Source organism: Elgaria multicarinata, chromosome 1 (assembly GCF_023053635.1).
Source record: "Elgaria multicarinata webbii isolate HBS135686 ecotype San Diego chromosome 1, rElgMul1.1.pri, whole genome shotgun sequence".
Taxonomy (NCBI): domain Eukaryota; kingdom Metazoa; phylum Chordata; class Lepidosauria; order Squamata; family Anguidae; genus Elgaria; species Elgaria multicarinata.
Window position 1 is genome coordinate 209,388,658 of NC_086171.1, and position 63,811 is coordinate 209,452,468.

Below are 63,811 nucleotides of genomic sequence, written 5' to 3' on the forward strand. Positions count from 1 at the left end.
GTTTTTGCCGGCAATTTGTAAATCATGACTCCTATGGAAAACGCTTGCCAATTGACTGAGGGCAATTTCGATCACGTCCACTGATTTAGTTGTCCAGGCTGTGCATGAATATTCTTGGCTGGTAAATTAACCAAGGCAGAGCGAGGCAGAAACGGAGAGAGAAAATTGATGCTGTTTTTGGAGGTAGGAGGTGAGAACAGCTATCCAACAGTGCTCTCTGGAGGCTGTGTGCATGAAGTGTTCAATCTGAGAGATAGCCTTGACCACTGAATCGGCATTGCTGAATTGAACTAATGCCAATCACAGAGAGACATGGGGTCAAACTACTAACGCTGAAGGGACATCTGGTTATTATTATTATTATTATTAATAATAATAATAATATATTTTATTTGTATCCCTCCTTTTGCCCAATGCTGGGCCTCTAGGTGACTTTACAAAATTAAAACATATACATCTGGTTCACACATGCATTTAAAAATGTTTCCATACTACTTTTGTAATAAAAATAGGAATACAAATGTCAAGAGTGGTTACTATTCACTCGAAAATAACAGTAAGAACCCAATCAAACAATTCTTTTTAAATAAAACAACCCCCCCCATGCACACAGCAGGAAAAACAGTTTAAAATTAACTGTAACCAGAGAAAGTAAAGTAATAAAAAGAGCAGTCACCCAACGGCCATTAAAGAAGCCTTGAAGGATAAAACGGTCTTGACTTCTTGCCTAAATAAGAACATTATTGGTGCTGGCCTAACCAGTCTAGGATGGACATTCCATAGCTGGGACCTCTCCAAAGTTGCAACCGGTTTAACCTATGTTTCTGTGTGTCTGTCTTTATATTCAAAGGCATTAGGAGTGTGCAGAGTGGTTCTTCTCTGCCCCAAAATTTGTGGTGGAGCTCCACTGAATGGGTTCTCTGCTCTGATTTCCAGAGGGGGGGGGGCATCTCTCCGCACCGCCGGATTGCTCGTCGGAAAACCGCTCTATTTTCGGAGAGCTGTGCTATTATTGGCAAAGGGAATTAGCAAAAATGCACATATCTCCCTTATTTTTAAAGATAAAGAGATGAAACTTGGCACCCTGGTAGCTCTTAAGTAGGGCTTTAGCTATGCCAAGTTTAAAGCAGATCCCTTCATCTCTTGATTTTTAGGATTTTTAAATTCCCCTCAAACCATTCAGGAGGGACCTCCGCTGCCCCATGCACCCCGTACCCCTGTTTCCCCCCTCCTTCTGCTCCCCAAGTCACAGAGAGAGGAGACAGCAGTCGCGGGGAGGGAAGTTGTCTCCTCACTCTAATTGTTGTTTTTATCGCGGAAGAGCAAACAAGTGAAAAGAGAGTTTGGTGATACAGTGATGATACAAGGACCGCACATAAAAGGGACACGCTAATGATGCAGGGCTGGAAACCGCAGATCGTGCCTGGAAAAAAAAGGAGGTGTGATGGACCCCTGGATATGAAGTCTATAGCTCCAAAGATTGTCTTTAAATATTCTGATTTGTTGGTTTTTCTGAAATTCAAAGAGAAACCAAGCGAGTGTTTAAGTCAGAGAGGTTGTGACTATCAGAATTATGATTACGTCTCATTTTTAAAGCACCTAAAATTACTAGACATATTAAATACACACACAAGGCAGTCCTTGCCTGCAGGTTTACAATCAGAAAGACAAGGTGCGAAAAGAAAAAGAGAAGGTGAGGGATGAGGAAAACAAGCAAACTTGAACAATTAGCTGGAACATCCTGTTTCAAAACATTTCAATTCTTTGCATCCATGCACACACCTGACTTTTGTTATGATCTCCGGTCACCACAACAAATACTCTCTCTATTTCATTGTTTATTACAATAACCACCTCTCCCTTATGTAGAACCAAGCAATTGGACAGGAACACCACGAGCGGCTCTTGGGGAATCATCAAATGCGCCCAGAAACGCCTTAAATTAAATGCACGTGTGAAACTGCCTTCTGCGTTTAAATTATTCACGTGTATCCATGGTGCGCGTGTCCGCCAATGAGCGCGTTCCTCCAGCCTCGCGCGGCGCAACCAATCAGCGCCTCCGTCTGCCCGTCCAACGTTCTTTTCTTTCGTAACTACCATCCGCCTTCTCCCCCCGCCCCCCTTTGCTCCCCTCGGGGCTGCCTGTCAATCACGCAGCCCCGCCTGGCTCTCCGTATCGCAGGTGGAGACGCGTCAAGACGCTCGCCACGAGATCGAGCCGGGAAATAGTAGTAGTAGTGGTGGTGGTGGTGGTGGGATTTGCGCAGGCGCACGCCACTGCTCGCCTCCGCCTCGCGGGCCAGACCTAGCGCTCTGCGCTCCCTCCCTCTCGGTCTACCCAGAATGCTTTGCAAAGTGGCAACGTAGCCGGCTGTGGCGGAGGCGGCGCCTGCGCTGTGAGGGGGGAAAAAACGGGGAAAGAAAGAAGCCGGCTGAGAGACGGACGGACGGACTGACAGCCGCTTTGCTGCGCCCGCCGGTTCTGGAACCGCAGCCGCTGCGCCCCCTCATCTTGTCGGGTACGTACCCCGAGGTGGCATGGACTGAGGGAGCGGTTTGGTGTGTTTTTTCAAAGGGAGGGGGCTGGAGCCCGTGCGCCCCTCCCCCCCGCCGGTGCCTCAGGCCACATCATCACCCCTCCCCCATTTCTACGTTTCGGGGATGGTGGTGCTGAGTTCGAATCCTGGCGCCGCTCAAAGTTGGCAGGGGGATTCTACAAGGGATTGTTTCCTCCACCCCCCCCCCCGGTACTGTATATCATCATCATCATCATTTAGACCAGGCTTGTCCTCCAGATGTGTTGGATTACAACTCCCAGTATCCCCCAGCCCTCAGTGAGGCTTAGTTACTCCCAATCAGATGTAATTAATAAAATGACATCTCTAGTTCTCTCTCATTCCTCCCCCTCCCCCCCCACTATAAAGTCAGTCATCCTTCAGATTGGGGAAGGGTTGGTGGGGGATGCTGGGAATTGTAGTACAAGCACATTTAGAAGGGTTGAGAAAGGGCTGGTTTAGGGCGCAGTCCAGTGTGATGTAAGGGTTAGAGTGTTGGACTGCGAGTCGGGAGATCTGGGTTCTAGTCCCCACTTGGCTGTGGGAGCTCAGTGGGTGGCTTTGGGAAAGTCACAGGCTCTTAGCCCAACCTACCCCGCAGGGTTGTTGTTGTGAGAATAATATGGAGAGGAAGAGTACACCACCCTGGGTTTCTTGGAGGAAAAAAGGCAGGATGTAACTGCAAAATAATAATAATAATCCTATGCATATTTAGATAGAAAAAAGTCCTACAATTCCCATGCTGTAGCTGGGGAGTGCTGGGAATTGTGCTGGAAATTTTCTGTTTAAACATGCATAGGATTGCACCCTTAGGCAGTTTGCTGCCAAGGACATGAGGATGGCTGTAGCATCTGTGCTGGCTGCTTGTGTGTAAGCTGCACTCAATCAGAAGCCTATAAAGGTTCTCATTTATGTATCATTTCATTTTTATCTCACCTTTCCTCTAAGGAGTTTAGGGCAATGAACATGTCTCTCCCACATTTATCCCTTATGTGCACAACAGCCCTGTGAGGTTGGTTGGACTGAGGGATGGCGAGTGTTTTAAAGCTAGCCAGTAATCTTCACGTCTGAGTGGAAATGCTATGCCACAGTTTATACAGTGAAGTACTTTTATTTTTCTTGATCCTCTTCCCCATTTTGTAATTTGAAGTATGACTGATTTTTTTTAGGGTGGGCATGGGAGGAAGAAGTAGAGATGCCATTTTATTCACTTCTAATTGGGAATAAGACCCATTTAGCTTAGTGGGATGTCTGAGTAAACATGCATGGGATTGGGCTTCAATGTATGTATGCATTAAATATTGTTTCCTTCCTAGCTCATATTTCTATTCATTGTATTTATATTCCTTTTCTGCCTGGTGTGTGTGTGTTTTGACAGCTCAGAATGGTTTATATTAGGGAGGCCCTTTTTCAGGCATTTTTTGTCAGTTCTGCACTTCTAGTTAAATCCACTCATGTGTTTTGGTGCTTGCAGACTCTTCAATAGATTCTACACCCCTGTCCAGGTGTAGGCCTTTCCAATAAAAAGAGAAAGATGTGAGCGGTAGGGAAATATTATCTTCCTTTCTGTATTTGAATTGATAAGATAATTGATAAACACAAGGGGTGCTTCACAAACTTTGACTCAGGGCTGACTTCTCAAATCCTCATGAATGCATATATGGCTAGAAATTATATTCCAAACACTTGCATCAAGCTTGTAGAAACAAATGACTAGAAGCATCAGGGATTCTTTGAGTTCTGCCTTCATTTCTTGAAATATCTTCCCCAGAGTATAGGTTACTTTTTAGAAATGCACAATGTGTTGATCTTGCAAAAAAGATCAACATAAACTCAGCTGTCCACACATTCTTTCGTTAGACCTTTGTGGCATAAAGAAAGGGGGTAAACAGTACTTAAAATTTCAAAATCCTCTTTGTCTCATTACTTGGAGGTGCATCCATGTATTTTGTCTTGTAAACAGTGGAGAAATCAGTGGACATTCTCAAGGTTCCATTTATTGCTATATGCTAGGATGTGTTATTGCTTAGCGATTCCTGCTCCATAATACTTTTAATATATATCTACACTCTCCTTTCTGAATGAGAGCTTGATGCTTAGGAAGAGAAAGTTTTAATTAATTGTACCTCCTCTTGCCACACCTTTGGAACATCTGAAGTGACCCAAGTAGGCAAACCTCAAAAGTGATGCTTTACATATAATGGAATTGTGTTAAGTCAGTTAGCTACCCAACCATGGATGGTTCTTTTCATCTAGCAACCATTGCTGTTTGTAAAATGTGCTGTTTGGAAAGGTGGATAAAATAATAGGCCCTTTAGTAATGTCTATATGCCAGCGGAGTTGCTGTATAAAGTGTGCTTGTGACTAGTCATTGGCTTAACTTTTCAAAAGCAATTGAGGCTTTGAAGCTCTAGTGGCTTAAAATTAAGAGTTGACCATTAGCAGCCTACAAACAGTCACCGTTCACCTGAGCCCCAAGGTAAGATGTTTAACCTTGGTAACAAACCACATCCTCATAGTTGGTACAGAAAGGAAGGAATAGTGCCAGGAACATGTGGGCTAGTCCAGGCACTTATTTCCAGGCATTTTTCTCCTTGGCAGACAGTGGGCCCATTCAGAAGACACGTTAAACCATGGCTTTAACCAAGGTGGTTAAGCCAGAAACCCAGGCCATGTTCAGAAGACACCTTAAACCATGGCTTTAACCACAGTGAATAAGGCTTTTTGCTTTATTCACTGTGGTTAAAGCCATGGTTTAAGGTGTCTTCTGAATACAGCCTGGCTTTCTGGCTTAACCACTGTGGTTAAAGCCATGGTTTAACGTGTCTTCTGAACAGGGACAGCAAGTTGATTTGGAGCTTTCAGTTACTACCAATTATGGTATGGGCAAAGTGTAAGGGTTAGGTTAGAAAGAGACTTAGCCTCAGATTGGTATATAGTCATCCTAGTTGCTCTTTGAAAAGAGGATGCCTATGCTAGCAAACCTTAACTGTATATATAACCTTAACTTTTCACTACCTTAATTTTACACTATAAAGACCGTACATGAGGATTTCAAAATATCTTCCTATATTTTCATTATTATTATTTTTGGTTTATATTTGACCCTCTGTTTGTATTCTTATGTATGTTGTCTTGGGCTTCTGTTGCCTTGATGCCTCATTTTCATATCCTTTTCTGTGGCTTAAACTGATTTAAGAAGACTAAGTCTACTCTATGACCTGATTTGCATGTCACATTAACCCACATTTTTAAAAAAAAAAAATTCAGGGTTTTTATGAATGCACAGTGCCTGATTGACCCCATTTAAAGGAGAAGCAGTTAAACAACTCTGGCTTGTCCGGAAGAGACAAGTCAGAGTTCCTAGTTTACACTTTAGCCACTCCTACTTAGAGCAGGTGATTAGGCACTATGTACAAATGTGCACAAGCATGCAGCTGTGTTCAAAATAACCAAGTTTTGTGTTTGTTTGGTTTTTAAAAAAGTCTGGGTTATTGTGATGTATGAACTGGCTGTAAGAATAAGAGCTTTAAAAAAGTGTCACAGTCCCTCTGTAGGTGTTGTGCCATGCTGCATTTGATTAATGGGAGTATTTATTACATTTCTACATTACCCAATAGCCGAAGTTCTCCGGGTGGTTCACAACAATTAAACCACAAAATACAGCATTAAATACAACAAAAAATGTAAAAGCTTAAAACTAATGTATAAAAGTAAAACCAGAATAAAACCTAGCAGCAATGCAGAGATTTAAAATAGAACAACCGATTTGAAACCACAGAAGTAAAAGACTTAAAATGACTGGGGAAATAAGAGGGTCTTCACCTGGTACTGAAAAGAATACAATGTAGGCACCGGGTGAGCTTCTCTGGGAAGCCCATTCAATAACTGGCAGAAAAGATCCTCTTCTTGGTAGCCGCTTGGCTCACTTGCTTTGACAGAGCCTCCCAGAAAAGTACAACAAGAAGTAACATTTTGACCAAGCATTGTCAATGTTGCAGACCATACAACTTTGGCAGGCTACACAGTCTAAATTTTGTGTACTGCCTTTTTCACATTCTAACCATGCAGTTGTTGTTTTTAAAATACTTTTATTTATTTTTTTACACAATAATAACAATACATCAATTAAAAGAAAAAAACAACTACATAATAAAGGATAATAATAATGACAAAAACTAATAACATAACTAGTGATAGCAAAACTAATAAGTACCCTCCACCCCCAGGACCATCATTCTCCTTTCCAAAATTGTGATATTTCTTGTGAAGGTTTACTCCCTTTCCCCTTTCCTAGCACAAACTCCACAAACGGTTTCCATACCTCTTCAAATTCATTTCGCTTCAATACTCCTTTCCTGACTTTAATATTACATGTGAGCCTATCATTAATAGCAATATCCCAAACTTCTTTGTACCATTCTTCTATTTGGTAATCCCCCTTGTTCCTTCCATTTCCTGGCAATCATCAGTCTAGCTGCTGTCAATAAATTAGTTGTTAATTCTTTACTAGTTTGTGTACAATTAACTTTCTCACACATTGACAATATTTATTTATTTATTACATTTTTATACCGCCCAATAGCCAAAACTCTCTGGGCGGTTCACAAAAATTAAAACCATAATAAAACAACCAGCAGGTTAAAAGCACAAATACAAAATACAGTATAAAAAGCACAACCAGGATAAAACCACGCAGCACAATTGATATAAGATTAAAATACAGAGTTAAAACAGTAAAATTTAAATTTAAGTTAAAATTAAATGTTAAAATACTGAGAGAATAAAAAGGTCTTCAGCTGGCGACGAAAGGAGTACAGTGTAGGCACCAGGCAGACCTCTCTGGGGAGCTCATTCCACAACCGGGGTGCCACAGCGGAGAAAGTCCTCCTTCTAGTAGCCACCTGCCTCACTTCCTTTGGCAGGGGCTCACGGAGAAGGGCCCCTGTAGATGATCTTAAGGTCCGGGCAGGTACATATGGGAGGAGGCGTTCCTTCAAATAACCTGGCCCCAAACCGTTTATTTATTTATTTATTTATTTTTATTACATTTATATACCGCCCCCAGCCGAAGCTCTCTGGGCGGTTTACAACAATTAAAAATAGTAAACATTAAAGTTTAGGGCTTTAAATGTCAATACCAGCACTTTGAATCAGGCCCAGACCTGGACTGGCAGCCAATGAAGTTGTAAAAGGACTGGCGTAATGTGATCTCGCCGGCCAGTCCCTGTTAGTAAACGGGCTGCTCTGTTTTGTACCAGCTGAAGCTTCCGGACCATTTTCAAAGGCAGTCCCACGTATAACACATTGCAGTAATCCAAATGAGAGGTTATCAGAGCATGGACAGGGCAAACATCACCTCGCCAGACAGATGAACCACCCGCTAACAGTTCCTCCGTCTTGTCTGGATTGAGTCTCAGTTTGTTAGCCCTCATAATGCTATACTCATAATGCTTTTGTGAACCGCCCAGAGAGCTTCGGCTATTGGGCGGTATAAAAATGTAATAAATAAATAAATAAATAAAATATACCTGGACATAGTTCCATCCCATTATTTCCTCTATCTCCTTGAACACCATTTGCCAGAACTTCTGTATGTGTCCACATTTCCACCACATATGAAAATAAGTACCAGTCTCCTGGCATCCCCTCCAGCATAACGCCGAGTATTTCTTATCGATCTGGTTTAACCTTACTGGTGTTAAGTACCACCTCCAAATCAATTTATAATAATTTTCTTTTATTCTTACCGACATAGTCTTTAAAATACGTTGATTCCATATCTTCTCCCAATTAACCATGCAGTTGTAAGATGTCACTTATTTCCTGTTTCTGCCTAATCTTCTCCTGTAGAAGGAAGTATAAAATTGAAAGTATATCCTGTGATTTCGATACTTGCCAAGGCCTGGTTTGGAAACCAGCTCAGATTATGAGAATGGACTGAGCAATGTGGAGCACGGTGCCTAATTTAGTATACATAACAGTGTTCACCACATGGTGTACCAGAGCGCATGCGTGTGCAGTGAGAGGGGCTGGCGTGTGCCTTGAAAAGTCAAACCATCTCCACTTTATGGCTTTTGGAATGGGAAGACCATGTGTAGCATGACCGTGGCAAATGATGGGGTGGTGGTGGAGAGAGCGAGCAAGGATTTGCTGAGATTTGAAAGGAATGGGGGAAGAATTGTACGTCAGTGACAGAGGACATGCTTTTCATGCTAAAGGTCCCAGGTTCAATTCCAGGGCTGGAAAAGACTCCTATCTGAAACTCTAGAAATGGCTGCCAATCAGTGTAGTCATTACTGAGCTGGATGGATCAGTGGTTTTATTTGGTATAAGGCAGCCTCATAGGGTGCTTCCAATTGATGCTTTTATGGTGCCATCACCCCACTCCTCATTCATGGAATTTTACCCAGAAAGCACAGTCACTGAGCTCTGACTGGGGAAAAGGGGACAGCAGGAGGTAAATACTGTATTAAGTATCCCGATGCTGCCCATTATTCTGGAAGCTGGTACATTTAACATATATTCTGTCTTTTTTTCCCCCTTATTCTTTTTTTAGTACAAGAGTGGTGTACTTGCAGTTTTAATCTAAGAGTTCTGCCCTGGTATCAAAAGTTTGGGAAGAAAATTGTTCATAGGAATAGTTTCAAAGCTATGCGTTTCCTGGCTGGCTGACAGAGCCATTTTACCTGAAATGGTTTATTTATTTATTTATAGGGGAAAAAGCATTGTTTGTATTATAACAAGGTTAGTTCTCCAACATCTTTACTCCTTGTAGAACTCTCCCCTCCCATACACACGCACACACACACACAGAGGTGCAAGCGCACATGCGCACACACTACCTTCAAAGAAAGATTTTTGTCTTTGTTTAGGACTCTCCTTTTAACCCCTTTACCAGATTCAGGCATTCTTTTCCTCTTTATCTTTTTGTGTTTCACTGTCCTTCACACCCACTGATAGCATCCTAGCAACCCACCCACGAAGTTCCCTCAGACTACCATTTGGAAATCACCATTCTAACAAGTAGTAAGTTTAGATATCTAGAATCGAACTGGAACCTACTACATGAAGATATTTTTAACTATATATTATTAACATCCTTAATGCAGACATACTTTAATTTTTGTTCTATAAGATGTTACAGAATTTTGGTTTAATCTGAATTACACCTAATCTTTTTTCATCGGTGCATCTTTTCTTGAAACCTGCTTTGCTGCACTTCATTATTTGTTGCATCCATAGAATATTGGAGCTGTAAAAAAAGAAGAAAAGTAATAAATCCAGCAAATAGGTATTTCTTAAAACAGCATTTCTGCTAATATCCAGAGTGTTCAAGAAGATGCATAGAAATATTAGCTAAAGAGTTAATAGGACCAGTCAGCAGGAAAAGAAACAAATATTCCATTATAATTAAAATTAGATCCAAAGAAAACTTGCTTAATGAATGGATGGGATTGTCCAGCTACATCTCTTCATAGGGTAGCAGACATTTTGAGAGGAATGCTGTTGTCTGTAAGGTATTAACCAGTCCAGATCTAACTTTAGCAATGTCTCTCTTTGTTTTTACATCAGTGTCCCTAGAACAGAAGGAAGGACCATAACTTCATAGTCAAGAGCATGTTTTAAATCTCAGGTTCAATTCCCAAGCCCTTCTGTTAAAAGAACGTCAGGTAACAGGTACTGGGAAGGACATCTGAAGCCCTTGGGAGACTCTGCCATTCAGAATAGACAGTGCTGTGCTTGATGGACCTGATGGTCTGATTCAGTATATGACAGTTTCATATATATTAGGGTGACCATATGAAAAGGAGGACAGGACTCCTGTATCTTTAACAGTTGTATTGAAAAGGAAATTTCAGCAGGTGTCATTTGTATATATGGGGAACCTGGTGAAATTTCCTCTTCATCATAACAGTAAAAGCTGCAGGTGCCCTGCCCTCTGTTAAATCTGGTCACTCTAGTATAGCTCCTGCACCTTTAACTATTGTGATTAAGAGGTGATTTCACCAGGTTCTCCATATATACAAATGACACCTGCTGAAATTCCCTTTTCTATGCAACTGTTAAAGACACAGGAGCCCTGTCCTCCTTTTCATATGGTCACCCTAATATATATATTAACATGAATATGCTTTCATGTTTCTTTCTAAATACTGAGCACATTTTTTTCAATATTTGTTGCTGTGCATTTAGTAGTATCAAGGTGTTACCTGAGTCCTCTGACAGTGCCTTTTGACTTCATTCTCCAATGCCATTTCTTCCTTGTTCCTTTGAAATCCTTGGGTTCAAAGTTGTGGCTGCTAGTCTGCCTATCCTCCAATTCTATTCCCCTAAACAATTACTTCTTTTCCTCTACAAGAGGACATGTTCTTTGTCTGTTGATTTCAAGGCTCACTGTTCAAGAAAGTAGCAGGGATCAGAGTTCCTACCACCTAACTTCTGCTGGCAGAAGATTTCACATATGCACTGCCCTCATGCTCTCTGAATTAGCAGAGAACAGCTTGCAGGAAGAAGCCCATAGCAGGTTGGGACTGGAGGTTTGGCTAAATGGAAATAAATGGTAGGGTGCATAGTTCTCCTGTCCAGTACATGTCCCCATAATGGGTTCAGGATCAGCCTTCTTTTGACTAGAGACTATGACAGAGGTTTGATTGATTGGGGCTTAGTCAAGTCTTTGCTTGACTCCATTTCACGCCCTCTCCCACAAGTGAGAACCAGCAAGAAATAGCAGGGAGATTTTATTTATTTTAAATTCTTTTCGGCCACCTGTTAGGGAAAAGAAGCAGGAGATGGAAGACAAACAAAATAAGATATCCTTTTCTTTTGGTGCTTCTAGACAGAGGGCTTCTGGCGCTAGCAGTTAGAAGTCGTTGATCTGGTTCACATGTCACAGCAGCAAATTGTGGGTTGTTTAACCCATGATTTGTGGGGATGCATGCTGCATGCAAGCTGCTTCTGCTTACTGTAAAAAACCTCTGATTTACGTGATTGGAAGTTATCAGCATGACATGAGAACTTGGACCACTGTGTTGTTCAGGAGCTAAAGCAACCCAGTGGTTAACCAAAAATAAACCCTTGGTTAGCTGCTGGGCTGTTTAACCCCTAAACAACCTAGTGGTGCAGGTTCGCACATCATGCCGGCAACCTCCAATCTTGCCAGTTAGAGTTCTTTACAGTAAATGGCATGGTATTTTTTTCTAGGGATGTGCTCCGCTTCTAATTGGACCGGCGAATTAGAAGCGGAGTGGGGTGCTTCGCCTCCCCTTAAGGCGGAGGCGAAGAGGATTGGGGGGCCGGCGGAGCGTGGCCAAGAGGATCGAGGTGAAGGCGGATCCTTCACCTCGATCCGGAGCTCCGCCGGAAAGGTAAGTGTGGTTTACCGGGCCCTGCCGCTGTCATTGTCGCCCATGCAGTGACAGCGGCAGGGCCTGGTAAACACCCCCTCCTTCTTCAATTGAGCCCGCGGTTCAACCAGGAAGTCCCAGACTTCCTGGTTGAACCGCGGGCTCAATTGAAGAAGCCGACAGACCGCGGACGGAGGCAGGTAAGGCCCCCCTCCCCCTTGGTCCCTTACCGGGCTCTGCCGCCGTCGCCGCATGGGCGGCGACGGCAGCAGGGCCCGGTAACCCCCCCGCCCTCCTCTCCCAGCCTTACCTGGCGCCACTCCCCTCCACTGCGGAGCTCCGATTCGGAGCCAGAGCTCCGCGGCGAAGAGGAGCGGAGTATGGGCGGAGCGGCGCGGAGCGGGCCGATCTGAAAATTTCGGATTGGCCCGCGGGGCGGAGCGGGGGGTCCGTGCACACCCCTATTTTTTTCTATAGCAGTCATTTGAAGTGTATACTTCAAATCTTCAATGAAAGGCAAGGAAGTCTGCAAAGGATCAACCTTTCCTTAGTTGGTAATAATGTTCCTTTTTCAATTTATACAGCTTTCCTCATGAACTACACTGGCCTACCAGGATATTAATTTCTGGCCTTGCCTAGTAGTTTTGCTGCAAAACAGTATGTCACTGCCTTTATTTTAAACAAAAAGTGAAAGAAGTTTGAGCAGCACATAAAACTTGACAGTAGAAGTAATGTGAAAAAGTGTTTTATTATGAAAAGGTTTTAGCTAAAGCTTTTTTTTTCTTCCAGCTGAGAATGGTGTTTGTTAAGTAAAAGTTTTGTTGTTTTGAAAATATGAATTCAAGTTAAAAGAATGGTGCATTCTGCCAATAACCATGATGGCTTTGAAACATTTAACTAAAACTGTTTTCTTGAATTGATTATGTTCTCAGTTCTATAACATTTTTGATGAAGAGACAGTACTTAGTAGGTGCAAAACGCTGGTTCTGTTAACACTAGAGATGTGAAGGCCCAAAAATATAACCCAGAATTTTTTTGAAAAAGACTTTATTTTGGAGGAATGTTTTTGTTTTTTTCTGGAAAAAAATTGAACAGCTTTGAACTCATTTTTTTTTTTTTTTTAGAATTTAAGACAAAGTATTTATATATTGTTACCTAGCTTTTACTGGCCCCGAAATGATTTCTAAAAACTATGTAATAAGAACACTTTTATAGAAAGACTAGAGATGTAAAATATCTGGAAAAAATGAAACCATGGGGGAAATGTTTTTTTTTTAATCCTCTCTGTAAGATTCACAGCATAGTTATTTCTTTCATTCCTTATTAAAATTATTGATCTGTGGTATAGTTTCCTGATAGACATTTATGCTCAATTTCCCAACATGAGAGTAGAGTCACCATTGTGCATTCCTGTCAATAAATGTACATTCTTGACACTTTGGGTTTTGTTCTCTAGAGTCCTGTGTTTCAGATGCTCTAGCAGTCATTTAATGCTGTAGCAGTCAACCTATTCAGACAATAATTACAAATTCACGAAGTGAGTTTACTTTTTAAAAGTGTTAAAATGTAATGATAATTTTATGAACATAAGATAACTTTAGGAGCAGAAAGGCTGCTTTATGTTCCTTAAGCAGCCCTCCCCAACCTGGTGTCCTCTGGGTGTTTTAGACTACAGTGCCCAGTATTCCTGACCATTAGCTATGCTGCCTGAGGCTGATGGAGCTGAAATCCAAAACAGCTGAATAGCACCAAGTAGGGGGTGGCTATTTTAAAGCAATAAAGTGACTTTAGATCTCTAAAGAGCACTAAAAAAATGATTGCTTATTTTTTTCAATTTCCCCCCAAATTTCCCTTTTCTTTTCCTGGGGGGAAAAATCATATTTTTCTCATGGCATCAAAATTTCCCAACATTTTACAGCTCTAGCTAACATCGTAGAGGCCCAGTGCAGCTATAATACTAGCTGTATTTTAAACCATAGCTTGCAAATTGCAATCCAGCGTTGGGAACCTGTGCGCTTTCTCTTTCCCTACTTGGCATTAACCATGGTTTTAGAAGGTAATGTTTACTATGGTCCCGTTCAGAAGACACGTTAAACCATGGCTTTAACCAGACTGGTTAAGCCAGAAAGCCAGGCTGTGTTCAGAAGACACCTTAAACCATGGCTTTAACCTCAGTGAATAAAGCAAAAAGGCTTATTCACTTTGGTTAAAGCCATGGTTTAACGTGTCTTCTGAACGTGGCCTGGCTTTCTGGCTTAACCACCATGGTTAAAGACATGGTTTAAGGTGTCTTCTGAACGGGCCCTATGATCCCCTCAAAATGGCTTTTTATGAACCTGTTTCAAAATGGACCTGTTCAGTGGACACATTAAGCCATGGTTAGGCCACTAACCCTTTTGCAGCAAATGGTTAGTGAGCATGTTTAAACCATGGTTATGTAGCCGCCGTAGTTAGGAATGATTCCCACGACATGCTAAGCCATAATGTTTAGCTCAAAATGCTTAACCACTAGCTTAGCGTCATCTGAACTGGGTCAATATGGTTTTGAGAGTACCTGATTAATATTAATCTTAGTTTAAATGCAACATCTAACAGTGGCTAATGCCAAGGCGTGAGCTGGAAGGAGCACATGTTTGCTCTCCAGCCTCCTCCTGGTTGATAAACCATGGTTTGCAGTGACCCACTGTAACATCTCTACTGGACTGCAACATTGTCTCTTCATTTGTTTCCCTCTCTGTTGCAGGACCATGGCAAGCCCAAGAACAAGGAAGGTCCTTAAAGAAGTCAGGGTGCAAGATGAGAACAACGTAAGCAGTTCGGTGTATCCTTTTAGTAGCCTATGATTAAGTAGCCTTGAGTCATCTTCATCTCACATAGACAATTGCCTTTGTATGCTTTTATTAGCATACAGATTTGTCATGTAAACTTTTTTCCTGGACCATTTGCAACAAAATACATCGTCACTGTGACCAAACCATATGACTTTTGTATGCCCAAAATGCAGATCACAGGGATTCCCACCTGTATATATCACATTTTGGATAACTTGGGCAGATTACCCCAACACTTCAAACTCACCTAGTCACCTCTAGAAAAGGATATTTGAAGATGATCTCAACGCTCAGGTAGATTTGTCTGGAATTAGGCACTTCTGTCCATGCTCTCACATGACTTCTCCTCACATCAGTGTGTGGATCCAAGTTCTTCTGTCTGAATTGATGGGAGTTCTACTGATCTTCCATTTTTAATCTGAATCATTTGATTCAGTATATTGCCTGCCACTGCTCCTTCAAATAAGGTCATCAGTTAAGAGAGAGACCAGCTTTGATTAGTGAGCATGCCTACATTTCCTGTTGTAGTCAGGCTGAAGAATTAAAAAACTTCTGCTATCTTACTGGAATGGGTGTATGGGATGGAATTAAAGCTCCGTTCATGTTAGCAAGGAACAAAAACAAGCTAGTAAAACAGAACGTAGATGTATATATTCATTGTTCCAGATGTCTAATCAAATGGCTCTTCACCCTGTATTAGTATACAATCCTAAGCTTACATTCCACAAACTAACATTTTGATATCTTTTATTTATTTATTTATTACACTTATATAGCCAGGGCTCTCTGGGCGGTTTACAGAAATTCTAAAATTGAGGTAAAAACAAGTATACAAAATTTAAAACTCTAAAACACAGAACATACACACATAAAGCATTAAAAGCCAATTAAAATCTTTTCTGAACTGCGTCTGGTCTGTCTCATCTGAAGTAACTGAAAGGTTTTTTTACCCCTTCTCACTGCAGGTCTGTTTTGAATGTGGTGCATTTAACCCCCAGTGGGTGAGCGTGACCTATGGAATTTGGATCTGTCTGGAATGCTCAGGAAAACATAGAGGCTTGGGTGTTCATCTCAGGTTAGTCATTGATAAATTCATTTTCACTGATAAGAATAGTAGGAAATGCAAAAAATCATTTACTAAGACACAGAATCATAGACATATATTTTTTTAAAAATGAAAAAAATAACCTTCCCATTTAGTTAAGATTGAGAAGTCGGCTGATAAGCCAGCTGCACCCCTTCTTAGAGTCAGAAGACCTAAAGACAGTAGTGCACGCACTGGTAACCTCAAGGCTTGACTTCTGCAATGCGCTCTACATAGGGCTACCATTAATAAATAAATAAATAAATACCATTGTACCTAGTTTGGAAACTTCAACTAGTTCAAAATATGGCAGCCAGGTTGGTCATCGGTACATCTAGGGGTGAGCATATTACCCCAACATTAAAATCACTCCACTGGCTGCCAGTTAGTTTCCGGGCAAAGTACAAAGTGTTGGTCATTACCTTTAAAGCCCTAAATGGTTTGGGTCCAGGTTACCTGCGGGATCGCCTTCTCCCATACAGTCCGCCCCGCACACTCAGGTCCTCTGGGGTGAACTTCCTTCAGTCATCTAAAACTAGGCTGACATCAGTTTCCCAGAGGACCTTTTCTTCTGTTGCCCCCAGATTGTGGAATGGCCTGCTGGAGGAGATTCGTAAAATTAACTCTCTGTGTGATTTTAAGGCAGCTTTAAAGACTAGCCATTTCCGGCAGGCCTATCCAGATCAATGTAAAATCAAGATTTTTTAAGATATATTGATTCATGTTCTAATGTTGTTCCCCGTCTCGATACAAAGGGAGAGGTGGGTAAGAAATAAATATATTATTATTATTATTATTATTATTATTGTTGTTGTTGTTGTTATTATTATTATTTTCATCTCAAGAGTGAATTAATGGCAGTATCTAATGAGGAGAAGCCATAGCTCAGTGATAAAACACCTGTTTTGCAAGCAGAAGATCCCAGGTTCAGTCTCTGGCACCTCCAGCTAAGACTGGAAATATTCCTGTCCGAAACGCTTGTAGGAGGAATTTTCTGCTGGTCTTTTTAAGAGGTACTGAACATAGGCGCAGGTTCCTGCAATACCTTGCAACAGTACTTTTTAAATTCCCCACTAGAGTAGGTGTAAAGAAGATCCGGAGAAAGACATCCAGAATGATTGGCTTCACTCAGACCCACAAGGACAATGAAACTGTTAGAACTTTGCAACATTTATTTAAACAATTTAAGAACGTTAAGGTCAAGCAGACACACAAACCTCCATTCAGCAAAGCACATTAAAAGTCTGGCAGATTTGGAGAGCAAGACAAACATAGACAAACACATACAATCAAACCACCCCCAATGACAACATGACAATACCACTCGTACTGACTCTGTGAAGGAGCCCCTTTTCACAGAGGCACTCCCATCTCTCCCAAGCAAGACCAAACCTTGCCTGAGGGAAAGTGAGGACATCTTTGTCTTGTGTATATCCAAACTTAAATATTCTTTTCAAAGACAAAGACCTCCCTCCTAATACATATTAATTTATTCTGAAATGGTTAAATCTATTGGTCCACATCATTAATTGAGACCGTCCTCTCCTGGAAACCTCCTCCCCTTTCTAACGTATTTGTTTATGACAACGAAAGGTCAAGTTCCCTGTTCTTGCAGTTGTCTGGCTCTTATTTTTCCAGCCGCATCTCACCTGTCCTTCACCCTGGACCCTTCCCCTAGTTACAGTTAGTACATATCACAAGTTCGTATGAATAATGTCTTTTGAGCAATACCAAGTTGCGAGCCCCATGAGTAATATGTTTGAACAATATCAAATCCTATTTCCAAATCATTTTCTCATCAGGCCTTATCCAAACTGTGTATGCCTGGAAAAGGAAAGGAACCTCTCGTGCAAAGCACTTGAGTCATTACTGACTCCTAGAGGGACGCCTGCTTTCGCTGACGTTTCCTTGGCAGACTTTGTAGCGGGGTAGTTTGCCATTGCCTTCCCCAGTCGCAGTTACCTTTCCCCCAGCCAGCTGGGTACTCATTTTACCGACCTCGGAAGGATGGAAGGCTGAGTCGACCTGAGCCGGCTGCCTGAGAACCAGCTTCCGCTGGGATCGAACTCAGGCCGTGGGGAGCGTTTCAGCTGCAGTAACTGCCGCTCACCACTCTGCGCCACACGAGGCCTACTTGCCTCTTTATCCATATGTGTGTATGCCTTCTTGCCTCTTTAACACTAAAGCATTACCCTGTCACTTGTACACCCATTCAAATGCATTCTATGCCCACAAAAGCTTCTTTCTCTATGCTATGCCAACAAACTTTTATAACCCCAATCTTACACATATCTAGTAAAATTTCAAATGAAGAAATAATCTTACACTCTGGAGAGCCATTGCTGTCAGTCAGTATTGACAGTACTGGGCTAGATAAACAAATGGTCCGACTAAGTATAAGGCAGCTTCCAGTCTAGTATTAGACATCTAAGGAAGATTTAGATGTGAACCACCCAGAGAGCTTGAGCTCTTGGGTGGTATAGAAATGCAGTAAATAATAAATAAATAAATGATTTTAAAAGTGTAAAACTGTGGAAAGTTCTGGAAAGCATCTGAATTTCTTTTATATTTAAGAGTAACATCAATTTATTTAGAATTTGTTTGTTTTTTTAAATCAGTTTTAGCTTTGGAGGAGGTGTCTCTAAGTGAGAGGTGGGCAACTTGTAGCCCTCCAAATGTTTTGGCTTACATAATGTTTGGAGGACCACATATTGCTCAAGCCTGCTCTAAGTGGAGTCATAAACCATAGGATATTGTAGACCTTCTTCTCTGTGGGTGGTGAGGGAGGTTTACGGGCAAAGGAGGAGGTCTAACCCAGAGGCATCCTCGTTGCAGCCGCAGATATCTCCACCAACATCACTTCTCCATCACTCATACTCCAAAGGCAGTGGGAGAAGGGTGTGCCAGGGCCAGATCAAGGGATGCCTTGAATCTTGCACACCTCCCACTTCCCCACCCCACCCCCAACAAGGGAGGACAACTACATCTGCTCTGGAGTTGGTGTAGTTATTTCCTTCCCTTTGGTAGAATGGGGGTTGAGGCTGGGAAGAAAAACACTTGAGAAAATCCGCCTCTGCCGCTTTCTGCCCTGTCTGGTGTGTGACCAGAAAGTCAGCTCTGGCGAGGATTCTCCCCCATCCAGCTCCATGAGATTGTTTTGCCCAGAGCAGAATTATTTCTCCCCCTACCATATAAGAGGTGTTTGGGAAATCTTTTGTGTGGTGCATCTGTCAAACGGCTTAATTACAATTGGACTGCATTTTCGGTTCTTAGTTTTGTGCGCTCTGTCACAATGGACAAATGGAAGGACATTGAATTGGAGAAAATGAAGGCTGGTGGTAATCTTAAATTTCGTGAGTTTCTAGAGTCGCAAGAAGATTATGATCCTTGTTGGTCACTGCAAGAGAAGTATAACAGCAAAGCTGCAGCACTCTTCAGAGATAAGGTAAATTTAATTAAATAATAGCTTCAACATCCTTGGAACCTGTTCATTTCAACACCTAAGTGGTTTAGAGACATGGATTCTACTTGCGTATCTGTAAATATTAACCTGTGCGGAAGATCTTGGAATACAACTTAAAATTTCTGACTGCAATTTGTGACCTCTAAGAAATGAGAGAGATTGATTTTAGAATAGGGAAATTATTGATATGAAACTGTCTAGTTCTTTTTATTATGAAGGTTATTTTTAAGGGAGGTAGGAGAATGAAAGTGGTTGTGTTTTGTGTTGTTTCATTTTTATTGTCATGTAAATCCTCATTGCTTGCCCAGATAAAATTGTATACCTTTTGCCACATCTTAGAAGCAAATTATGTGTTCCAAGTCTGTGGGGCAGGGAAAAGCAGATAAGCATTTTTGGGTGGCTAATTGCCACATTTATCCTCTCCTCAAAATTCATCTAAGCCTCGGCATCTTCTATAACATATATTGCTTTTTAGGTGGCTTCACTGGCTGAAGGTAAAGAATGGTCAGTTGAAACTTCTTCTGCCAGAAACTGGACTCCACCTCAACCCAAAATTGCTCTGCCCTCAGCTCACCGGTAGGAACGCCTTAGTCTTGTACAGCCTGCTATTTTAGGCACCAGAAGGTGGTTATTCTAAGGATGGAGCTAGACGTTGGGGAGCCCAGGAACACACATAGCTATTACTACAACCTGCAGCCACACATCTCCTCCTGCTCTGTTCTCTACTGGTTGTGTTTAGTAATACAAAATATGTTGTGACTCATTGCACTTGGTTTTTCTATAGCTACACGCGGCAATCAATGAACTAGACGTGTGGCAGGGGAACCTGGGCAGCTGTGATGTACTATAACAAAAATGTGATATGTTGTTGTGGGAAGAGCAGATGTGGGGCTGTGGCTTCTGGCAGCAGCCACATATTGGCAAGAATTTCTAGCTGTAGTGTAAGGCAATAGAACGTAACTATCATTCTCAGACTAAAAACTGCCATCAAGTGTAATTTCCATGGTTTCCCACTTGGCTTTTGGTTTGTTAACTTTTGTGATTTGTTTTTTCTTAGTCCATCGGAATCTGACCAAGGGTCTGCGTTTTATTTTTAAAAGTTCACAGTGGCTCAGTTCACGCAACACTTTTCTCTACGCAGTGTGAAAACTCCACTCAGCGGTGGAGCTTTTAGGAGCTACTCACCACACAACATGTTCCAACTCCACTGTTTTGTGAATGTGGGCTCCCTTGGAGTAGAGTAAAACGCAACATGGCGTTTGACAGTTCCTCCACCATCTTGTGTTGTCTGGAGGGAAAAGTCCACCTCATGGTGGAGTTTTTTTTTTAAAAAAACCCACTCCATCCTGAATATCCACGCTATACAGAGAAGAGTTCCTGCACATCCATTGCTTTCTGTGTTACCCAGAGGGCTCCGTGGAGTTCCTTGCCGCATTGAGTGGAGTTTCCCCACTGGCTACAGAGTTCCCTGGCTAGAGCAGCCAAAGAAGGAAGTGCTGCTCTAGGAGAGCTGCCGGGATTGTTTTTTCACAGCAATGGCTGATGGGATGCAGTAATCTTATGTTTGTAGAAGTGCACATATTAACACGTTGCAATATGGGATCAGAGATCCCGGACTCATACGTAATATTTTGTCTTTTGTATAGTTTACTTTTTCATTCTTCTCTACAGCAGCTCCACTGGACAACCACAAAATGCTGGTGCCACTTCTGAGAAAGCCTTTGAAGACTGGTTAAATGATGATGTTGGCTCCTATCAAGGGTAGAAATCACCTCTCTCTTGCTCTCTCTGATACAGATTTATTTATTTATTCATTTATTTATTACATTTCTATACTGCGCAATAGCTGAAGCTTTCCACTCATGGTGATCACCTTTACCATGGCTGCCTTACCTGCACAAATATCCCCTCGACTGAATTCTCCACTCATTTCAAAGATGAGAGGACTTTTGCAGAAACAGCATATGTCAGTCCTACTGCATCTAAGTTTCTGCAGAGCTTCATACAAAGTAAGAGACGGTTCTTGCTTGTGCCTGAAGACTTGGGAGGGTAGAATTTGGTGGAGATGGCGAATAAGGGCTGGCTATTAAGCCAACCCAGAATTTGTGATCTTCTGGTCAGAAAATTCTGAACTGGCTAGTATGAGCACTGCAGTGTATTAACGTCCTGTACTCTGCACTTTATTCCTTGGCATTATTTTGAGGTATTTCTTAAGCTGTCTCTATATACAGTTAGATTGTTTCTGTGATACTGAAAGCATACCAGGATTCAGATCTATACCCAGAGCTCATCCACGCTTTACGTGGCAGTTATGTTTGCTGTCGTGTGCGCACTCAAAGTGTTGGAGGAGATCAGCATCTCCAAGCACTCAGGGGACATGCGATGACAAATGTCTCGGGCTGTGGCCATTACATGTCTACAGACAAGCATTTTCACACTTCATGAGAGTTTCCAACGAAGGCCAGTGTCCATGTGGCAAACAGTATCCTAACGTAAAGTGTGATCCAATTCTAATCTATTAACACTTTGAGTGTTTATTAGACAAGTAATATTTGGTGGGCTGGGTTCAAACAGCAGCTTTCCTCCTCCCTGTTCTTCCAATCTTCAAGGATGCTTTTCAGTGGTTGCTGGGAAAGTCTGGGGAAAGAACCACAGGGCTGCGTATAATGTGTACTTTGCCCCCATGAATCACTCTGAACTCTACACTCTGATGCTGTAGACTTGAAAATTAATGTAAGTGCTCAGTATCAACATGGCTTATCAGTTAGAAAGAGCTGTAAAATGAATCTGAAGAATGCAGGTTGATTTGTACTTGTTGGCCACATAGATTATGGAAGCTGCATACTCTTGGATAACTACTACCCCCATGCTCATTTCTATTGGGGTGGGGGAGCAATCTTAAAGAAGCACTTAGGTGCTGCGGACCATTGTAAACACTTCAGATCCAGTAATTGTGATAGGAATAACGTACCCTGCTTATAGCCACTTGAAAGTTGCTTGCGTTGCTTCTTTACAGTAGTTCCATGAGAATACTAGATTTGCGCTTAAGCAAATGAATTCAAAATGTAACCTGCTAGTTACATCATCATCATCATCATTATTATTTTTCTATACTTCTCCATAGCCAAAGCTCTCTGGGTGGTTTACAAAAGTTTAATTTGGCTTATAGTTGGTGTGTGTTATTATTATTATTATTTATTTATATAGCACCATCAATGTACATGGTGCTGTACAGAGTAAAACAGTAAATAGCAAGACTCTGCCGCATAGGCTTACAATCTAATAAAATCATAGTAAAACAATAAGGAGGGGAAGAGAATGCCAACAGGTACAGGGAAGGGTAAGCAGGCACAGGGTAGGGAAAAACTAACAGTAGAAAGTAACAGTAGAAGTCTGCACAACATCAAGTTTTAAAAGCTTTAGGAAAAAGAAAAGTTTTTAGTTGAGCTTTAAAAGCTGTGGTTGAACTTGTAGTTCTCAAATGTTCAGGAAGAGCGTTCCAGGCGTAAGGGGCAGCAGACGAAAATGGACGAAGCCGAGCAAGGGAAGTAGAGGCCCTTGGGCAGGCGAGAAACATGGCATCAGAGGAGCGAAGAGCACGAGCGGGGCAATAGTGTGAGATGAGAGAGGAGAGATAGGAAGGAGCTAGACCGTGAAAAGCTTTGAAGGTTAACAGGAGAAGTTTATAATGGATTCTGAAGTGAATTGGAAGCCAATGAAGAGATTTCAGAAGCGGAGTAACATGGTCAGAGCGGCGTGCTAAGAAGATGATCTTTGCGGCAGAGTGGTGAACAGAAACCAACGGGCTGATGTGAGAAGAAGGAAGGCCAGAGAGAAGAAGGTTGCAGTAGTCCAACCGTGAAATAACCAGTGCATGAACAAGTGTCTTGGCAGAAGAGACAGACAAAAATGATCGAATCCTGGCAATATTATACAGGAAAAATCGACAAGATTTAGCTACTGCCTCAATATGAGGAATAAAGGAGAGCGAGGAGTCGAAGATAAAGCCAAGGCTACGAGCTTCCTTGACCGGAGTAAGCGTAACATCATTGACAGTAAGAGAGAATGAGAGATGAGGAGAAGGTTTAGGAGGAAAAACAAGCAATTCAGTCTTTGCCATGTTAAGCTTCAAGCGACGATGAAGCAACCAAGCTGAGATATCTGAAAGACATGCCGAGATACGATCGTGAACATCAGGAGAAAGTTCCGGAGATGACAGATATAGTTGTGTATCATCGGCGTACAGATGATATTGGAGACCATGAGATTGAATAAGCTTGCCCAAGGGCAACATGTATAAGGAAAACAACAACGGGCCAAGCACCGAGCCTTGCGGAACCCCTACTGAAAGGGGAAAGGAGGAAGACGAGCTGCCATTAGTCAACACGCTGAAAGAGCGACCCGCTAGATAGGAGGCAAACCAGTTATAGACAGAGCCACAAAATCCAAGGTCATGAAGGGAATCTAAGAGAAGATCATGATCAACCGTGTCAAAGGCTGCAGTTAGATCAAGGAGAATAAGAACGGAATAATGGCCTTTAGACTTGGCAGTAAGGAGATCATTGGTGATCTTAGTAAGGGCTGTTTCGGTGGAATGCAGAGGACGGAATCCAGATTGAAATGGATCCAAAGCAGAGTTACTAGAAAGAAAGTCAAGACAGCGAGAGTAGACCGCACGCTCCAGGATCTTTGAAACAAACGGCAACAAAGAGACAGGTCGGTAGTTAGACAGAGATAGCCTATCAAGAGTAGGTTTCTTGAGAATGGGAGAGACTGTAGCATGTTTAAAAGCAGAAGGAAATGAACCAGAGGACAGGGAAAGATTAATAATATGTAGCAAGGAAGGGAGGATAGCAGGAATAAGATTAATAAAGACGCGAGAAGGAATCGGATCACGAGAACAAGTGGAAGGCTTCGAAGAGCGCAGTATTGTAGACAGTTCATCCGCAGAGACCGAAGGAAACGCAGAGAAATTTGCAGGAGGAGCTGACAATAAATGTGTCCACATTTATTTATTTATTTATTCCATTTATTTATTCCATTTTTATACCGCCCAATAGCCGAAGCTCTCTGGGCGGTTCACAAAAATTAAAACCATAATAAAACAACCAACAGGTTAAAAACACAAATACAAAATACAATATAAAAAGCACAACCAGGATTAAACCACGCAGCAAAAATTGATATAAGATTAAAATACAGAAATAGAACAGTAAAATTTAAATTTAAGTTAAAATTAAGTGTTAAAATACTGAGAGAATAAAAAGGAATGTGTTTTGATTATAAACACTATTTGCTCATTTTCACATGTACATTTATTCAGTGGTCAAGAGAATCGCTATGTGGGATTTGGGAATACAGTTACTCCTCCAAAAAAGGAAGATGACTTCCTCAATAATGCTATGTCCTCTCTGTATTCGGTAAGTCAATTTTTCTATAAGCTTATTAATATAAGATGCAGTCTTCTTCTTCTCTTACCGCTAACATATTTCTGTTAACATGAAAATATTTTTTTAAGATAATGAAGCCAAGAATCCTTGTGTGAAGTAGTTGAAATACAAGAGTCGTTTGAGTGCAATTTAGACAGATTGCCTCAAGCTTACAAGTGTAATGTTGGAAAATTAAGAACAGGGCAATGTACAACTTAACAGTGGGGACCTTTTAAGTACCTTCAATGATGCACTTGATCGTTGGTCAGAAAGGTAAAAAGAAAAAAGAAAAAAAGTTCTTCTTAGCGTCCCAAACTAAAATTCTCCTGCTTTGCTTTCTTGCCAGCACAATCCTTTGTAACCCTGTTTGTGCTGATTCAGGTAATGCTTACCTGTGCTCCCGTGTTGGTATTTCTAAAAATACCCACGCAGTTTTTTAAAAGTAAGTAATATAGATTATTCTCATCCATTCTTTCTCTTGACCCCACCACCCAAATTTCTAGAAATACCGGCCTATAGTAACAAGGAATTCACTCAGTCTTCCTCTTCACATATCATTTGTAATGGAAGTCCGAGTTAATCAGTCCTTCCTCAGGGTCTCTTCCCCGCTTGCTTGCACCCAAAGAACCAGTACTCCCTTGGAATAAAACACACCAACACCCGAAGTAGCCAAAATAAAAGGTTTATTTTTAAAAAGACAGCTATTAGATAGGCACTAGGTCAGTAACAGATATAAACAAGTACATAGAACAGAACATAAGAGGGAATGGGGGTAGGGAATGGATAAAACAAATACAAGTCAGGCAAAACCACCCATAAATCCATTCATACAAGAACCGACAGTCAGTCCACTAAATTTCCCCTTCCCTGGTCAAACCGACCAACTTGCCTTTAGAAAAAACCAGCTCACAGCCAAAGTACGGCTTCCTAACGCTCTCCCAGTCCCCTAACCGGGCAACCGTAGACATCCATAGCCTCAGGGCTAAAGACCAACCCCCAGCTTAATCCCATTAGCTTTTATCTGTTTGTCTCCTAATGAGGGAGTCGGTCCTTTCTTCCCACACAAAGCCCAATTAGCCTAGGCAGGAGATAGCCTCCAGGTGTGAAGCCTCAGCCTAACCTCAGTAAATTTAACTCCCACTTTCCCAATCCTTCACACGCCCTCCTTTGAAAGATGAGACTTGAGGGTTAATCCCTCAAGATCTCTATCTCAAAAAAAAAAAAGATTCACTTAACCAGTCTCTCCCTCCTCAACCCCATAAGCTCGGGACAATCCATCAGCTAGAATATTATCTCGACCTCGAATGTGGGACACTTCAAAATCATAATCTTGCAAAGCAAGACTCCATCGCAACAACTTCCCATTCGTCCCCTTCATTCGAGCCAGCCAGCAAAGAGGGGAGTGATCGGTCTGGAGCTTAAAAGGTCGACCCCACACATAAGCTCGTAGCTTTCCCAAAGCCCAGACAATGGCCAAACACTCCTTCTCAATTGTAGACAACCCCCTTTCCCTAGATAACAGTTTCTTACTCAAATACACCACAGGGTGCAGCTGCTGATCCGACCCCTCCTGCAGCAGCACGGCTCCAATCCCAGTATCTGAGGCATCAGTCTGTACCACAAACGCCTTATGAAAATCAGGGGCCAATAAGATAGGCGCAGACATCAACTTCTCTTTTAACAGATCAAAAGCCTGCTGACAGGCAGAAGTCCACTGTACCTGCACTGGTCTTCGTTTCTGACACAAATCGGTAAGAGGGGTAGCTACGGCACTAAAATGGGGCACAAACCTACGGTAATACCCCGCAAGCCCCAAGAAGGACTGAACCTGTTTTTTAGTCCGGGGAATAGGCCAGTCCCGAATCGATTGAATCTTGGCCTCTAAGGGTTTGATGTTTCCTCCCCCCACTTGGTGCCCCAAGTACACTACCTCCCCTAAACCAAACTGGCACTTTGACGCTTTTATGGTCAAATTAGCCTGCTGAATCCTCTGTAAGACTTGCCGGATATGGTACAGATGATCCTCCCACGTCTGGGAGTAGATAGCCAAATCATCTAAATAGGCACAGGCAAAATTCCCCAATCCATCCAACAATCCATCCATTAATCTCATAAACGTGGCCGGTCCATTCTTTACCCCAAAAGGTAAGACTGTAAATTCAAATAGCCCCTTATGAGTCACAAAGGCCGATTTTTCCGCCGCCCCTTCGTCCAAAGGGACCTGCCAATATCCTTTGGTAAGGTCAAGAGTAGTAATAAACTTTGCCCCCCCCAGCTGCTCGATTAACGTATCCGTTCGGGGCATAGGATAGGGATCCAACTGGGTCAACTGATTGATCCTTCTGTAATCTATGCAGAAACGAACTCCCTGTCCTTGTGGTTTAGCCACCAGAACAACTGGGGAGGACCATGAACTTTGGGAGGGCCGAATCACCCCCAACTCCAACATCTCCTGTAGTTCTCTTTCAATATCGAGAGCATGCTGTCCTACCGCCCGATAGGGCAAGGACCGGATGGGGGGATGGTTCCCCGTGTAGATCGAATGCTTAGCCAAAGAAGTCCGCCCTGGGCGGTTTGAAAACAAAACCTGAAATTCCCCCAACACTTGCCTCAGCTCCATTTGCTGTGCGGCTGAAAGGGAGGGGGATAAGACCACACATTCCACCCCTTCAGGCCTCTGACATTCTTCCAACAAATCCACAGGTCCCTCCACCTCCCCCTTTAAACCAAATACAAAATCATGTCGATCAACATACAGCTTTAGCATATTTACATGAAACACCTTAGGCTGTCGAGTTGTTCCCGGATAAGTCAACAAATAATTCACATCCCCCAACCGCTGTTTGACCACTAGAGGGCCTTCCCACTTCACCGACAGTTTGTCCGGTTTCACGGGCTTAAGAACCAACACCTGGTCGCCGGGCTGGAAGGTACGGGTTCGGGCAGCCCGATCATACCACACCTTCTGGTTCCGTTGGGCACCTTCCAAGTTCTTCTGCGCCACCCCCCGAATAGTTCGTAGTAGGCTCTGAAGTCGTTGCATAAAGCCCACCACCGACTGAGGGCTGCCTTCCACCTTCCCCTCCCATTCCTCCCGTAGGAGGGTAAGGGGGCTCCGTACCCGCCTCCCGAACATTAACTCATTCGGGGCAAACCCGACACTCTCCTGAATCGCATCGTTATAAGCAAAAATTAGCATGGGGAGTCCTTGATCCCAATCCGTAGGATGTTTTACAGCAAACGCCCTCACCATCTTTCCCAAAGTCTGATTGAACCTCTCAACCAACCCATTAGTTTGGTGATGGTAAGGGACAGAAAAAACATGCTCCACACCGCCCAGGTCCCACATCTTCTGCAGCAGCTGGGAAACAAACCCGGGGCCCCGATCCGAAAGGACAGCCCGCGGCATTCCTAGACGGGAACAGACAGACAGCAGGGTTTTAGCCAAAGCATCAGCAGTAATAGATCTTAAAGCAATTGCCTCCGCATATCGCGTTGAGAAATCGATAATAGTCAGAATGAATCTCTTCCCGGTTCGGGTAGGAGGGGAGAATGGCCCCATCACATCCAATCCAATCCGCTCGAAAGGGGTCTCTACAGTCGGCAAAGGGTGCAGGGGCGCCTTCGGGTGATCTCGATTAAACCCCACCCGCTGGCAGGTATCACAGGAACGGCAGAAATCTTTAACAGCTTGAGCAATAGTAGGCCAGTAGAAGTCCCTGGAAACCCGATCCCGGGTCTTTTTCACGCCCAGATGTCCCCCCCACGCCGTGGCATGGGCCAACTGCAGCACTGTCTGCCGAACCCCCTGAGGGACGACCAACTGGCGCTGCAGGGTCCATCGCTGTCCAACCCCTTTTGGGGCAAATTCACGATACAAAACTCCCTTCTGCCAGTAAAACCGCGTGGCATGTTGAGGTGTAACAGCAGCAATGCCCCGTTCCGCCTCCTCCCGACACCCAGCCAGGGACGGATCACTCCTTTGGGCATCACGGATAGCTTCTTCGGAGCCCCACTCCCCCTGCCCGAAGGTATCTTCGCCTGGCGCTAACGTAGGCGATGGAGGGGGTTCCAATGATTCAGGGAAAAGTTGATCCAGATCTTGATCCCCTATACTGGGTGCTCCAGCATCTTCTTTCTCTCCACGCCCAGGGACTTTCTGTGTTCCCTGCTCCACCGGCCGTTGGTGCGTTTGACTTCGAGTAACAACCCCCACCTTGGCAGCCAAGTAGGCCAAATCATTCCCTAACAGAACGGGCCACAAGGAGTTCCGATGTACCAAAAAAGTCATTTGCCCTTTCCACCCTTCATACTCCACAGGAATCCTGGCCAGTGGTAAGGAAACTGGGGGAGAACTATAAGGGGTAACTGTATACTTCTGCCCCGGGAGCATCTGATCCGGCCGAACCAATTTCTGATCAATAGCAGAAAGGGAAGCGCCAGTATCACGCCACCCCCACCGCACAGTCCCATTGATCTTGATAGACTTACAAAAATGTAGCTGACTCCACTCCACCTGCCCCGGCTGGATCAGCCCCATTGTCGCCTCCTCAGAGCCAGATGGTCTCTCTCTCGGGGAAGGAGCGTGGACTCTGCCCACCTTAGGGGCGGCAAGGTTCTCCCCCAGTCTCCGGGCTGTCAACTTGGGACAATCCCTCTTCAGATGGCCTTCTTCTTTACAATAGAAGCAACCGGAGATCACAAGCGTAGATGTTGCTCTTGGGGGGTCCTCTTTCCCTCGCCGCTCACCCCGAGGCGGCCAACCTGGGCCAGCAGCCCCATTCTTCCCTCCACTCGCCGGTGACGCCATTGGCACGGCTCCACTTCCTCCTCGCTTGGGCAGGCTGGCTCGTCCCGCCTCCTTCCGCCGGTACACCCCCATCTGATCTGCTAGCAGGGCAGCATCCCGCAAAGTAGTGGGGCGATGGTCACTCACCAACGCAGCCAAATCCTCTGGGAGGGCGGCATAAAATTGTTCCATGTTCAGTACCTCCGCCATAGGAGCAAGAGGGACAAACTTCGCAGCCGCCGCCCATTGTTCCATCGCTCTTGTAATCCGATCCGCCAGCGACACACAAGTCTCTTTCGGCTCCAATCTAATAGCTCGATATTTCTGACGGCAGCTCTCTGCCGAGAGGGCGAAGCGTTGGCGGACAGTTTCCTTAAATTTCTCATAGTCCTGAGCATCCTGCTTCGGGATAGTGCCCAACACATCCGCCAGTTCCCCACTTACTTGGGCCCGCAGCACCGCCATCCGCTGCGTCAGCGGCACCCTCTGATCATCACACGCCGTCTCAAACAGGGAAAAGAAAGAGAACATATCTTGTCCTGACCGGAAAGTGGGGAACAGCTTTTGATTAACCGACACAGCCCCCCGGCTCCTCTCACTTTCCTCCAACTGGAGCTGCAATGCCCTCATTTGCAACTGCATAGCCACCATTTGTTGGTGCTGGAACTCCTCCTGCCGTCGTTGCCTCCGCCGTTCCCGGCGGCGATATTCCGCGGCCCTCCACGACTCCTCCAGGTCGCTTCCGCTATCCGTATCCAAGAGGCTCTGCTCCACATTCGGGTCGGCATCCTCCACTCGCCTCAACCCTTGCCCCACCACACCAGCCTCGGACGGCGGCACCGACGACAACGGGCTCCCTGCCGTCTCCGCCAACGTTATCAGCAAACCTTCTGGTGCGCTTAAACTCGCAGCCGGAACAGGCCTCCCTATATTCCCAGGCTCACTCATGGCAGCCTGCTTTTTAGCCAACTTTAACTGCGTCTGGTTTTCCAAAATTTCCTATTCCCCCACACACACACCACTTTTATTCCAAAAAATACTGGCTCTTTTATCCCACAGCTTGCCACCATGTAATGGAAGTCCGAGTTAATCAGTCCTTCCTCAGGGTCTCTTCCCCGCTTGCTTGCACCCAAAGAACCAGTACTCCCTTGGAATAAAACACACCAACACCCGAAGTAGCCAAAATAAAAGGTTTATTTTTAAAAAGACAGCTATTAGATAGGCACTAGGTCAGTAACAGATATAAACAAGTACATAGAACAGAACATAAGAGGGAATGGGGGTAGGGAATGGATAAAACAAATACAAGTCAGGCAAAACCACCCATAAATCCATTCATACAAGAACCGACAGTCAGTCCACTAAATTTCCCCTTCCCTGGTCAAACCGACCAACTTGCCTTTAGAAAAAACCAGCTCACAGCCAAAGTACGGCTTCCTAACGCTCTCCCAGTCCCCTAACCGGGCAACCGTAGACATCCATAGCCTCAGGGCTAAAGACCAACCCCCAGCTTAATCCCATTAGCTTTTATCTGTTTGTCTCCTAATGAGGGAGTCGGTCCTTTCTTCCCACACAAAGCCCAATTAGCCTAGGCAGGAGATAGCCTCCAGGTGTGAAGCCTCAGCCTAACCTCAGTAAATTTAACTCCCACTTTCCCAATCCTTCACATCATTTTTTTAAAATTAGGTTGGAAATAAAAGGGGTCTCTGACTAGACGTATATATTTCTTAGAAAGGGATCTGAGGAGACTCAGTAGTTAAAGTAGCTGCTTCCTTTGACTTCATTTTACATAAGCAATAATGCCATATTGGGCATAACAACCAGTTAAAAAAATGGGTGTTGTGAGGCAGGGCAGGAAGTGGAAAAGTGCAGAAAAGAGAAATTCAGTGATCAGGGGGCTGGAGCATCTCCCCTATGAGGGAAGGATACAGCAGTTGGGATTCTTCAGCTTTGAAAAAAGGAGGCTGAGGGGAGACTTGATAGAAGTGTACAAAATCATGCCCGGTGTGGATAGGGAGAAATTTTTCTCCCTCTCCCATAATACTAGGACACAGGGTCATCTCATGAAGCTGATTGATGGGAAATTCAGGACAGATAAAAGGAAGGGCTTCTCCACACAGCGCATAGTTAAATTATGGAATCCACTACCACAAGATGTAGTGATGGCCACCAATTTGGATGGCTTTAAAAGGGGGTTGGATAAATTCCTGGAGGAGGAGGATATTGATGGCTACTAGTTCTGATGGCTAAGTGCAGTAAGTTTCCAGTATGTTGGGAACATGGTTGGGATGGTGCTGTTGCACCCGTGCCCTGCTTGTGGGACCCTGGTCGACAGCTGATTTACCACTATGTGAACAGAGTGCTGGACTAGATGGACCCTCGGTCTGATCCATCATGGCTCTCCTTATGTTGTTATGTTCTTATGAGGTGTTGTAGAGAGGTAGTTGCTTAAACTTGAATCAACAGTGGGAGAAGAACTGGGGACTTGGAAATAGCAGCTGAGATCTGGAAAATAGAGCATCCAAGGAATTTCCCCCCTTTTTCTCCCCCACCATCCTATCATCATGGATAAGCCCATGGATCTCATGCTACAGGGCAGTAAAGGTTGATATTTTGGGGCACAAATTTTGGCCCTTGTGTAAATTTATGAACAAACGAACTGAATATATTGTGCATTAATCTGGTGTCTACACGGAGCAGGCATACTTAGTATCTGTCTCTCCTTGCAGGGATGGAGCAGTTTTACAACTGGAGCAAGCAAGTTTGCTTCCGCAGCTAAAGAGGGTGTAAGTAATTCAGCAAATGAAGCCATTCCACTTAAACTCTGTTTTTGTTTGTTCGTTGTTTCCAGGCAGAAACCTCGGCCACGTGCACACACACACACACACACACACACACACACACACACGCACGCATATAAAGTGATGGGTATTGGGTGGTTTCTTCATTTGATTTGATTTAACCAAGAATGAATTTAGATTATTTATTAACCACTTATTCACATGACGATAATTTTATCACCTAACAGCATTTGGTTGATCTATGCCACATACAAGATTTATAGCAGTAGCACTTAAAATGTTAAATTACGAACTAGCAGTGCAATATCTTCTAAATATGCTGTTGCTCTCCAATCGGTACTGTTTAATAATAATGATGATGATGTAATAGTAATTGCATGGCTATTAGCTTAGCTTGTGTTGCTTCAGTTTTGCATGTTTGGGTTCTCAAATAAAAATAAAATAAAATTCTTACAGCTGTTTCTTTAAAATTCTATCATGCTTCAGGGAACATCTTGTTTAAGCAGGGGGTTGGACTCGATGGCCTTGTAGCCCCATTCCATAGAAATACTGTTCTATGATCCTGATCAAATACATAAAATTAATTAAAAGAGCATTTAAAACCAATACAAAATAACAATCAACACATCTTTAAAAATTCTTAGGTTTCAAATTCATCTGGGTAGGCCTGCCGGAAAAGGCTAATCTTTAAAGCAGTCTTAAATTCAAAGAGACAGTTATGTTGACGAATCTCCTCCGGCAGGCCATTGCACAGTCTGGGGGCAACAGAACAAAAGCTCCTCTGAGTAACAGCCTAGTTTTGGCTGACTGAAGTAAGTTCTCCCCAGAGGACCTGAGTGTGCAGGGAAGATTGTATGGGAGAAGGTGATCCCGCAGGTAACCTGGACCCAAACCATGAAGGGCTTTAAAGGTAATGACCAACACTTTGTACTTCGCCCGGAAATAAAATATGGCAGCCAGTGGAGTGATTTTAATGTTGGTGTAATATGGTCACCCCTACATGTACCAGTGACCAACCTGGCTGCCATATTTTGAACTAATTGAAGTTTCCGGACTAGGCGCAAAGGTAGTCCTATGTACAGTGCATTGCAGAAGTGGAGCCTTGAGGTTACCAGCCTGTGCACAACCGTCTTTAGGTTTTCTGACTCTAGAAAGGGGTGCAGCTGGCGTATCAGCCGAAGCTGATAGTAGGCACTCCTGGCTGTCGCATCTATCTGGGCTGTCTTTTGGAGCGACGGATCCGGGAGCACCCCCAAGCTGCGAACGCAGCCTTTCAGGGGGAGTGTAGCCCCATCCAGAACTGGTTGACACACCTCCAAACCCAGATTGCTTACAGCAGCAAAGAATGATTGGATGGATAGACTTAGGAGCCGCCAATCTGTGTGCATAGTGTTTAGTGTGCCTTACAGTTGTTGAAATTTCCTTTGGACGGCAGGAGTTATGAACAATTTTGAGAAGCGTGAGGGGGGAATAAGAGATCGAAACTCAACCATTTGTGCTTCTGTCAACAGGCTACCAAATTTGGATCTCAAGCAACTCAAAAGGTGATTATCTCAAGTTGTTCTGTTCTGTGGCTAACCCAACACTAAAAATCTTCACTGGCTCTCTTTTCCTCAGCAGTTTGAATTCTCTTGGAATATTTGCAATCTCCTGGACCTTCTCGGAGAAACTGCATATTAGGTTCCCGTTTCAGAGGTATTGTGACCAAACCATCATGTACTCACTTTAGTTAGGAAGGAGATGATAGATGTTTTGAAGCATACTTGAGAACAAAGGATTAATCGATTGGCTCTTCAGGTGTTTAGTTAGCGGTTTGCTGCCATGTTGTAGAATATCTGCAACTTGATAGTGGGAATCCACTCTGCAAATCCGTAAAACTCATCATTTGTGCATTTAGCCCCGGCATGCTGTTGGAGCATATTAAGAAATAGCAGTAGACCTGTGCAGTCAAGTGTGTGTCTTTCCAGACCACTGCCTTCCTTTATTTTAATGGAGGATGTTGTGTCAAAGAATTAAATTGAATTAGTTCTGTGTTCTCTTTTGTACCAAATGATTTGTGCACATTTTGCATTTTACCCCATGACTGCTGAATTTACTTCTGAGCCATATCTAGCCTTTCTCCTAAGGGAGGGGTGCAAAGTAATTGATGAGAGGTAAATAAATCTACAGGGGAGAAGTCTTATCGAGGGCAACGTAATAATGGATAGCAGCTTTTCCAGGTAAAGTAATGTACCCTGTAGTTATCGTTGCAGAAAAGTCAAGTCCATACAAACCCAAAATATTGCTTCTTCTTGCTATCATTACACAATAGTCCGTGAGCCTGAACTGCTTCCTGATCTGTGCACTATTTGCATAGATCATTACTTGGTGCTAGTTAATACTATACCAGAGTCCCTGTGGGCATGTGTGACTGCCATAGAGTCACAGCTCCGAGGTGCTCAGATGATGGTGCCGTTTATTTATATTTATTTATTTGATTTGTACCCCACTTTCCTACCAAGAAAAATGGCACTCAAGGTAGCTTACAATCATAAAAAAAAACCTTGATTAAAACAATAATAAAATGCATTAAAACACAATTAGAAACACAACATTTGCAGTACCTGACTTGTCCACATGTGGGTAGTACCTATGGATGCCTCATGATTGTCTGTTTGTGGAGGCCTTTCTTCAAGCCATCATAGTTGTGGGGGATTCTTGCATAATTCCCATCTAGAGCAGCTGGTTCATACAGGTAACATCTGTGTTAAGAGTACCTCCTAAACAAAGTTTTGGGGTTCTTTGCGGTCTGTATCTAGTATTAGGTGCCTGCCGGTGTCCAGTGAGAATAATTCATGTTTAATTGTAGCCATCTTCCAGGCTAAAATTTTGTGTGTCTTCAAAGAAAAATGCAGTAAATATTCCTTGGCAGGTCTTAAGCCTCTGTCTGACTATTAAGCTTGCAGATATTTACCCCTTAGGTAGAATAGGGCAACTTTGATTTCACCTTGATTTTCCTTTGCTGCCTCCACACAGAAGTCACAGTTACTTACTTGAAACCTTGTTGAATGTCATATTAGTATCAAGATGCATATTTATTCAGAGCACTACACATAAATGAACTAATCAGCTCTACTGACAAGCCACTTCAGCACCATTGCTTTTCATATATGACAGCAAATTCCCCCAATTAGTAATGGAGTTGTTGCTGCCTTGTTTGTGCTTACAGTCTGGCTTAACTCTCAGCCTTGACTCACATATTTAATTTGGCAATTCAGTTTGGCATGTTCAACAACAAACTCAGCATTTCTCTTGTCAGTAAGGCACTGGTGTAGGAATAAATATGATTTCTTGCCTAGAAAGAAAAAAAAAAGAGTGCTTTAGATCTTTTGCTAAACGCTGCTTCTTCTACCTCCTTTGCTCTCTTCTCTTGTGCTGCCTGGGTGTAAAGTTTTGGGGCCACAAACAGCAGGCAGAGCCGGTAAAGCCCTCTATTCTCATGCATGGGCGCTTTGTTACTGTGCTGAATTCGTACATTTTGCTGCTAGCTGTCTTTTCCTTTCACTTCTTTTCCCCCCCACACACTTTGAAATCAAGTCATTTTTGTTGAACGGTGTTGTCTACATTTTTCTGTAATGTCTCCTTCAGCTTGTTTAAAATAGGCTGCATCAAGCAAAAAAATCCCTAGGTCTATATTCCAATCCATCCTATTCTGTAAATGTTTATGTCAAGGATTCATTTGCTGTGTGTATGGCGGGCTTATGGGGGAGGTTGGGGATTCGCTCGGGAATAAGGTATGGTTAGAAATACTTTTGCATTAGGGAAACATTTGGAATTGGAGTCAGTAATAAACGGTCCACAGAAGGTTTCGTTAATGGGAGAAAAGGGTTTGCAACATTCAGTCACAGGTCTGTCAAATATCAGTGCTCTCCCTCTTTCACAGGGGTCAGTATCCATGAGAAATTTTAAAAATCCATAGGCCAAGGATTTGCCAGTTTCACCTAAAGCAGAATAAATTGCACATATTCTATAAATTATGCAGATTTTTGAGCGAATAAGACAAGGTCATTGATGAGATGGACTTGTTTAGATTCTGAATGTTCGCAGTATCCCATGGCAACAGTTAACGGATGCCAGCCATGGTAGTCCAATACCAGCTGCAAAATGCTGCAGTGTTAGAACACATGAGGTTCTGGGATATTAGGCGACAACTAATGCTGTGAGGACAGAGAAATGCGATGCTGGATCAGACCAAGGTCTTTCTACTCCAGCATTCCATTCACACACTGGCCGACCAGTTGCCTGTGGGAAAGTAGGACGTGAGTAAAATAGCACCTTCTATATACTGCCTCTGATACTGAAGGTATATAGCCATCAGAACTAGTAGCCGTTGATGCCTTACCCTGCTTGGAAGTTCTTTCAACTTTGCCTCTCTTAGGAGTCTTGAGTAGCTACTTCCTTATCATTCTCCCCCCTAAGGAGCAGAAATGTGCATCTTAATATGTTTTTCAGCATACAACTCACCACCGTAAAAATAAAAAGGAATATACAGTGCAACGCTTCCTCCCCAAACCACTTCATAAGAGAGAGCATGTAACTCTTTGGAATAAGAAAGAATAGAAAGGAGAAATTAATGGTGTCCTCCCTAAATACTCAATATCTACTAAGGAATGTTAACAAGAATATATGTTGTTTTTGGAAACAAATGAAAAGTGAGAGGGCAAAGATTTCTTCTTGGTCTTTGTGTAGTAGCTGAAGGGACCATAGGTCATCTGCTCTAGACCCTATCCTCAAGCTGGCCAATCTAGATCTGTGAAGCAGAAGGGAGTTCCACATGGGCCTTATTAAGAGAATGAAGCCAAAAGTGTATTTTCTCTCTCTCTCTTCATTTCTAGCCAATAATTCCTCCCCCCTTAAAAACTGCTCGGCACAACTTCATGCCACTAACACACTCTTTCTAGTTGTATTAGTTCCTATAGCTCTAGAAAAGGGGAGAGGAAACGTACGCTCCAGACAAATGGACCACATCTGAGATCTTAGAATACAGAATTGCAAGAGGGTTTATAGTTGTTCATTTATTTGGTCAAAAACATTGTGTGGCACTTCGTTACTGGGACATGGCAGGCCTTCTCCGTCTCTTCTAAGATAGTAGTTCCATCGTTTCTTGAGATGGCTTGTGCAACTCAGCAAAGAGCATGATTCTTAAGTCGTGGAATAGTTTTTCGATGCAAGAGTAAATCTGCTGCATTTACTAGAAACAGGAATTCTTCTCAAACGGGGATTGCATTACTAGCTGTGCTTATTCTTTTGAAAAGATCACATTTGGGGACATGGTACTTCAGTGTAGTTGCCATCACCCATGGCTTCCCATGCTATTGCAGCAGTATAAGCTTCAACCCACATGATCTGAGCTATATTGTGTGCCTACATCTGAGTAATCACAGAGTATGAGCAAACCATTTGTGTGGAATTTCCTTACATATTACTGAAATAGTACGGGAACGAACCTATGCAGTGGCGGCAACTGTGCCCCTAATGTAACCTGTGATTTAGCAAGGATCCTTTCTTCTAGTCCAGCCTTCCTCAACCTGGGGCGCTCCAGATGTGTTGGACTGCATCTCCCAGAATGCCCCAGCCAGCTGGCTGGGGCATTCTGGGAGTTGTAGTCCAACACATCTGGAGCGCCCCAGGTTGAGGAAGGCTGTTCTACTCTGTCGCTAGCTGCAGGGGCTTGCTGAAAGAACCGGTTCAAGATACTGAACATTCCTGTTGTCTTGTATAATTCGGTGTATTTTTCTTTTCTTTTCTTTGTGACCTTGCATCTTGTGTGCTTTAAGCTCACTCTGTCGCTCATACCAGGCAAAGCTTAGAGCTCTTCTGTCCTACTTTGTGGGTTTTTTTTCCCTTTGAAAGCCTTCTGACTAATTTTGGTGGCATTACATGTTAGTTGTGTCCTATGAAGAAAAGTGTAACTGACTTTTTATTTTGCTTTTAATTAGGCTTCAGAGTTAGGTCAGACTTTAAATGAAAATGTTCTCAAACCTGCACAGGAAAAGGTAACTTTGGAAATGAATACACGACTTAACGGATTTTGAATGCGTTATCCTACTTACCCACATGAGCTTCTCCAGTGTGAATTGTATGGCTCCATAGTGTCAGTATAATTCCTCCCTGATACAATTGAAAAAGCCATCCCAGTTGGTGTTGTCAATGCCATATTCTGGTATTCACCCTTCAAGATACCTGCAGCCTGACTGGCTGATTCAAATCAGCGTAAAACTGATCTCCTTCCTAACTTCTTTCTCTGCTATACAGTCTAAGTGTCTCAAGCTATTTATTCACTACACATATATCCTGCTTTTCCTCCAAGGAACTCAGGGCGTCACACATGATTCCCTTCTCTCTTCCCCTCCCTCAGCCCAATTTTAATGCAACAACCTGAGAGGTAGATTAGGCTGTGAGATCATGACTGGCCCAAGGTCACCCAGTGAGCTTCATGTAGCAATCAGAATTTGAACCCGGGTCTCGCTGGTGCTAGTCTGACACTCTAATCGCTATACTGGCCACATTTTTGCTCACAAAGTCTCACATTTGTGACACTTTGCAAGAGTATAAGAAATCTACCCTTCTTTATAGTAAAACCATGATGTATACAAAAGGTTAATGTGATTAAGGTCATAGAATAGTAGAGTTGGAAGGGGCCTATAAGGCCATCGAGTCCAACCCCCTGATCAAATTAAAATGTGCTGTTGGTCACATAGTAAAGCCCTATGGCATGAGTTCACCATCTCAAAAGGGACATTGGAAAGTTCTTGTTTGAAAACATCCTTGTGTTGACATCTCCCTCTATGTGGAAAGCTTCCGCATCTCAGAGAAGGCTGGTATGAGCTTTTCACATAGAGGGGTGTTTGGACTCAGAGCATTCTTCAAACATGTGGTCCACCTTCTGCATTCCCACAAGTCACAAGGGGTGTTTTCAATCCATGGGCAAATGCCCTCTGGAGACACCCACCGTCTTGCTAAATTAGATGTAGAATAAATTATACTATTTTGGGTGTTCAAGGATTCAGGTCTGTACTGTGTGATAAGTCGCTTAACTTCTGAACTAAGGTAGATAAAGCCTTTTAGATGTTCTCAAACTTCTTTGAAAAGGCTATGAATGCTACGTAACATTCTATACAGAGTTGCACTTATGGTAAACCAAACCCTAGTTTATGCTACTAAGAATTGCCTCATTCATTTAATAAGCACACTTTATATGGAGTGCCTTGTGTTATTTGTTTCATGGGTGGTTAGTATGTTGGATCCAAAACCCTTTGCATCCCCCAAATTTCAGCAGTTTGTGGAGGCAGGTAACCTTTTAACTAGCGTTTTACTCTCCCTAACTCCATTGTCTTTGAAATGAAAGATTTGGTTTTGCTTGTAGTGTAACTAGCTTTTCTCACAGGCTGTCTTGTTCTATGCCTAACTGTGGACATCTTGATTTATGTAGGTGAAAGATGGAAAAATTTTGGATGACGTTTCCCAGGGAGTCTCACATTTGGCTTCCAAGGTATGAAGTGGCCTGCCTAGCAGCTAGGAGGCCATGAATTAAGCCAGTCTCCATATTCCTTTTGTTCATGGAAATCCGGCACAAGAGGCTACTTCAATAGAATAGTAGATTTGGAAGGAGCCTATCTGGCCATCGAGTCCAAACCCCTGCTCAATGCTGGAATCTACCTTAAAGCATCCCTGACAGATGGCTGTCCAGCTGCCTCTTGAAGGCCTCCAGTGTGGGAGAGCCCACTTCTCTTGCTTAAACACAACCTTAGCAAGCAGCTCTCTTCTCTTCTCCCCCACTCCCCCTTTCAGACCAAATTCACATGTTACTTTTAACATCCAAGTCACTGTGAAGTGATTTGATTGCATTGCAAATAGGTTTGAATATGACCTCATAGGGCATTCATTACTAGCCTAATGTGTGAATTGGACATTTTTTGGGGGGAACTTGTGTTCATCAATATCTAATAAAGGAGTATTTCAAAATAGTAAATGTGCCATTAATGTGACAATAATAATAACAACAACTCCTGTGTGATGCCAAAATGTGTTTGTGTCAAACAGGAGAGGAATGGAAATTTTAAGTGGGCCTTAACAAAGGCAGCACAGAAGCGTTATCGAACATAGCAATTAGTGATCCAGTTATTGGCCATAAAGCTTGAAAAGGAATATGGAAACAGCTTAAGTTGAATACAGATACTTCTAAACTTTGCTAATATATATGCCTTCCCCTCTTCTTCTGTTCTTGCTGCCATTGCTCAATAAAACCGGTAAGTGCTAATGCCTTCTCTTAGTTTTTTTGGTATTTTTCTGTTGAATGCTTTTATTTTTAAGTAGGTCTGATGTAACGTTGTCAGAAAAGAGGTAGAGGTATTTTTATAACGTTTTTTGGAGAATTTTTGTAGTATTAATGCTTCAATAGTTTTATTGTTTTTGAACTCAGTTCTCAAGAACACGTTGCATTCATCTGTTGCATTTTGTAGCGGTTGCCATCTTCATTTTTAATTTCCATCCTTGTGATGGCATGCAGCCTGAGTCTTTCAGCATAAGTGTTTTCAGGTTTTCCCTGCTTTGCTCAGGCTCTGGCAACTTTGCCTCAACAGCTCCTAGCTGAGTGTTGCCTAATTTGAAGAATTATGCTTTTGATGACTTTCCACCGTACTTTCCGTGATATGAACCTACAAAGGACAGCGTAGAGAGAAAATTTTACTCGCTGCCTTAACACACTAACCGAAGAATGCTGTTTCCTGTCAGATTCTCAGAAATATTAATACGTCTAGGAAAACTATTTCTCGTAAGGTCCCGCTGGGTTAAATTGGCTGATAATGAGCCATCTCTCTATATATGGAGGTCTGCTATTCTTCCTCCAGGCCTTAAGGGTCTTTAGTCATAGTGTATACACTAGACCTTTGTACTCTTCATTCTCTTTCTCTCACAGGTCCAGGGAGCGAGTAGCAAGGGATGGCGAGATGTCACTACTTTTTTTTCTGGAAAATCGGATGAGTCTTCTGAAAGGTATCCTGTCTGTCTGTTTGTACTAGCTGTGTATGCTCCTAAAGTCCCGTGTCTTGCATATCCTTTGTGCTGGCTGCTGTTGTGGCCAAAGGGCATTGGCATCCTTATCTTTCTTTTTAAACTGATCATACTGCAATTCAATGGGAGCAAGCACCTTTTCTCAAAAAATACCCTTTATTAGGGTTTTTTTCCTTTTTAATTCTGCCCCTTTGCAACCATTCGGAAGCAAATTGTGGCATTTTAAAGCCAACCATGAGTAGAACTTTGGAATAAGTAAACCGTGGACCCAGACCTAGTCAGAGTGGACATGGGGTCTTAGTCACATTAACTAAAATTCCATCAATTTTAGTGGATTTAAGTTTGGAGCGAATCCCATAAATGTAAACTAGCACCTCTACTCTTCAAAATCACACTTTCAAATCCCACCATCTTCAGCTTCATGCCATCATAGCCCCAGTCAATAAAATTCAAGAGAAACCCCAGATGAGGTCTTCCATGCCAAATCACCCTCCTCAAAGTTTCCCATTTATTATGCCAGAAGGATTTGCCTTATCACCTAAATAAACTACTCCCCTCCCCCACATAGACATACATCCCTCACTGTGGCTCTTATGTTTTCCATTAACCAATATTTATTTACTGTTTAAAAGATTATGTCCCATCTTTCCATTAGGCATCCCAGAATGTTTATTTCAAGCTCTATCTCCATTCCTACAGTAAAAGAGAAGAAATTTATTTTTTAAAGTATTTCCACTGTCACCTCATAATGGCTCTTGTGCAACAAATTGCTTCCTGTTGCATGGTGAAGCTTGTCTCGTATAACTCCCCCCGCTCTCTTGCATTTCTAAGCAGTCATTTCAATTTATATTTCCAGATTTGGCTCCAGTTGGAGCCTTGACTGGGTACAGTAAAGCAGGGGTCCCCAACCCCCGGTCCACGGACCGGTCCCGGTCCATGGCCTGTCAGGAACCGGGCTGCGCAGGTGAGCTGCTTTCACCCCCCCAACCCAGCGTACCTGGACGCGGGGCGCCATCTTGCCTGCCCAGCCGAAGCAAAGCCAGGAAGCTGGGGTGGGGTGGGGCGGCTTCGGAACGGGGTGCCCAGCCGGAAGCTGCTCTGGGAGAGCGACTTCCAGGCGCACCGTTCCGAAGCTGCCCACCAAAGCATACTGGCTTCGCTTTGACTGGGTGCCCACCCAGCCGAAACGAAGCCAGACACTGGAGTGGGGGGGAGGGCTTCCCAAAACCATCCCCTCAACCCCCCTCCCCCGGTCCGTGGAAAAATTGTCTTCCATGAAACCGGTCCCTGGTGCCAAAAAGGTTGGGGACCGCTGCAGTAAAGCCTTCTCCTGCCCCCCAACTTCCACATCTAAAGTGGAGATTAAATAGTATAGTAGAATAGAAAAGCCATGCTGGGATGAGACCGGAGATCCATCTGGTCCAGCATTCTGTTTTCACAGTGGCCAACCAGATGCCTATGGGAAGCCCACAAGCTGGACACGAGTGCAATAGTACCCTATATGCGTTCTCCAGCAACTGGTATTGAGAGAGATTCTGCCTCTTATATACCATCAGCCATGTCATCCTTCTGGGCTGGCTGACTGAGCTGGGTGTGGGCAGCAGTGTGCACATCATCACAGTGATCTCGCTCCTAATTGGATGGCCAGCTCCAGAAGGTGGTGCCTGAGGGATATTGTTCAGTCTCCTTGATTCTGCAATACAGGGTTCCATAAGGATCGGTTTTATCCCCATGATTTTCAACATCTACATGGGGTCATCTGGAGTTTTTGGAGTGCATTGACGTCAGTATGCTGATGACACACAGCTCTATTTCTCATCATCATTGTCATCCTCCGATGAGGCTATGGATATGCTAGATTGGTGCTTGGATGCAACAATAGACTAATTTTATTTATTTATTATTACAGTAGGGTGATTCTTCTGACCAAATAGGGGTGTTCAACCTGTTCTAAATGGGGTTGAATTTGCTCCTGAAGGAGCAGATTTGTAGCAGTCATCACTGTCACTTGAGGCTCACCTGGCTTCACTAGTCTGTGCTCTGGTAACCTAAGGGAAAGGAAAGGAAAGGAAAGGAAAGGAACCTCTCATGCAAGCACTGAGTCATTACTGACTCTTGGAGGGACGCCAGCTTTCGCTGACGTTTTCTTGGCAGGCCTTATAGCGGGGTGGTTTGCCGTTGCCTTCCCCAGCCGTTATTACTTTCCCCCCAGGTAACTGGGTACTCATTTTACCGACCTTGGGGGGATAGAAGGCTGAGTCGACCCGAGCCGGCTGCCTGAAACCAGCTTCCACTGGGATCAAACTCAGGCCGTGGGGAGAGTTTCAGCTGCAGAAACTGCTGTTTTACCGCTCTGCGCCACACGAGGCTCTCTCTGGTAACCTAACCTTACTGCAATGCACCCTTAAGTGGGACTGCACTTGAAGATGTTTCGGAAAGCTGCTGCTTGTGCTACACGTGGCAGCCAGATGATAGCAGGGACCATAATGTCTGAACGTATATAAGTGAAATAAACAAACAAACAAACAAACGTATAACACCAATTCTAGCCTAATTGCCTAGCTGCCTGTGTGTTTCTGAGCCCAAATCAGGGTGCTGGTTTTGACCTATAAAAACTGACATGGCTCAGGAGTGCAATATCTGATGAGGTGCCTCTCCTACTGTGAACCTACCCCTACGCTACGGCCCTCCTCAGAATGCCTCCTCCAAGGGAAGTTCAGACAGAGGATGGCAACAAGGGGGAGCAACTTTTCGGTGATGGCCGTGAGCTCCATCTGGCGCCAGCATTAGCGTCTTTTTTGGCTCCAGTTTAAGACTCTCCTCTACTGCCAGGTATTTGACAGCCTATGCTGGCCTGTTTTGGTTTTTTTATCAGGTCCTGGTGGTTTCCTTGTCAATTGTTTTTAACTTGCTTTTCAACTGTTTTAAATGTTTAAAGGTTTTATATTATTTATTTATTTATTTATTTATTTATTTATTACATTTTTATACCGCCCAATAGCCGAAGCTCTCTGGGCGGTTCACAAAAATTAAAACCACAGTAAAACACCCAACAGGTTAAAACACAATTACGAAATACAATATAAAAAGCGCAACCAGGATAAAACCATATTATATGTTATCATGCTGTGAACTGCCCAATCCCCCTTCAGAGCCGTCCAAAATCAAGACGGGAGGCTGGTGACAGCTGTTCTGTTTCAGTCTGAACTGAACTAAACTGGCCCCTTGTTCTTCTCTATTTTCCTCCTTGAAAGGCCACCTGATGGGGAGAGCTACCAGAACAGCGGAGGTGAAGGCTACCAGAACAACGCAGTGGATCAAAGCTTTTGGGAGACCTTTGGCAACTCGGACCTGCCAAAGACCCACAAGTCCCCCAGCAGTGATAGTTGGACATACGTGGACAATTCTGCTGAGAAGAGGAGCTCTGATAGTTGGGATGTCTGGGGGTCAGGTACCGCCTCCAATAACAAGAACAGTAACAGTGACAGCTGGGAAAACTGGGAGACCAACTGGGAGAACGCGGCAGGGGAGGGCAAAGCCAAAAAGACCCCCAAGAAGACAACAAAGGAATCTTCTTCAGCGGCCGAAGAAGGGTGGGATAACCAGAACTGGTAGGACTCCTGTCTCTGTCCAGCATGGCAGAGGGAAAAGTCATACCTCTGATGGAAAGGGTGTCCCACATCACTGGATTAACGTCCTTGTCATTTTTGGGCCTGTTTAAACCTCATGCTTACTGTTCCATTCTCTTTCCACTCCTGTTTACAACTACAGCAACAACAAAACGTGGGTCGGTTTGCAAATATTCCTGTAATTTCCATATGAAGACACATCTCTCCCATGGAAATGGCCTTGTGCATCATATATATTCTCACCATGCTGCTGTCCTATGCGGAGCATGCCACAACTTCCTTAAAGTGAAAGGTTGGAGGAAGCAAGTCCATGCAACCATATTTTTCATAGCACAATACTGCATGTGTAGTCTTACAAGATCGCCCAGCTTCTCTTTGGAACTTCAGTTGGAGTTCTGGAGGACTTCTGGATAGGATGATATGGGAGTATCTTCAACTGTGACTGAAGCTGGAATTAAGCCGCAATGGTAATTAAGGCACCGTTGAAGCAGTTCTTAGATTGATCAAGGTTTGATTTTTATTTTTTAAAAAACCTCACCTTATTAATTTTAATTCTCTGACTTAGAAGAAACCAAGTTGAGCTTCTTCTGCAAAATACTTGGAGAGACAGGAACAAGACACTTCACATTCCTGCCCTTGGCAGTTTTCAGCAGCTGTGTAACAGAGTTTCCACCCCTTTCTTTTTAAAATTGAAGGACATATTTCATCTTGTTTTCTTCCGCCTAAAAGTTCCATATGCTCCTTGGGTTTTTAGCACAACTTTCTGATATCAGAAAATATGCATTTGGAAGGATTAGACAGGATAAGCAGACAGTGACAAAGCAGAACATATGGATGACAAAAGCAAAATTGTTGAGGAACGTAATTCCAATCAAACAAGCAGGACATTAATTTGGTACTTTGAATGCACATCAATAAAATCAGTTTGCAAGATTCTGTAATAGCTTTCCCACTTCCTCTGCCCTTTCCTCCTCCCCGCAGCAGAAGGAAGTCAATCAAGAGTGGCTCAGATTGCAACTTAATCATGTTGAGCTGCTTTGCATGACATTTGAGAAGAATTCAGGTATTTCATTTTTCTGCAAGGCCTTGTGTAAAGTACGTCCCTGATGCCTGTGGCCAGTACATCTTATTTTGTCACCTGTATATGTTAAAAGTATTCCAGCACAGTGTGACTGCTAAGATGTGAGAACCTGCTGGAAAACTTTGAATCATGGTGTAAATGCCTGAAGTCCGGTGTGGATGCCAGTATGAGATTTTTCCGATACCAGTGTGGGAATTTTGCTTGCAAATCTACATTTTAGCTGTTTGAAACCCTGCCCAAGAAAATCTTTGCATAGGCAGGTAGACTGTGTGACTACTGACTTTGCTCTTCTGGTTAGCTTTGAATACAGACTTAACTTCCAGTTGATTAGAATTTAGCTAAAGATAGCTGCTGTATATAACACACCCACACTCTGTGAACTACCCACTAAGTATTAACAGTTTCCTAGGATTTTTGTGTATTGTTCAATATGTCAATATCTACCTTGTAAAGAAATATGATCTTGTTGGTTTGTTCTGCTGTACTTAATCACTAGTCTTTCAAACTGCCAACTGAAATTTTCCTCTTCTCTTTCCTGCTGTTTTTTCTGCTCCACCATCCTCTGTTCTCAGTCCGTGGTGGCAGTGCTGAAATGGTCCATGCCTGTTCTTCAAGAGCACTTAAAGGTGCTTTCCTTGTGCCAGACAGACTCTTGTGTCTTACTATGAGATCTCTGACTTCGCACGACTGGTCCTTTAAAAAAAAACGTGGGCGCAACAAGAATTATTGCTTTCCCTAGTGTTAGGGCTTCCCTTTTTGCTAACATTGTAACTCTGTGAATTTTTGTTTTTCTACTGTTTTCCCTTTCTATTCCACAGATAATATCATGCAAGTTTAATAGTATGTTCAACATGTAGTGGCTAGTCAACTTATACCAAACTTATTTTATCTGCTCTCTTTAATACATGTTTACTGTCCAAGTCTTGAAACCAATGCATGTGCTCTGCAGATCTTCTGTGTACTTGGGTGTGAAGTGCTGTCACCAGCCCATGACTTGGCAGTAAACCTTTGATAAAGCCTTGCGGTAAAAAAGTCAGGAAAACATACTTGACCTGGCTGCTGAAGTGGTCTGTCTGAATTAACATGAACTCCTCTGCATTATCTCGGGATGCTTTGTTACTCTTATTTTCTGTCACCCCTATTCGCACAGACCCAGTCTATATGAAGAAAATAACTTGGCATTTGTGTAAAAAAACCGCCTTTCCCCTTCTCAATTCCTGTTCTCACAATTCATCCAAGCCTCGCCTGGCCATTTCTTTTCCTCAAGTCATGTAATACTCTTCCATTTCAGACTACCCTTTGAGATCACACCTTCATCTTTCAAATTCTTCAGTGGGGTTGTGGTGATGGTGTGCCACTTATCGAAACTGTGCACAGCAAAAACTAGGCAGCAGGGCTAAAGCGGCCCTATTTACTTCCTTGAAATCACAGTCAAAGCTTGGGTTGAGGAGGGTAGCATACAGCTTTTGGGAAAGTGTTGTTGTAGCTGCCTTTGATTCATTCTTAGTCACAATTGCAGCTGGGCCTGGCTTCGGCCTCAGCTGTTACGTTACTGCCCTCAACCTAAGAGGACAAATTTCTCCTGAGCGCACAGGCGATTGAAGTCCAGCTTGTAAGTAGCCACTTTTATGATTGTCTGTAGCAGAAAAGCTTTTGTAAATGGAAAGGTGTATTTTAAAATGCCGTAAATGGCTAACAGGCAGGCATAAGCCAGTGGGCTAGTGATATTTGAGCTAATTTTTTTTTGGCTTAATGACTTTTGACTTCCCTTCTAGGCTAAGGAATCATACGAGTTAATGAAAGGGAATGGTATTCCCCGTCGGCAAAGTTGAATTGGCAGAGAGGCTGAAGAATTAAAAGTAGGCATTTTCACCAGCTGTATCACTTTCCTTTTGGGGGAAGCCAGGGCTCCCCCCCCCATTCTCCCCCCCACCCCATGTCTAAACAGACGAGCAAACCTCTTTACACTTCAAGGTAAAGCCTTTGCTTATTTTAAAAAGCTTATTGTATTTTAAGAAATCACCTTTTAAAGGCCGCTCATTGACCATATATGAAATAAGCCAGGAATGTGAGATACATTTTAATGCTATGATTCCTTTCAGCAAGTTACTTAGCTTTTGGGGAAGTTCATTGTTCAATGGCTATTCCCCCCCCCCCTCCCCTGGATGTGGCTATTTTGTTAACTTGCTAGTAAGAAAGGTGTATTTAAAATCATTTCAGACTCCCAAAGCTGTTGGGAGACTTTGACGAGGGACATTTGTGGCAAGGGAGGGGGGGGGGATGGGATGGGATGGGATACCTGTGAGACCTGCATCTATCTGCAGACATTCATATTCACAGTAAATTTGGGAACACTAGGATTAACACCAGCTTTATAACTTTGATGTAATACAACGCTTGGCAGTAGGAAAGAAATCTATGCTAATATGTCAATTAATTCTCAATGTGGGATGAGTGCAATAGTGGAACTAGGTCTGTAACCTACCCTCCAGTCCCAAATTCCACACCATCATACCACCACAACCTAGTCTCTCCCCTTCATCCAGGCAGTCCTGACCTCATTATCCCCTACTGTTTTCTCATGAGTTGATGTCCAACTACCACTACCTCTGCTTCTCTCAGTGCCAATTGAGATACTGTGTTCTTCGCACTGTTGAAGTGCTTTGGAAAATGTGGTTCAGAATGGAAACACACACACACATACACATGTATTTTGCTGGAAATCTCCGTGAACATGGCTACTAGATTCCAACTTCTGGCTATAGAGATCCACATAATGAGTGTGGATTTTGCACTCTGATAGAACTCTTTCCCTGTGGTTCCCACGGGAAGGGAGAACAAAAAACTTAAGTGGAATCGATTGTCCGTGAGATGGAAAGAGCAAGTGAAAGCCTTTCTGTATGCCAGCTAAGTTATAACCCTCAGCATCGTAGCTGAAACCCTAGAAGCCTACAGAAACCAGGGTCATCTTTAGAATGTTCGCAAGCTATTCATAAAATTGGACATTTCTAAGAATTCAGCCATGTGTGTAGCTCTAGGGTTCATGACTTAAGACCACTTGCTGTACAGTCTTGCTGGGATCTTCATTTGGTTCCCCAAGAATCCAGCACCCCCCATCCTGCTCTGACATTCCATGGGTAGAATTTTTTATGTATTGGTGTAGTAATTTGTGCAATAACTTAAACTGTCATGTGAACCTCTTCTTAACTTAATCCAGAAAGCAAGATTTAGAGGTGCAAACTCCCTATACTAAGACTTAACTTTAACAGAACTGGTAAGTCAGTAGCAGTGGAGAACCCTGCCCAAAGACTTGAGTACTAAATGATGGCTTGAAGACACTTTAACTGGATTCTTAATCCTCCTCCTCCTCCTCTGCATTCTAGGTTGGAATAGCCGGTCTTTGGACTTCTTTCTAAGAGGGAGGGGGGATTTATGGGACATGTTATCCTTTCAATTTTCCTACTGTGTGTTTGTGAAGTTCACAGGAGCTGTGAGCAATATTCCTTGTTCTGTAAAGTGGTACTGGACTTGAACCTACAGTGTCATCTTAAAAACAAAATAAAACAATAAAAGCAAGAGAAATGGAACAAATCAACTCAAATTGCTTAAAGACTGGTTTCACTTTGTTTTAGAAACAAACAAAAAATAACAGATATGGATAGAAATATCTGGTCTATGTTCCCTTGCCATTGCGTGTTGGTGTTTTCAAATGTAATGGTGCATTCAGCTTTCCACCGTACTACTAGGACTTGAGTGTAATTTCTATGTTCGTTAATGCAGAAGACCTGGGTAAGGCCCAGGGTGTCACTTGGGGTGGGGGAGTTCAGCATTAAACTACTGTCCTGGACACAAACTCTGTAAACTCAAGTGTGCTTTACAAAATGTGGCATCCTCCACACGCTAGTAGGGCAGAGGAGAGCAATGTTAGGTGATGAGACATTGGAAGGTTTCAGAGGAGAAGGCACACATGGAAAGATGGTGGAAGGAATCATTGTTCATACTGCTGTGTAAGGGTGGACCAAGAGGCAATGGCTTTAGCTGAGGAAGTGACATTTGGATTGAATCACTGGAAGAAACAAAAGACTTGTCAATGGAAGGAACTTTGTAGGAAGCTTTATGGAAACTGGAGATTTTCAAGTAGATGTTGAACAAGCAGCTGTTGGACTGCTAAGCAATATGTTGGAGAGATCTCACTTTTTTAGTTTTATAAGCTGTGAAATTCTAATGCAAGTATTGAGTAACTAAACAGGCTGTAATCTGAACATGCTTAAAATGAATCATCAGGGTTGTAGAATCAAATGCAATTTACACAGGCAGGGGCTAAGAGATAAATCTGAACGCATCCTCAAAAACCATTCTAAGATTTAACCTTAGTGGCCTAATCTGTACCAAGCAGTGGTATGAAAGCAGTATATAAAAGGCAGGAGCCACACTACTGTTTTATAGCGGTATTGAAGTACACTAACAACTGTTAACTGTTGCTAACAAGTAGCAACGGTAAGAACAGACCACGGAACAACGGACTGGTTTAAGATTGGGAAAGGAGTACGGCAGGGTTGTATACTCTCACCTTACCTATTCAACTTGTATGCAGAACACCTCATGCGATGTGCTGGGCTTGACGAATCCAAGGCTGGAGTTAAAATCGCAGGAAGAAACATTAACAATCTCAGATATGCAGATGACACCACATTGATGGCTGAAAGCGAGGAGGAGCTGATGAGCCTTATGACGAAGGTGAAAGAAGAAAGTGCAAAAGCTGGGTTGCAGTTAAACCTCAAAAAAACCAAGATTATGGCAACCAGCTTGATTGATAACTGGCAAATAGAGGGAGAAAACGTGGCGGCAGTGACAGACTTTGTATTTCTGGGCGCAAAGATTACTGCAGACGCTGACGGCAGCCAGGAAATCAGAAGACGTTTACTTCTTGGGAGGAGAGCAATGACAAATCTCAATAAAATAGTCAAGAGCAGAGACACCACACTGACAACAAAGGTCCGCATAGTTAAAGCAATGGTATTCCCCGTAGTAACCTATGGCTGCGAGAGCTGGACCATAAGGAAGGCTGAGCGAAGGAAGATAGATGCTTTTGAACTGTGGTGTTGGAGGAAAATTCTGAGAGTGCCTTGGACTGCAAGAAGATCAAACCAGTCCATACTCCAGGAAATAAAGCCAGACTGCTCACTTGAGGGAATGATATTAAAGGCAAAACTGAAGGACTTTGGCCACGTAATGAGAAGACAGGACACCCTGGAGAAGAGGCTGATGCTAGGGAAAGTGGAAGGCAAAAGGAAGAGGGGCCGACCAAGAGCAAGATGGATGGATGATATTCTGGAGGTGACGGACTTGACCTTGGGGGAGCTGGGGGTGGCGACGGCCGACAGAAAGCTCTGGCGTGGGCTGGTCCATGAAGTCACGAAGAAGCGACTGAACGAATAAACAACAAAAGAACTGTTGGGGCCCATTGACACATACCATACGCAGCTTTCATACCACTATATCCTGCTTGGTGTGGCTCCTGCCTTTTACAAACAGCTTTCATGGTGCAATATCCTGCTTGGTGTAGATGAGGCCAAAGTCTGAATCCAACCCCCAAACCCATATTCCCCCAGGGACTTCCTCAGTTTGGTGCATTTCTCATTCAGCATCACCTGTCTAAATACTAGACCACTTAGTAACTGGGAATCAGAAGCAGGATTATCCAGTAGGAGCAGGGTTGGCTAATCCTGTGCTGCAGACAGCATGCTCAGTGGCGTGCCATTCGGAGCCATGTTTTGAGAGTGGCTGTTGTTGGGATGGTACGGCTTCCCACAGTCTGCGTTGCTGGATTACTGCGATCACATGACAGAAAGCCCCTCCTGCACTCTTTATAAATAGATCCTGGGCCTACCAGCTGGACTTGGTGCTTTTATTACCCATCAATATTGGAGTTCAAACAATGTAACAAACAAAGGTGTGTGCTCTTTTCTCCCTAAGAACCTGTTGGGGGAATAATAGAATCTGCAGCATAAGGTTTCCTGTGAACATATGCTGGGTGTTGAATGCGCGTTCAGTGGTTACAGGGAATGAGGGACGCAAGAATTGTAAGGAATTTCATTTTGCATTGTGGGTTTTATGATTTTAAACATGCAAAAGTAGTTTGCCATTCCAATGCATATGCATGTTTTACTTACGGAACTAAAGATAGCTTGGTGGCTGTCTCCCCAGGAATGCATTGTGCCATCCATAATAGCCACTCCTTTTGTGTGAGAACTGGGCAGGACTCCGCATACAGCTTGGCTTGCTTGCCTGAGTCACCTGGGACTCTTCACCTGTTTCCTCTGTGAGTGGTCTATATCAGGGTGGGCAGGCCTCAGGCTTGTGCTCTTTTTAAATAGATCCTGGGTCTACCAACCGGCACCAGTCACAAAATAGAAGCTTCGGCAGTTTTGAAAGAAGCCTTATTGGCATCAGTGGGCTTTGATTATACAGGCTTGCAGCAAGCAAATGTTTTGAGAATGGCAAACTTTGGACCTCTGCTTGGAAGTAGGACCCCCGAGGCTGCAGGGCGTTGTCTCAGTGAGCGCACCAGTTTCGAGAATGGTGCAGTGGGAATATGCACTGCTAAAATCAGGCAACATCCTTGTATCAAGGACAACTTGCATTAGAATAATTTTATTTTATATGCTGGAAATTTGAGAGATGACCCAAACAAACAAACACTAGCTCTCCTTCCTTTGCAGTCCCTCCTTTTAACAATCTATTTTAATGTGTTTTTATTTATTTATTTAAGCATTTTTATCCCGCTATTCAGCCAAAAAAGGCTCTCACAGCAGCTTACAAAAATGTTTCTTGACAGTCCCTGCCCACAGGCTTACAATCTTTTATGCTGTTTTATCTTGTACACCACTTCGAAATTTTGAATGGGGAGCAGCATATAAATATTGTAAATAAATAAATAACAAATATCCCACACCATTCTGAAGAAGCAGATTTTAAGAACATAAGAAGAGCCCTGCTGGATCAGACCGAGGGTCCATCTAGTCCAGCACTCTGTTCACACAGTGGCCAACCAGCCATCGGCAAGGCAGGACATGGTGCAACAGCACCCTCCCACCCATGTTCCCCAGCAACTGGTGCATGCAGGCTTACTGGGCTAGTAGCCATTGATAGCCTTTGCCTCCAGGAATGTATCCAACCCCCTTTTAAAGCCATCCCAATTGGTGACCATCACTACATCTTATTTATTTATTTATTTAAGCATTTTTATGCCTCCATTCAGCCAAAAAAGGCTCTCATGGCGGCTTACAAAAGTATTCCTTGACATACTTGTCTAGTGAATCCCATAGTTTAACTATGCGTTGGTGAAGAAGTCCTTCCTTTTATTTGTCCTGGATCTCCCACCAATCAGTTTCATGGGATGACCCCCAGGTTCTTGTATTTTGAGAGAGGGGGAAAAATGTCTCCCTATCCACATTCTCCACACCAGGCATAATTTTGTACACTATCATGTCTCCCCTTAGCCTCCTTTTTTCCAAGCTAAACAATCCCAGCTAATGTAACCTTCCTTCATAGCGGAGATGCTCCAGCCCCTTAATCATTGTAGTTGCTTTTTTCTGCACTTTTTCCAGCTCTATAACATCCCTTTTAGGTGTGGTGGCCGTACACAGTATTCTAAGTGTGGTCACACCATAGATTTATATAAGGGCAGAATGATACTGGCCGTTCTAAATACCTTTTCTTATAATGCCTAACATGAAGTATGACTTCTTTACAGCGGCCACACACTGGGTGGACGTTTCCATCGAGCTGTCCACCACAATCCCAAGATCTCTTTCTTGTTCGGTCACTGCCAGCTCAGATCCCATTAGGTTTTCAGGGAGCTGCAGATGGAAGGAGCGGGTAGTAATATTCTGTGAAAACAATATGAAGTTCACATTCATGGAAGGGCAGTTAGGATCCACTCTACTGTGAGACCTCATTGGAACCTGGGCATCGAGCAATACTTTCAATTTTCATTGTGGAAATAACCATGGAAATGCTTAAGAGATGGGAGTGGGCGGAACTGGAATGGAATTCTTGAGAACAAGAAACGAGCATAAGGGCCTAGCAGAGAGCCCAGGCCAGGTATGAGTTCCGCTTGTTTATTTCTGTTGACCCCTTTGTGGGTTGGGAACACGGAGGCTGAGACATTTTGTCTCTTATGCATGGAAACACAGGCTGTCTTCATAGGTATAATTTACTCAAAATATGATCATTTCGCTTTTCTACTACAATAACCCTCGAGGTCGTAAAGGACTCCGGAAATGAAGCTGTGCAGATGGAACTGTTACTACCAGTTCATAGCAATTGCTTTTTAAACCTTGGGCAAACAAGACTCGAGTCGGCTTGGTATCTAAAAGGTAAGAATGATGACGTTGAGCACGTTTCTGGGGGGAGGGGGCCCCATCAGCCCCAAGAAACCTTGCACAGTTTCAAGAGGCATCCCGGCTTTTCTGGAATGGCTTTTGATTTCGCCGACACGGTTTCTGTGTTTGTTTCAGCTCTGTTTTGGGCAGGTCTTTGGATTTTTAGTTGCTGTTTGCTAATTCCTACTAGTCATAGTAATTTATTATGATGATGTATTTGGTGATGGGCTTACTCTCTCGTACTTCATTTTGGTTGATTTTTGGTTGATTTATTGACTGTATTTATATAAAAGACTTTCTCAAAAGTGCCAAAATGTATTGAAGCTCTGCACCAAGGATATAGAACCTTTGGCCCAGGGGGCAAATCTGTTCCTCTGGGATTCTCCATATAGCCCTTCCCCTGGCCCCACCCCTTCTGCTAGCCCCACCTCTTTCCCTTGACAATCAATGATTTGATAGTTTCTCAGGTTTTGTACACACACACCCATTCTATAAAAGTGAAATGCCTCTTCTAGTGGCAGTAAGAGGTTTCAGCTTAAATATGCGGTTGTTTTTAACATTTCCCCCCTACACCCCTTTTCCTTTGTCTCTGCCCATCACAAGAATGCAGCACAGAGAGCTTCTCCAAAACTGAATTTGTCCCTTCAACTAAGGGCGTTGCTAGACCTACCGGGTGTTCCGTCGTTGAGGAGCGGTGAAAGCGGATTTTCCCGTTCAGCCATGACGCCTCATGATCCACACCTGCCTTCGATTTGTGGTGGACGTTTGCGCCGGTTGTGCTGCTGCCGCCGCGAGCACGGTTGCGCAGCCACACCGGCCTGATTGCCGCGGCTTTTTTTTCCGCTCGCTGCACGGTTTGCGCACGTCCGAAAGACCGCAAACTTGCGCAGCCGTCAGCGATGCCGCTGCCGGCCCTGGCGGCGGCAGCGGCAGCAGTGCCAGCTGAAGTGCTGCTGGTGCTGTTGAGGGTCAACATTGATGCGCTCACTTCCTGATGGGGGTTGTGGCGGGTGTCATATGACCCGAGGTCAATCGTCTGCATGGCCACTCTGTGCCTACATCTCCCATCATGCCTCTGAGGTGTCGGCGGCGATGACCGCCTCTGTGCCCTGTGCCCCATCCCAAGGAGCCAACCCACATCTGGCCGTAGCCATGGCAGCAGCCCACAAACAGCTCTGCCCTCTGCCAGCCTGGTACCCACACTAACAGGCAGCGTACAGCACCGCCATTATGCGGCCACGGTAGCTGCCCACCGTAAGGAGTCACCAGCCACTTTTCCGGTCCTCCGGTCCTGCGCAAACTGTCACTGGGGAAATAAAAAAAAAACCACTAGAACAGGCGCACATCCCCCACACACCCCAGCAGCACACTAGCCACTTTTCCGTTCCTCCGTTCCTGCGCAAACTCACTGGGGGAGTAAAAAAAAAAAGCCGCTCCGCCGCGCTGCCCCAGCTGGCGGACTGCGCGCAAATGGCGGAGGCGGCTTGACCGAAGCCGCTGACCACTCCCCCTTAGCACGCCTTTTCCTGCCCAGTGCGGACCGCAGTGACCTCACATCCTCCCACACGTACTCCGAATTACCGCAGGACGGCAGGAAAAGGCGCCCTAAAACTCACTTTTTTAAAGTCGGGAGAAAGAGGCTTCACTGCAGGATAACAGCGGATCCTCGTGAACGTCATCTGGAAGCCTCGACGTGACTGTGGAAGGTAACGTGCGCTAGAGCCTCGTCTAGTAACGCCCTAAAAGTGGTTTTGCACTTTTGCTCTCCTTGTTTCAGAAATACATTTTCCTCCTTCAGGGGCAATTTGAGGATGTCTTCTTCATTTCTTTATTGTTTGTAGCCAATGGCCATCACAACATCATAAAACATTAAGACATTAATCTGATTAAAACTGTTGAAACAGTAAAACAAGTTAACACATTAAGCAAAATAGAACAGCAATAAAACACGTTAACTTGAGGATGTATACTTGAGTTATAGAACCATTGCCTTATTCGTGTTTGACAAGGTAAGGCAGGATAAATTCTGCATGCACACACACACTTTATTTTATATCAGGAACATAATGAATAAACAAGCAATCATAACATGGGTCCTTTTCAATCATTGGATTGTCTCTTACAATTACACTGTTTAATTGTTGCAAAATGCAAATCGTGGAGAAGAGTTAGGTCATGGAAATGGAGGAAAAATAGAGAAGGGAAGAGGCAACAGGTGGGCAGAGCAATTGGCAAAGCTTTATTGCTTATGCTAGTAGGATACACACACACACACACACAAACACACACAGAGTAGTGGCCAAAATTGTGGACACTTCTTGAAATTTTCATGTTTTGCAACTTCGCATGCGTATAGAAAATGTTCTGTTTCACAAAATTCAAATGTTTATATATCAATTGAAATAGAATCTAATGCTGAGTTCAATACAAAAAACAGAATGCAAATATCTGCAGTCCAAAAAAAGTTATGCTTACTTTAGCCTAAAAACAAACAGGTGTGATTGAGTGAAACTGCAGATTGGAATTGCAAACCCTACTGGCCAATCACAGTCCTTGTTCCGGGGACCAATCCCATGGCAGTAGCTGCGATACATCCTGTTTCAAGTCGGGGAAAGTCAGTTTTGCTGTTTGTTCTGTAACTGGAGCGCAATTGGAGATCGTGTGAATATTTGAAGTATTTCTCAAAAGTGTACGTACGCACATCATCAACAGAGCAATGGCCCCAAAGAAAAGAGTTGATTGGGACACCCAGGAAAAGAAGCAGGATTGTTACATTACGTGAATCAGGTCTTTCAATTGATATATAAACATTTGAATTTTGTGAAACAGAACGTTTTCTATGAGCATGCAAAGTTGCAAAACGTCAAATTTTCAAAAAGTGTCCACAATTTTGGCCACCACTGTATATAGATATGCAAGGCGGTGCCAGCTCCTTGGGAAGACACCCTCTCCCACACTAGAGGCCTTCAAGAGGCAGCTGGACAAGCATCTATCGGGGATGCTTTAGGGTGGATTCCTGCATTGAGCAGGGGGTTGGACTCGATGGCCTTGTAGGCCCCTTCCAACTCTGCTATTCTATGATTCTATGAATAGGCCCCTCCCTCATTTGAGTCTACCTTCTCATCAGCTTTGTCATCAGCTGGTCTTGCTCCTCCTCTTTCTCACCACTATTCCCACTTGCTTGCTTGATAGGCAGAAGGCCATGGTGTCTCCTGTTCCTCCTCACCATCAACCCCATTGGCCAGAGAGAAAGGCAGGTGAACAACCAGGTTGCCATGGTGAAGAGGAGGAGCAAGCCCCGCAGGTCCTTCTCAGTGGGCTCCTGCTGGAACGTGGGCCATCAGCAGGTGCCCAACCGTGCCGACCTTGATGGGTTTCTGCCATGAGCTCCACTCATCCATCCTGCCTCCACACGGTCCATGCCACTTGGAAGATTAAGTGGATTCATAATTTTCAACCCCTACAGGCGGAGAGCCAATGAGCAAGGAGGCAGTGGCATCTAATGCTCCTTTTCTCCAGCTCCATTTGTTGCCTGCGCCAGAGTGAGAGGTAGTTGAACAAACAGGTTGCAGTGGGGAAGCGGAGGAGCAAGCGCAGCGGTCCCCTGCCCAATCGTACCTACCCTTGTGGCCAGCATCACACCAGAAAGACTCAAAAGCAGTAGCCACCTACCTAGGATCTGAAGACAGGGCATTCTGACAAGTGCGGAGATCTTAATTAATGGGCAGCTTTATGTTGGACAGATATATAGGATTCTTCTAACACAGCCTTCCGCAACCTGGGGCGCTCCAGATGTGTTGGACTGCATCTCCCAGAATGCCCCAGCAGAGCTGGCTGGGGCATTCTGGGAGTTGTAGTCCAACACATCTGGAGCACCCCAAGTTGAGGAAGGCTGTTCTAACATTTAGGACTTTATACTAGGGGTGTGCACGGACCCCCCGCTCCGCTTCACTTGCAGATCCGCCATTTTCCGGATCGGGCTGCTCCGCCCCGCCCCCGCTCCGCCCACTTCCGCTCCGCTCCGCTCGGAGCTCCGGATCCGGATCCGGAGCTCCGTTTCCCCCCCCCCATAGGCTTGCATTGAAAGCTAAAAAATTATACAACTTTTTTTCTGTTCAAGTTAGAAACCTCATGTTTGGCACCATGACACCTCATGGGGATATACACACGCACGCCAAGTTTCAAAGCAATCCCATCATCCCCTGATTTTTGGCGAATTTTTGAAAATCGGGCACCCCACACACAACATTCCTGCGAGGTGGGCAGGGGAGGAGGGAGGGAAGGCAGGCAGGCATGCAGCTGGCATTTCTGGGGGCATAAGGAAGTGAGCCAAGGATAAGCCAGTAATGCATATAAAATGGAATAAATCAATCAATAAACAAAGGAGGGGTGGAATTAAAAGCAGCAGTGTTGCTCAATAAACAGCAAGAAGAATTTTTTTAAAAAGGCTATATCTGTCTTTTACCAGCAATAGGGGGACGTGCCCGGGGGAGGGGGAAGTAGCTGCCAGTTCAAGACACTGACAGCCACCAACAGCTCTGAGAAGAAGTAAAACGCTCACTTCGACTCATAACAGGCATTGCTCCACCACTGAAAAGTGACCATTCACTTCAACTCATGATAGGCATTGCTCCACCGTTTTACTCTCTTTGGAAGGCTCTAATGGCCTTCCAGTGCAGGAGAGAGTGGGGGCACGTCCACGATGAGATGCCCTAGGGGAGCTCATCCCCTTGCACCACATCGATTCAGTTGTTCACCAAGGTTAGGGTGGGGAGCAGTGCTGTGTTTCTATCTCTTATTCTTGGCTTAGTATATGATTTCAGGTTGTGTTTGTGCATTTGGTGGGGCTACTGTGTTAAAAAACACGGGGAAAAGCCCGTTCAGATGAAGAAAGAGAAGTTTCCCAGAATCCCAAGTTACCTGTTTTGCCTATGCCCTCCTCCAACTTTGGGATCATCATGACCGGGAGCTGACTCTGCCCCTCAGCCCTTTGAAAAAGGTATTTTTCCCGCCGATTTTTTAAAAACTTCTAGCGCGCGACCCGTACGACGCAGAAAGTTGAGAGTGGTCTCAAAATGACCCCCATCCACGACTCTGTGCACAAGAATTTTCAGAATGATAGCTTAAACCCCCCCAGTTATCCCCGATTCTTTCCCTCAATGCAATCCTATGGGTGAAAAACCGAAAACGCCGTTTGAGCCGCGCGGTTGACCCGATTTTCACAAAAATATAGCACGCGACCCAGACAACGCAGAGAGGTGAGAGTGGTCTCAAAATGACCCCCATCCACGATTCTCTGTGCACAAGAATTTTCAGAATGATAGCTTAACCCCCCCCCAGTTATCCCCGATTCTTTCCCTCAATGCAATCCTATGGGCGAAAAGCCGAAAACGCTGTTTGAGCCGCGCGGTTGACCCGATTTTCACAAAAATATAGCACGCGACCCAGACAACGCAGAGAGGTGAGAGTGGTCTCAAAATGACCCCCATCCACGACTCTCTGAGCACAAGAATTTCCAGAACGATAGCTTCAAAAACAACCTAGTTATGCGCGATTATTTGCCGCAATGCAATCCTATGGCGAAATGTTTTCAAGATGGCGACCGGAGTGCTCCGCCTGAACTAGGAGCTCCGAAAAATGGGCGTTTCTCTTCGCCTTGCTTCTAGGGGGTCCGCGGTCCGCTCCTACTCCGCCTCTGGGTAAGGCGGAGCAGGCCAATCCGCTACTGCTTCTACGCTCCTAATCGGAGCGGATCACACCCCTACTTTATACTTTAAAAGCAGGGCTCTGAATTACGTTCATAAGCAACCTGGAAGCCGGGGAAGATATTTGCATAATGGTGAAATAAATTTGCCAGGGCAAGTCATGTACAATTTCAGCTTGTGAATGGGGGTTCATATGACTGAACGTTGCTCCATACATCATCAACCTCATCTTCAGTCACCTGCACGTAGAAAACAAGGTTATTGTAGCGAAGAGTTTTAGCCTAGCCTTCTCCGTGGCGTGGTCGTTCTCCATGTCCAGAGATTTATTTAGTGTGGAGCATTCAGTCAGGTGACATCCAGCCCTTTCTCCAGGCTTCAGAGATATATTGTCTCTTTACATAGCAGGTCTGTTTCTCTCTCCTTACTAATGTGAGGGACTGGAGGCTGGTGACTCCAATGTCAGCAGGGCAGTGAATCCACTCCAGGTTTCAGTCAGAACTCTAAAGGTGCTTCAATGGCTTGAGGCAGATGATCTTCTCTCTTGAGGGGTCAGTCTCGTGTGTGTGTGTGTGTGTGTGAATGGAACCTGCAGCACATTAATTCTGGTGTAATCTTGATCTGGAACTACTGAAATAGGGAGACATAATATTCCCTACCTCAGCCTTCCCCAATATGGTGCCTTCCAGATGTGTTGGGCAGTGACTTCAATAATCCCTGACCACTGGCCATGGTGCCTGGGAATGATGGGAGTTGTAGTCCAAAAATCTAGCGAGCACTAGATCGGCGAAGAAAGCTAGATCAGTGGTTCCCAAACTTTTTCAGGTCACCGCCCCCTTGGTTCCACAAACTCATGCCCAGTGCCCCCTACCCTACACTATAAAAATCATTATTCAGAATAGCCATTTTCAACGACCCACTAAGGAAGATAATAATAAAGTTCAAAACAGTAATAATTAATTGAATATTTATTCAGAACCCAATTACCTTTTTTTAGTTTATTCAATTAAACACAATTGATGAACTTGATCCAGTAATATAAACTTTTCAAGTCTGATAGTCATTTAGCAAGAATATCAGATATCACATTTAGTAACTAGGGTAGATAGAGTACCTCACTATTCTGTAAATTCTTAATGGGATGGATGGGCTTGATGAAGTGATGCCAGTTTCCCAATGTCTGGTTTAAAGTCCCTTAACATGAGTCTTAAATCACCACGTTTAGTAATCTGGAGTCAATTTCTTTGCTTGGAGAGAAGTAGGCAGACCACACTAAAACCACATTCCACCAAATATGATGTTGGAAGTGCAACCAGGAGCTTCTGAACCACTCTCCATAGTGCAGGATAGCAATTCACCGTCAAAAGGACTCTTCCTAAACCGTATTAATACATGCGTGGATTCTTCCCCTATATGGCTTGGAACCAAACTACCTTCTCCCATAAAAATGTCCCTGGGTTTTAAGACCTTCTGGAGAGGCGCTTCTCGGAAAAGACCACCTCGTGCGCCCCCCTGCCGCCCCACCCCTTTGCCTCTTAACGCCCCCCTATGCAATCCCACCGCCCCCAAGGGGGCAGTACCGCCCACTTTGGGAACCACAGAGCTAGATGAAACATTGTGTCGCTTTTCCCTCTGGCCACCAGAGGGCGAATTTTTACTACCGTTTCTGAAACATGCTTCAAAATACCCGCACGTTTTAAACAGGTTTATAGCAGCGAAAGGACGAGTATGTCTTGTAGCAACTTAGAAACGAAGACATTCATTACAGCATAAAAAAATAGGGAAGGAATTCCCTCCCTGTTAATATCGGGCAAGCACCTGGTTTTATTATGGTGTTTTATTCCTTTTATCTTTTATTGTTTACCACTCTGTTTATTATTTATTTATTTATTTATTTATTTATTTATTTATTTATTACACTTATATACTGCTCCCATAGTCAGGGCTCTCTGGGCGGTTTACAGAAATTCTAAAATTGAGGTAAAAACAAGTATACAAAATTTAAAACACTAAAACACAGTACATACACACATAAAGCATTAAAAACCGATTAAAAACTAAACATGTGGGTAATTAGGATGTGCCGCCATATGCCTGGGCAAAGAGGAAAGTCTTAACCTGGCGCCGGAAAGATAGTAGCGTTGGTGCCAGGCGAGCCTCATCAGGGAGATCATTCCACAGTCTGAGGGCCACCACCGAAAAGGCCCTCTCCCTCGTTGCCACACTCCGAGCCTCTCTCGGAGTAGGCACCCGGAGGAGGACCTTAGATGTTGAACGTAGTGACCGGGTATATTCACTTCGGGAGAGGCGTTCCATCAGGTATTGTGGTCCCAAGCCGTGTAAGAGTAGAATATAAGTGTCATAAATAAAATAAATATTTGTGTATTGCTGGGTTCTTGTTGGTTCTTGTTGAGAGAGAGAGAGAGAGAGACTGCATTTTTTTAATGTTTATTTTTTTTGGGGGGGGGGGGTACGCTACTGAGCTAAAGAAGAGAAGGACAAAATTGCCTTAGTTAAAATACATTCTTACACTCAAGAACTCCAGCATGACAGGCTGGCTGATAGTTTGAGCAAAGGGTATTAAAATACCTGATTGTAAAGTTCAAATCAAAATACCCCTCCAACTTGCCTCCCCACACATACACACATTTCCAGAATGGTATGACCATATTTTCCTCTGCGTTCCCTCACATGGGCTTCATCCAATGTCTGCGGCCAGGTTCCAGGTTCAGTTGGAGGCCATGAGAGACGGTGCCTTTTTAGTTGTGGCCCCAGTGTTCTGCAATGCCCTTATTCTTGAGTTGCTTCCAAGTGAGCCTTTTACCATACATTCATCCTCCTCATTCACGGAACTATATGGGGGTTCCAGGTGCCAGCAGCCCTCTTCTGTTACCCCCACTGCTTTGTCTGACTTCCCCCCTTATTTATTTATTGCATTTATGTCCCGCCTTTTTTCCTCCAAAGAACCCAAGGCGGTGTACATAATCCTCCTCTACATTATATCCTTGCAACAACAACCCTGCGAGGTAGGTCGGGCTGAGAGTCTGTGACTGACCCAAAGTCACTTGGTGAGCTTCCATGTTTGAGTGGGGACTACAACCCGGGTCTTCTGAGTCCCAGTCCAGCCCTCTGACCACTACACCACACTGCCTCTCTACACTGCTCTGGCTCGTCTCCTCCCACCCTCAAATCCATTAAGGCTGCAATCCTATGCCCATTTACTTGAACGTAAGTAATGAGGTTTCTCTCTAAATAGACGTCGCACTGTAAGGAAGACGGAAAATGGAATAGCTGCACAATGTTTTTTGATGGGTGGTGCTATCCGCCTTCCGTCTGGAAGGACATTTGGCTTTCTCTTGCCTGTCTGAATCACACTCGTTCCACCAGGAGTCCGTTGCTGGGCAGCTGCTGCTTTTTCTTTGGGGTTCTGAGAATTGTGGTTCTTCCGCTCTTGATGTATTTTCCGCTGCTTGGGTTTTGCTGCTCGGGTTTAACTTTTAAAATTTGCCATAATTATGTGCCTTTGCCTAACTTAAAGAAAAGCAGGATTTTTATTTTTATTTTATTAAAAAGTCAAATAAAATAAATGGTGCGTTTCTTTTTTTTTTTAGATCTTGTGTTCCCCACTTTATGCAGGTACTGATATGGGCTAACAAGACCTC

At 43.9% G+C, this 63,811-nt stretch overlaps 1 protein-coding gene across 2 annotated transcripts; it reads left to right on the forward strand.

The window, feature by feature from the left end:
- The first annotated feature begins 2,420 nt into the window (after nt 1–2,420).
- Nucleotides 2,421–48,325, forward strand: ARFGAP1 (ADP ribosylation factor GTPase activating protein 1). Of its 2 annotated transcripts, XM_063147048.1 has the most exons (14): nt 2,421–2,519; nt 14,646–14,709; nt 15,699–15,808; nt 19,091–19,262; nt 19,756–19,856; nt 20,952–21,041; nt 24,604–24,700; nt 32,228–32,284; nt 33,811–33,843; nt 35,730–35,759; nt 38,278–38,334; nt 39,771–39,830; nt 41,256–41,332; nt 44,605–48,325. In XM_063147048.1, the coding sequence occupies exons 2-14, from the start codon at nt 14,650–14,652 to the stop codon at nt 44,963–44,965; spliced, it is 1,305 nt and encodes a 434-aa protein (XP_063003118.1). In that variant the 5' UTR covers nt 2,421–2,519; nt 14,646–14,649; the 3' UTR covers nt 44,966–48,325. The 2 variants fall into 2 exon arrangements, with proteins under 2 accessions (XP_063003118.1, XP_063003127.1); XM_063147057.1 differs by lacking the exon at nt 35,730–35,759.
- The last annotated feature ends 15,486 nt before the right edge of the window (nt 48,326–63,811 follow it).

Excerpts from the sequence above, each read along its gene's own strand:
- ARFGAP1 (XM_063147048.1), top strand. The coding sequence starts at position 14,650 with ATGGCAAGCCCAAGAACAAGGAAGGTCCTTAAAGAAGTCAGGGTGCAA. Across the intron at positions 15,809-19,090 it reads GGCTTGGGTGTTCATCTCAG|TTTTGTGCGCTCTGTCACAA; the intron begins GTTAGTCATTGA and ends TTCGGTTCTTAG. Across the intron at positions 19,263-19,755 it reads CAGCACTCTTCAGAGATAAG|GTGGCTTCACTGGCTGAAGG; the intron begins GTAAATTTAATT and ends ATTGCTTTTTAG.